The sequence below is a fragment of the Quercus lobata genome, chromosome 10 (assembly GCF_001633185.2).
Source record: "Quercus lobata isolate SW786 chromosome 10, ValleyOak3.0 Primary Assembly, whole genome shotgun sequence".
Taxonomy (NCBI): domain Eukaryota; kingdom Viridiplantae; phylum Streptophyta; class Magnoliopsida; order Fagales; family Fagaceae; genus Quercus; species Quercus lobata.
This window is the reverse complement of record NC_044913.1, coordinates 54,923,748-54,995,335: the sequence shown is the minus strand read 5'-3', so window position 1 is coordinate 54,995,335 and position 71,588 is coordinate 54,923,748. Positions and strand designations below refer to the sequence as shown.

Here is a 71,588-nt window from a genome sequence, read left to right as displayed (position 1 = left end):
GAATTTTTTCTTTTTCCTAGCTATTGGAATATTTCATCAGAAAGAAGAATCTATTATTCACACAACACATTCAAATGTTTCTCCATCATATTACAACCTAAAATTTGATAGAACCAGAATCACATACATAAATCAACTATTGAATCATCCACACAAAAATGTAGGACGCTACTATAGTAGATAGAGAGTAAAATACAATAAAGTTGTTGGGTTGCAATATGAAGGGCTATGAATGAACCAAGCCAAGCAACATGATGAAAATCCAGGATTGTAAATTTAATTGTATTTCGTACACAATTCGAGCTCGAAATCATTACCAAACTAGATTAAATGTTGGAGCTTAATTCATTTTGTTGTTGAACAAACTTGACCTTGTTCACGAGCTTACATGATTAACTTACTTTTTTTCCTATGACTAAAATATTTTATTCCTTCACCAAAAAATTAGAAAATAAATAAATAAATAAATAAATAAATAAATAAATAATAACTTAATTATAGATGAAATTATATTATTTGAATTAATTAGATAGATAGATTTTTTTTGTTTATGAACTTACAAAAGTTAGATTCACCAATACTGTATTATTAAAATTATATATAAGTTTATTATAAAATGAATTTTTTATATTATCAAGAAATATAAATAATAATTTGATATCATATGAACTTATTTACAAACTTACACAATCCAATCTGAAGCCTATATAAGTATATTTTTGTGCATTTACACTTACAAACATATAATATTATACATACTTATGTCGAGCCTCATCCCCACAAGGTTGTTCACAAACACGTTATAATGTTTGAGCTCAGCTTGTTAATAGTCATAAATAGCTCAATTCATTTACAGCCAGTAAGGCATAAATGACTTGACTGATGGTTGAGTCATTTGAGATATTAGGCAAAAAGAGTCATATCTTATTTGAGTAGAACATTTATGGCAAAGCAGTGGTTTCCAAATTACAATATACATTCCTGCTTTAAAATGGGGGAAGAAAATTTTAAATGCGGTTATTTGTAACCAATGGCAAAACTTAAAAGTTAAGGTACTGTTGAGAAGCCTTAAAACTTAAGAATGGAAAATAATTGTTGCAACATGCACCAAATTAATTATTTTTTCCCATCAAAACATAAAACCCTTAAGAAGCAAAAATGTATTATTAGACATGCACGGCACTCTACCCCCAACCTCATGCAACAGTTGAAAAGGACCCATGAAATGTCAGTATCAATCTTCTTTTTTGGGGGATACCCAACATGGACAACCAAACATTGATGCTCATGTTCAAAATATTATATTAAATTTATAAAAATAAAATAAAAACCAGCTGTTGTATTAAAAAGATTAATTATTTTTTCCCATCAAAACAAAAATCCTTAAGCAAAAATATATGTTTTGACATGCAGGGCACTCTACACCCAACCTCATGCAACTATTGAAAGGCTCCATGAAATGTCGGTATCGATCTCTTTTTTTGGGGATACCCAACATGGGCGACCAAACAATGATGCTCGTGTTCAAAATATTATATTAAATTAAAATTTAAAAAAAAGAAAAAGAAAAAAAAAGAAAAAAAAAAAAAAGAAAAAGAAAGAAAGCTTTGAGTAGCCTTTAGTACCCAGCTGGTGTATGAAAGAGATCAACTATATATATGTGATGGTTTTCTTTCATATGCAGGCTACTATTGATTGATGAAATTAATGTCCATATAAACTCACACATACAAAGAGGAGGTCCAATCAAGTTTTATACCTTGGGCTTATTCGTTTTGGCAGAAACAATTTGGGAAAGTTTACTTGTGCTCAATGAACTTGCATGACCATTACTGAATCTAGTAGCCCCCACGTCTATAGCATCATCATCGAAATCATCATACGTCACAAGTCGTCTGTTCCATTCCAGCTTCAATGAATTAGTACTCAAAATTTCAGAAAGAAGCCAACACTAGAGAGCTTAGGCAGAAACAGTACCCATTAACTGGCTTCAGACGTTTTTGGGCTTTATCAGACTTTGAAGCTCTGGAACTAAGGATACCCTCTTGTTTCAATCTTTCTTCGAGGGCAGCTCTTACTTTTAACATTTCCATGCTTTGTACACCAACTTGATCACTCTGTCATATTTTAACAGTTGCACATTAGCCAAATTGCAGCAACAAATATTTATGTTAAAAGAAAAGATATATGGGGACATGTCCTAGATAAGGCCAAGTAGCATAAAAGAACCATGTAGCAGACTCGAAATAGTTAGGATTTATCTTAGTTGTGTTGAATTGAGTTAAAATAGAAAAATAAAAATTAAACATAACAAAATTGATTGATATCAGAAAAGAAACATGAAAAGCATCAAACTTATAATCTCAAATTTGTGATCACATCTCCATCAAGAATAATTCACCTGGCGTTTGCGTTTTCCTGCTTTGTTCTCACGATTTTTCAAAGGTTCCAAGTTTTCCAACTCAGCTGTGTCATGAGGCTGCAGTATTAAAAGAAAACTAAGACATGAACTAAAAAGAGAATCACTCGAAAACAAAGCATGTATTACTAAGTTAAAGAAGTAAAAACAAGCATGTTTTGTAGCAAAAAGACCTACCACTGTTGTTTCTTGCGTTTCAGCTGAAGGATAGGGCCCCTGATCTTTTGTTACAGAATCACTTGACAATGTAGTATTCTCTCTACCCAACTTTGCTACCATTTCAACCCCTTGATTGTTGTTCAGGAACTCCTCAAGTTCAGATGGAAGATTCCCATCAAGTTGTTTTGTCTGTTAGTGGAGCAAACATTAAAAAGAAGCAAGTTGTCAGGGAAACCAATCCGCATCTGAAATAACAAACCAGTATACCTCAATGACAGAACTGCTATAATCATCTTTGAGCACAAAATGAGAAGAAAAATATGGGTAGAACACAGGTACTCATATGATCACAGAGGTTAAACATTGTCACATATAAAGCAATTTGATAAATGTAATACATAGAAAAGTAATTCATCTTTTCACAGTTGTTAACCAACTAGACCAGACCAATTTTTAATAATAAGCTTAGATCCTATCCACATCTTTTTAAAATTTACCAAAAATATATGGTGCATACCATATCAGATATGAAAGTACTTAGTTTTAACTTGTACAACCATCTATTGCAGCTATGTTGGCATCACTTTTTTTTTTTTTTATTATATGCAGTTTTCATCAAAAGCAATAGATAGGCATACTTAGAGACAAAGGCCACCATTCAGCAATTGTCCTCATCTGGAAAAAAAAAAATACATATACATATATGTGTGTGCGTGCGCGCGCGCGTAACGTAGCAATTAAAGCATAGAAATTTAAGATACATATCTATATGTAAGTTTAAGAAGCAACGCCCATCTATATAGCATTGCAATATATCCTAACAATGAAAGATTAGAAAAATATTTTAAATATTCCATTATACCTGGACACTTATTTCAATTTTTTTCAAAGATGAAATAGTTTTAGATAGTGCATTATCATTTGGATCTTTCTAGCAGCACTGATAGCAGTTGACCTATCAGAGTGCCAGTCCATCAGAAACTTACACTTCTTAGTTATAATGAATGAAGTGAACCCCAGGACAAAGACATGTTACCCCTCCTCTTACTAAAACCATTTTAAGTGGGCTGCTGGGTTCTTAAGGCATTCTCTGGCCCAACAAGTATTAGCTCTCCCAGCAAAGGAGGTGATCCAGCTCCTACACTCCAGGTTTCAGAAATTACATAGATCACTCAAGGACTAAGTTATGAAGGTAACTTCCAAAGGATCGACTATTATTCTAAACATGGTAAAACAGACAATAATAGTCACAGTGCACCAATTCAACTAATTTGAGAGGGGAACCCAATTCCTGAAAGAGAGGCAGAAATACAAAACATGTATAAAAATATTAATGTACCATCAATAGAGAAACATAAGCCACATTGCGTACACATTATGTAAGTACTAAGTACCAACTTTTTTAACATACTAATACAAGCAAATAATTGTTTTAGGACCACAACACTTATTGTATAGAAAATAACTACCTACTTATTAAAAAATAATAACGTTAATTTAGCATTTTGATGGAGCAGAGAAGACCTTATCCAATAAGCTCTTGATCTCTACAAGGCGAGCTAGCACAGGATGATCACGAATGGGCTGCCCTTCAGACTTGAGAAGGAGATAGAAAGTTATAGCTTGGCAATACAAGAGCAAAAGAAGCTGCTTCATCTCCAAATAACGCACTCCTCCTTCCATCATGATTTCCTCCTTTTTAACCTTACAACATCAAAGCATTTACAATGCTGAATGCTAAGAAACCAATCAAAAGCATCTTTACATGTTATGACCTTTTGTGTGTGTGTGTGTGTGTGTGTGTGTGTGAGAGAGAGAGAGAGAGGGGGGGGGGAGGGAGAAAGAGAAACTGCAAATGAAAATTGGTGTGAGGACTGGCAGGATGTACAGGGTGAAGAGTAGGAACCACAAATATATGAACCCGGTTGGGACAACGTAATGAGTCAGATCTACGGGCATTTAAACATTCAAACATTTTAAAATCTTTTGAAAGCTAAAAAAAATTCAAGGAACATCACATATCAAATAGAAACCCATTACCAACCCCCTGCAGATACCACAGATAAACATAGAACAAAACATAATATAAGCCCCTCAAAAAGGAAAAATTCAGAGATAAATCAATCCATTTCTAGGTAGACTCCATCTAAATCATCCTTAATGAAGCGATGCACTTTATACCACTTACAATAAACTAATCAAAGAAGAAAATATAATACCATGCTTAGAAGTGGATCCACTTTTTTTTCAAGCTGTTCAATTGCATCATTCAGCTCTGACAGCAAGCCAACTAATTCTGGAGCAGAACTGTGGGATAAAAACATTATTAACAAAGCATGCAGAAGCAAAATTTATCACTGCTAATGATAAAAAATAAATAAATAAATAAATAAAATTAAAAATAAAAAAAAGAGAGAGACAGACATTTATAGCAAGAAGCAGTGATTAGAGGCCTCCCCACAAAAAATAAAACTCAACAAGATAGCTTATGAGCATATTTAAGCAGCAATAAGTGGATCAAGATCTAAATAATAGAAAATCTACAATTATCACAGTCAAGCATGTATTTGATATATACAACAACCTATGTAAGAAATTCAATGCCTTCGTAGCAAAACAACCACATTATACATGCATCCAATTAACAGTTAAAAGGCTCAAAATTGCAAACAACATGGAGCAGGGGCATGATGAGGAGCTCAATAGAAACAGTCTGAAAGAAGAGGATGCAGGCGGAAGATCTCTTAATAAACCACCACAAATACTAAACATCTTTAGATTTGGCAGCACCAGATGAGTTCACAGAACTAAAGCCAAATGTAATATGATAACACATTGTTGGGGAGATAATGCCTTGGGGAGATAACGCCTTAGGAAGCCACCAACTGAATAGTTAATATAACATATAAGGACACCACTTATCCCAAAAGACTTAAGCTTGTGTTAATCACTCCATCTTGACTTTCTTATTCAATGTGGAACTTCACTTATACGTGTAGAAAGTGGATGGAACACCTTTTTTTTTTACATGTCCTTTTTTACTACTTTTATCGGCATTATTTTTTGTCTTCCTCTACCTTTTTTGTTCCCTTAACTTGAATCAACTTATTCTTTCTCACCGGTGCATTTCTTGCTGTCTTTTGAATGACCAAACCATCTCAAGAAAACCTCCCTCACCTTTTCAAAAATATGGGCCAACCCTATCTTTAAAGGGAATTTCCTCATTTTGAATCTTATCTTTCCATGTACTTCCACTTATCCAAGCTACAAAAATCCATTACTCTAAAGAAATTGTCAACTTAACTGTCTCTTTTTTTTTTTTTTTTTAATAGGTAATAAAAGTTTTATTGATAGCAAAAGTGCAATGTGTTTACAATTGTCAACCCAACTATCTCAACACCTTCATTTTCACTTACATATAGTGAATAATGGCTGCCCACTTGACATCAAGCAACAATTGCAATAATCCAATGGCATTTCAAATCGCCTTTTAAAAACTTCATTGCAAGTACAAGGCCCGCTAATAAATCCCCTAGACACCCTTATTTTCATTCTTAGAAAATCCCTCCCCTTCCCTACCCCTCAAAAATAGATTCAATTTCTTCATATAGTTGAAACAAGATTTTTTCTATAGATAATATAATTGCAAGCATAATTTTTCCACAAAATTTGGAGCTGTGAAAGCATAAGAAAAGGGTAACCTCCCTAGTTGAAGGAAGCAAAATAATACTGCAGACCCATCTGCAAATATTCCTGTGGCATGTCCTATGTTTTTAATTTGAAGTAAGAAGAATGGATAGGCCAATCTGGTTACTCCATCATGTTGAAAGACACAATGAATCTATTGTGCATCTTGTATCAGTTCCCTCCTTCATCAGATTTCTACAAATTCTTACTCAATCTTTGGCTTTCTCTAAGATAGCTAGACTAGCTCAACAAAATAAATTTCTAAGTGAAAGCACCCCATACTAGATTTCATCTCTGATCATAATCTCATTACATTTCTAACACCACCATCTGTTTGAGCTCTGGAATGGCTATTACTTATGAAGCTACAAAACAAGTGCAGAAAATATAAGAACCATACAAATAAAATTGAAAAACCTTACCTATATAAAACATCCATTTGTTCCTCCTTTGATAGAGCACTCAAATCTTTCTTAACCTCCTCATAAGCTGCTCCTGTGTCATCAAAGGCTTCTTTTATCACTGGATATTTTTTTCTGCCTTTTCTTTTGGCTGACATTTCCTGTACAAGCAGCAATATTGGGCTATGTGTCATTCAAAAGAATTAATAGTCCATACACCCCTTTAAAAGTAACAGACAATAATATATGGATAAGACATGTACACTGGTAACATATTGGTGTTATACATGCAAAGGGAGTGAACAATCTGTGGATCACTTAATGCTTCATTGTCCTATAGCTTCTGAATTGTGGTGCATCATGTATGGTATCCAGGTTCATGGAGTTTCTTGGGTGATGCCAAAGTCCGTGGATTTGATAGCCTCTTAACAAGGTCATTTTCGTAGACATCGGGATACTGTTATTTGGAGAAGCATTCCTCATTGCTTGAAGTGGTGATTTCAGTGGAAGCAGAATGCTCAGTTGCTTGAGGACACTGAATATTAAGCTGTTTTTCTTTAAATGTTGTTTGAGTGGATGTTAGCTGTGGGTTCTCCTTCTTTATGTTCATTATATGATTTTGTTGATCATTGTAATCTGTTAGATTGATTATATTGCTCCCTTTGTATACTTCTTGTATTCTTGGGTATTAGTTTTCTATCACTAAAATTTACTTATCAAAAAAACACAAGAGGATAACCCATGCTTGAAAATAAATACCAAAGGATTAACTTACTTATCTCTTTACTTCCTTTTTTCATTAACAAGGAGAGAATATTGAACCCTCACCTCTAGAGTTAATTCCCTATCACTCAGATCACTACAATCTTCAATTACATCAAGGCCAAAGTCTTCAATTGTATAAGATTCTGCTTTTTGCATCTGTAGTTTCTTAACCACTTCCTCCTCCTTCAAAGGTCCGTCATCATCACTTGATTGTGCCTTCATCAGAAGCAAAAGGTTAGAGCAACTACAAAGACCTCAATTATATACACATGATTGCATTAAGAAATTAGTTTGTGAACAAGATAGTTTCCATAGAGGCAGTAAGTGATTGTTGCTGAAATATATATATTAAATACAAAGGGGAAAAAGTGAGAAGGGGTGTGGAGCATGATTGGACAAATAGCAAATAATATTCAAATCATCACCTCGTAATCAGCATTATCACCATGATAATATTCCTTCTTTTTTCCACCCCATAGAGACTCTTGCTCTTCCTCATCTTCTTCATCATCTTCAAGCATAGCATCTTCGACTCCACCAAATTTTTCCCGTAAATATTTCTGTGTCCTAGCCACTACAGACAATATGCATAATTAATCATACAAAACGTTACTCCAATTGTTGTAAGAACCAAAGGGAATAACAATTGAGAATTTTTTATGTAAGAAAATATGTAGAGAACAATTTAGAACCCATCCCCCCTCCCCCTCTCCCCCCCAAAAAAAGAGAGATTCTCATCGGAGTTCATTCTATCATTTCAGCCAAGGGAATACTAAGAGATGAACCTAGTGCTACCTAAGGTCACTTAGCCCCATAATAATTCCAAAATAGCCAAATACCAATTAGCCAACTTGAAAACACCCTAAATTACACTTCGGAGATATGTAACCCTGGTGCAGGTGTAAAATTGCAGAATATGCATGTGTAAGATGTATCATTACTTTTTTTTAATGAATTAATTTACTTGTCCCAAAAAAAAAAAAAAGTTATAGGAATATGCATGAAACACAATGACATAGAGAGTTGGGTTGGTTTGCAATAGCATTGATTTACTACGATGCTCGTTCTTTTATTACTAATTTGTGTTTTGCAGTTTGAAGCAATCAAACTTTTGTTTAATATTTATTATATACATCTACATCAATATTACAGGCTCTTGTACGGAATAATGGTATTTTATTTAGCTAATGAAATCTTTTACAAATGTATGTGTGATTCTTTTTTCTTTTTTTTTTCTTTTTGGAGGGGGGTGTTAAAGCAAGAATTTCCTCTAATTCTTTTTTTTTTTTTTGATAAGTAACGAAAATTTTATTAAAAAAAGAAAAACAGCCAACCCGAGTACATTGGGAATGTACTATGGGGGCATAAATCAATAACCAAGATTACAACGATCAAGTAAAGCAGGAAGGGAAGAACAAGAAAAATGACAAAAAACCACACTCCAATCGAGTAGAGTGTGTAAAAAAAAAAGAATTTCCTCTAATTCAACTTCACATTTTCTCAATTAGAGCATCTCTATTTATGTAGATGTAGTTATGCAGTTATGCAGTTGTTTTTTATCAGAAAAAGTAAACAAAAAACATAACAAACAGCTTGAGATATACTTTCAAAGAACAAAACTGATTAAATGCAATGCAAGAAATTGCAAACCAATTTCCTTACTTTTTGCAATATCTCCAGTTTCATCATCTTCATCCTCGTCATCATTCATACCCTGTAAGCAACATTAGGATTGCCAAGTGGGAAAGAACAAAGATACAAACAAAAATTACACTGCTTGCTACATGCTTATGCTCAATCAAACAAACTTACAAAATAAGAATTCTGCCTTAACACGTTTGTTTCAGTTAAGCAGAAGAGATCTATAAAGTTTTTTTTTTTTTTTTTTTTTTTGATAGGTAAAATTATATAGAAGAGATTTGTATAGTTTTGACAATATATAGGCTCTCTTAAAGTTCACAATTCTTTTTAGCATTCTTTTCCAAGATCTTTTAAATGTTTAAAACAGTTATAAGCTTTCATAAAACTAAACAAAATGTAAAATTCACACATGACAAGGATTTTTATTCAACTAAAGTTTTTTTTTTTTTTTGGTTATATATATATATATATATATATATATAAGTAATAAAATTTAATTGGAAAAGAAAAAAAGAACTAAAGTAAATCCTACATTACTCTCAACTGGAAGAATCTATTTTAAAATTTCAAAGCAACTATTACAACTTGATATAAAAGAGGAAAAAACCTTGAGATCAAAGACAGGTATCTCATCATCTGAGTCCACAATATCACCGTTCGCATCCAGCGGGATAATATCCCTCTGCTTATGAACTACAAACACAAATAAACATTAGAAAACCCATCAATTTTTCCCAAAAACTAAAAAAAAAGTACAAACACAAAATAAGTTTGTCACTGACTCCACAACATTGAAACAGTAAGCAACAGAAAAACAATATATCAGAGAGTTTAAAAATAAAATTTAAAAAAAAAAAAAAAAAAAAAAAAAAAAAAAAAAAAGAGCATCAAGCTCAGTGTACTAAAATCCTCTCAGTCACATTGAAAAAATATAGGCCAAAATACATTGTTTGTCTCTAAACTTTAACCCATGAGCAATTTTAGTCCTTGAATTTTAAAGAGATCACATTTAGTCCCCAAAAAACTGAAAGTGATCGCTTTTAGTCCCCAACAAACTAAAAGTAATGGCTTTTAATTCCTAAAAAGTTAAAAGTGATCAATTTTAGTCCATATCAAACTTAAACCAATGGCTTTTAGTCCCTAAAAAACATAATTTTAGTCATTGAAAACATAGATTGATCGCTTCTAGTCCTTAAAAAGACATAACTTAATTGATTTTAGTTCCTATGAAGTGATGGTGTATCATTTTTAGTTTGGCCAGGGACTCAATGCAATCACTTTAAACTTCAGATACTAATATTGCTCGTGAACTAAGCTTCACAGTGTGTTTAAGCCAAAAATAAAAATAAAATGCTAACTGCAAAAATTATTCAAAACCCATCAACTTTTTTCTCTCGTTCTCAACTAAGAATACTACCAATGCAAAAATAAAAATAAGCGAATCATCGATTCCACAACATCCAAATTGTGAGCAGCAGCACAAAAAACAATGAATACAGATTCTCAAATTCCATCTCCAAGTTCAAGTCTTTGTTTAATAATTACACAAAGAATTGGAAAAAAAAAAAAAAAGAAACAGAGAATGAGCTTTGCTTACAGGCATCAATTTCATCGTCCATGTCATCGGAGGCAACACCACGGTTGCGTGAAAACCTCTTAGGGTTTATGACCTTTCCTCTCTTACCCATGGCTACAAAGATTCAAAGAAGAAAAATTAATAAAATAAAATTAACAAAACCCCTATATCATAAATTCGTAGTTCCATTTATTTACATAGCTTAAAGGGGTTATTAAAAACAAGGCAATCTGAATAGACGAAAGGTATTACCTGAAGTGAAAGGTGGCGCAGAGAGTGAGAGAGAGTTTTATGTTTTGAAATAACAGAGTTCGTCGGAAGCAAAGGATGAAAGGAGATTGGTAATGTGTAGAGCGGTGGCTGTGGGTGGTGGTGTTGGTGATTTTCCGAATGAAGGAGAGACTGCGGCGCGCGGAGTGTAGGAAACAAATGAGAGCAGAGGAGGAGAGGGGGGGAGGGGCTTAAGTTAATACATGAAAAACCAAAAAATAAAAATAAAAAGTGTTTAAAGACCTGGACAATTGGTCGGTTTGGCCGGGTTCGGATTCAGGTTCGACCCAAGTCAGTGGAAGCCTATCACCTGCAATTAGGTCTAGGTCATATGCAATCCCTGCAATATGCCAGCTGGTCCAATGACATGGTGCTAAATAATTAAAATGAGACACATCATCATCATCATAACCAATTACTATCCTTTAATTATAGAGTAAAATATTATTTTGGTTTTAAAATTTTATTAAAAATTTATTTTTTATCCCTAAATTTGAAAAAATTCTTTTTATTCATCATAAAATTTTGTAAATAGTTTTTTTTTTCTAATTTAAAGAGTTTTTTAAGAGATAAAAATATAGATGAAAAAAACTTCTTTCAATAGTTTAATGATAATTTTTTTTCTTTTTTTTAAATTTTGAAGATATTAGTAAAATATTTTCAATAGTATAGTGTGGGGCCCAAATGATCTATGGGCCAGGCCCATCTACCCGGGGAGAATCCAGAGGCCCAAGCCGAGGAGGGCTATGGCCCAAGCTCGACAAAATAGCCTTTGGATACCGCCGAGGACAGCTCAGTCCTCGGCAGACCCAAAGTCCCCCCAAAAAGAAATAAGGGTAAAGACGGTATAGGACTGAAACTTGGAAGAAAGATCTAAAATATCAAGGGAAAGCTGCTGTTACTGCCATTTAATGCTCTGAACCTGACAAGAGCCGCATTCTTTAGCTTTTACAACCATCCCTAACGACTTTGAGTATGGACTGATGGGACAAGTATCAATCTTAGAAAGTTTAACCCTACGCGTGGACGAAGGACAGTGGACGCGAGCTAGTATAAAAGGAAGAGTAAGTAATCTATAGAGGGGGTTGGGAAAAATGGCCAAAAACCAGAGCCTCCCAGCCCACCTCCAGGAGAAAGACTCCAGGGGTGAAGGAAAACTTAAACTCGTACGAACACCGCGAAAACCCACCGCCTGTCGATCAAGGCCTAGCCTTCCAAACCCACGCTCTACAAATGATATTGTTAGGGGCCTTTTTTACGTGCGAACCCGACACTGTTACGGTCCGCCACGAATCGCGTCCTTACATATAGAAACCAAAAACAAACTTTTCAATAGTTTACAAAAGAAAAAATAAATTTCTTAAAGTTTAAGGAGGAAAAACAATTTTTTTGTATTTTACCTTAAATTATATATTTCTCAAATTTTGATTCTATTACTGATTTTGCAATTAGAAAATTTATTCAAGCCACTATGGCTCACTTCTGTAAACATACACCAACAAGTGTCTAACAGACCTACTTTATGTACTTTACTTTTAAATATTAAATAAATTCTCCCTTTTCACCACACACACACACACACACACACAAGAAGAGAGAGAGAGAGAAGGAGTTGGATTAAGACAAGGTAAATGGAAGATGGAAAATTGGTTGGACCAAATGGGTTGATACACCAACAAATAAAAGAAGAAAACTCTAATATTTGGAATCGGTACAAATAGAGGATGATGGAAGAAGAGAACTTACTTGATTGACATGGATCTTTGTTTCCAAAATCTCCTTAACTTCTCTTCTTCTTCAGTTTCTCCTTTGGTGGCTGCAAGCTTGGTAGTGAGGAGAAAGTCATGAACGTATTCTAGGTTTGAAACATCAGCTATAGTTCATTTGGCTAGAGGATGTAAAAGTAAGAGGATAAAAAATGATGAATGGATAAATTTTTTTTTTTTAATTTTCCCATATATTGTTTGGTTCAAAAGGTGGAAAAGTAAAGTGATGAAAAACTCTTTGTTTGGTTGAAAAGAAAAATGTAAATTGTCTAAAATTTACTTTAATGTTCTTAGTAGATTTTTTTTTAATGAAAAAATATATATTATTAGAAAAAAAAAAAAAACCAAATAGTCAAGGTAAAAAGAATAAAACCAAATGTGTAACTTAAGATATATATATATATATATATATATATATATTGTGTAGTTTATTACAATGATTAAAAACGAGTTTTTTTTTTTTTTAATTATCTTTTATGGGTAGAGACTAGGGAACTTCGTTTGGACATTGTGGATATTCATAGGAAAGAGTGAAAAGGACATTATAGTTATAGATAAATTGTTAGTGGTTAAATAGGGTTGGGATACATATGATTAGTGAAAATGAAACTTTTGCACGATTATCCAATGTTTTCTTTTTCTTTGAGATGATTGGCGAATCAGTGGAAGTAAAATGAAATTATATATTCAAGTTTTCAACCTCAGGTGATGTGTATGTGTATATACAATAGCAAAATAATTTCATGCACTTCCTTTTTCTTTTGTTTTGTACCATGTGAGGTAGAACCAATGGCAGCATCCACAACAGTGAAGCCAAATTTTTAGATTTTTAGCACCATAAAAAGTCACTTTATCTATTTTACCTTCTCACATCCAACAATTTTGGTTTTATTTTAGGTTTTAACACAATAAAATAATATAAACACTACAATAAAATAATATTTCATTCATCCACCAAAACACAACCACATCCACCCATATAAATCATTGCACAAAGACATGGAGAGATGAAAAGTAGTGTGAACGCAGAGACAAGGAGAGAGGAAAAGTAGTGTGAACAAATAAGAAAAGTAGCGTGAATACAAAATAAAAAAAAATAAAAAATAAAAATTTACCTTTCAGCTACCATGCACAGCCAAAAATAGTTGTGCACTGTAGTTGTGGAGCCAAAAAATATTGATTTAGCTCCACTATTGCAGGGTACATTTTGAGTTTTAGTGGTGCTAAAAATAACTATATAACTATTTAACACCACTATTGCTAGTGCTCTCATCTACAGCAGTAGAGCCAAATTTTTAGCTTTTTAGCATCACAAAAAGTCATTTTATCTATTTTACCTTCTCACATCCAATAGCAGTGGTTTTATTTTAGCTTTTAACACAAGAAAATAATATAAACACTATAGTAAAATAATATTTCATTCAACCACCAAAACACAACCACATCCACCCATAGAAATCACTGCACATAGACACAAAGAGAGAAAAAGTAGTGTGAATGCAAAATGAAATGCCGAAGAAATAATAAAAAATAAGAAAAGTAGTGTGAATGCAAAATAAAAATAAAAAAAATAAAAAAAAAATTTACCTTTTAGCTACCGTGCACAGCCAAAAATAGCTGTGCACTGTAGCTGTGAAGCCAAAAAATATAACTTTGGCTCCACTATTGCAAGGTACATCTTGAGTTTTAGTGGTGCTAAAAATAGCTATATAGCTATTTAGCACCACTATTGCTAGTGCTTTTAGAGCATCTCCAACCGATTTTGTCATCCCATCGTATTTTATCATCTCAAAAAGTTACTTTATCAATTATACCATACCATTTTACAATACACTCAACATCCCATATATCATTTTTTCATACTACATATTAAAATAATATAAATTACACAATAAAATAATATAAAAAATCTCTCTCTCTCTTCTCTCTTCATCTCTGTTCTCCGTCTCTCTGTTTTTCCCTCTCTCATCCACCCACCACCAACCCAAACCCAAAACAACCACCCACCAATACACGCCTGTAACTTGAAAAAAGTCTTGATTTTTTTTTCTTCACTGCCAATTCAGCCATACTCAAAAAGAAAAAAAGAGCAGATATAAAATTCAGCCACCATCCATATCAAACCCATACCCAATTTAGCCATACCCACCTCTTCCTTTAGGCATCGGTCACAACAGGGGAAAAAAACACACACACACACACACAAAACCCAGACCCCACTTTAGTGGCACTTTTTGACACCAGACTCTCCACTTCAGCGCCTGCAAACTCGCGTTCATCGCTTTCCTCCTATTCACCATGTTGTTCATCGTCACGCTATCCAACGACATCATCACGGAGAGATCGGCTCATGTCGCTCTGAGTACCGGCAATTTGCACGGACTCAATGACAGTGACAGACCGAAATCCACAACGTCTAGTTTTTGGACCTTGCATCGGAGATGGACCGAAAGTGTTATAGAGAAGAGGGAGAAAGAGAGGAAAGTGACAGAGAGAGACAGAGAAAGAGATAAGAGATGAGAGAGAAAAAAGGTGGAATAAAATATTAATATTATTTTTGGAATAGTGCTACAGTGCCATCTTACATGTAAGATGGCACTGTAACACTATGCCAAAAAAATTTACACTTTCCCACTTTTAACCTTCCAGTTGTTGAGCACATTTTGGGCATTGTTAATAGGTGTCTTTAAATATTTGTTAATAAATTATTTTAGAAAATTTTGATATTACTTTTATAAAAAAATCAAAAAATATAATAAAAAATTAATTACTTTTTTCTTTCTTATAAATTTTTTATCAAAGTAGGACTATTCCCTAAAAGAAATGCCTTAAGTTTACAAAATCCTAAAGAATAGTGGGTTGTTTCATACATTAATAATGTAATCCAATAACAAATTGATATATGTGTAAGTTGGTGCATAAATCGGTGTATGAAAAAAAAAATTCAATTTCCGCACAAAAAATTAGGAATGGCAACGGGTTGGGTTCGGGTCGGGTTTTTTCATACCCGGACCCGACCCGCGGGCCAAGACCCGCGGCCCGAACCCGGCCCGTTTACTAAACGGATTTTTTTTCCGGGACCCGAACCCGGCTCCACGGGCCCCGTGGGCCCCGTCCCTCATGACCAGTCCAGCCCAAAATCAAAAACAAAATTTTTTTTTGAGAGAAAATCAGAAACAAAAATTTTGATTTATGATTTTTCAGCCCCAAATCACAAACACAAACATAAATCCAAACACAATCACAAACATAAACACAAAAATCACAAACACAGATTTCAGATCTACGATTTTCCCTTTCAAAATCACAAACCAAACACAAATTTCAGAATCTCAGATCTATGATTTTCATTTTTCCCTTTCAGAAATCATAAACACAAACACAAACTCACATGATTGAAGCGAAGAACCCAGAAAAAAAAAGAAAAAAAGAAAAAAGAAAAAAAAATGGAGAATGAGGTGGAGTGAGGCCGTGTCACGCTTGTGGCCATGGCGAGGAAGATGAGAAGGGTAGAGGACTGTGACGTCTGTGCGACAGTGCGAGATTGGCGACGGCGAGGACGAAACGGAGTTAAGAGAGTAGAGAGCCTGTGCGGCGGCGGCGTGGGTAAAGCCTGTGCGACGGCGACGTGAGGAAGATGAGAGGGGCAGAGCACTTAGTCTGCTTGTGGCCGTGTGTGTTGTGGGCTTCTTGTGGCTGTGTATGTGAGAGAGCTGAGAGATGAAGAGGGAGAGGCGGAGGTGTGACTGTGAGTTGAAAGTCTGAAATGAGGAGAGTGTAGAAAAGTTTAGGGTTTTTAACTATATATATGTGAGGGTAATTTAGTAATACTGTATATATATATAAATAACCGGGTCTTATCCAGGTCGGGTTTCGGGTCGGGTTTCGAATTTTTTATAAAATCCGAACCCGACCCGGACCCGTTTTGGATTTTTTTAAAAAAACCCATACCCGACCCTATTCTTTATCGGACCAGGTAAAATCCGGCCCATTAGAGTCGGGCCGGACCGGGTATCCGCGGGTCGGATCTAAATTGCCATCCCTACAAAAAATTATTATTATATATAAAAAAAAAAAAAAAAAAAGGGTACTTAACTCTCTTATACAGTATTTATTGTGAATTTCACCATGAATTAAATAAGTGCACCAGAACCTGTGGACTAGAACGTGAGAGGACGCAGAGGAGTGAGTATGAATATTTAATAATTACTCATCTCCCGCACACGAGAGGAAAGAAAATCTATCATCACTTGTTCCATAAGAATTCTGTTCCCGAGAGAATCATTGAGAACTTCAATCAATTTTAAAGAGCAAATGAGTAAGAATAATTCCATACTGTGTGGTCAATGTGAAAGCACAAACACAAAAAGAGAGAAAAAAAGAAGAAGTAAAAAACTGAAAAAAAAAATATATATATACATATATTGAAAGAGATTGATGGACTTCTTGTTTGGTGTTGGAATTCCGGGCACTTTGAATGGGGAAAGAGGTAGGATTCGTAGGAAGCTTCTAACCTAGTGGATGACTGACTGAGTCTGTGGGCTGCTATAATGCATCTGATCTGGTTGCTTCTTAAGGTAAAGCCGCGCCGCAATACTCCATTTTCATCTTCCTAAACTTCATTTCCATCAAAAAAAAAATTTCCTTATTCTGATCTTTTTCACTTACTCTGTTTTCAGCATGGGGAAGCAACTCTCAGTGATAATATGGCTAATTGTATTCCAACTCCTTTTTTCAACTGGGTATGGCGACTATGGTCGTACACCCACTGGGACTGGAAGTTCTTCTGGTGGATTCAATTCGGAGGAGGCTAGTCGAGATGCTTATGCGGCCCTAAAAAGTAATCGTTTCCCTGATTCATCAGCTCTTAGAAGATCTGATAGAGCGGATGTGGATGTGGATTCAGATTCAATCCCGGAGTTCAATGAGCCTGTTGGTCTACAAGCGGAAGCCCAAGATGGTGGGGTGATGATGCTGCCAAACTTTAATGGTGAAAGGGATGATGAAAATAGTGAGGTATATGTTAAAGTTCGAAGGATAAGATTCTCAAGCGGTGCCCAAGATGTAGTTAGTTACGGAATATTGTCAAGTCCGTTGGCTGTTTCACACTCTGAAGTTCCTAGCTTGGAAAGTGGAAGCCGAAGGTTATCATTATCGAGTGGTGCCCTCGATGTAGTTGCTTACGGAATATGGTCAAGTCTGTGGGCTGTTACAGACTCTGAAGTTCCTGACTTGGAAAGCGGAAGGCCAAGGTGGTCAACCCCAGGAGCTGGTACATCCTCTCAAGTAGAGAAAAGGTCGACTCAAAGGCTTATTGAATTAGGTTTTGCAATTCTTCTCGAATCAATTACTGCTATTGTTTCCATCGATGTTGGTGAGATATCATCTCTAAACAAATTTATATTGAATTGTGTATTGGTTATAAGCATAGTGGCTTTTGTTTCTCTCACGGCAGCCTTCATGACTCTCTCATCAACTCCTTCTACTGATACTCGTACAACCCACACTGCTAACACAATTTTGGCCAGGCTAGGATTCGCTGCTAGTGCTTTTGGGTTCATATTAGTGATAGCTATGGGCCTCCCAGACAAACTTCTTTGGGTCATCGTCTTGCCTTTAATTGCTCTAGTGTTCATATTTGTCAAAACTTGTTTGTATTTAATTTTGTATTTAATTAGGTATATATGTATTGTGTTGACACAAGTAAATGTTTATTTTTGTTTTTTGAAATGTTAAGGGACACTTAGAGGTTATATCATGTGTATATGCTTTTCCTTTCATGTATGGTTTTAAAGAATGTGCTCTCATAACTTGGCTTTGGTTCTGTAAAATCATTCGGTGGAGCAGGATATAAAGATGTTAAGTATATGTGGTTGTTGATTAAGTGCTCCTCCATACACTTGCCGCTTCTATTAAGCTCTGCATGATATGTATCTATGGATGCACTTGTTCTTTAATGCCTGGCGCAGATTCTGGACTGCCAACTAGAGGCAGAAATTAAATTTAAGAGAATGTTTTATCATATTCAATTTGGCTGGTCCCGCATTATCTAAAGATATTCAGTATTTGTGGTTGTTGATAAAGAGCTCCTCCATCCGCGTCAACTTTTTGTTTCTATTGAGCTCCTCATCATGCCTTCAACTCAATACTATTCACAATTTTTGAGCCCTGTTAAGTGTTCATAGGAGGTGCTTACCTATGTGGTTGTTTTGTTATGAAGGCATTGAATCTCTTACATAGGTTGGTTAGATATAAGTATTATTTTGATCCTAATCTACTTATTACTGCTTCATATATGCTCATAAGTTATTTTGCTGGGTTTCATTTTTGAAAAATCTATCAAATAAATTTTTGAAAAATCACCATATATAAAATTGGTAATAGTTCATTACAGAATGTGGTGGACCTTTTTTGGTTAAATCGGGCTGGGCTGCCTCCTGCGGTACTGGGCCCAAATATTCTAAGTAAGGGAGTTGAGACCAATCCAACTGCAACTCAATTTGGTCCGGCTTATGCGCAAACTATGCCTCGTTTGCCAGGAGCACGCTTACGGCGGGTAGAATTTTTCAGATGAGTTGTGACAGACAGATATGATAATAATACGATAAAATAATGTACTTTGACATTTTTATTAAGGTAAACAGATAATAATTACTTAGGAAAAGATAATCACAGTTTAACAACAATTATTTTATAAGAAGAGTAAGGGAACCAAGTGGGTGGTATGTGGGTTGATTGAAAGAGGGAAAGAAATTAGATTAAATCTGATCCGCAGAACCAAAACCAAAGAGGGAAGAACGCCTCTTCTCAAAGTGAATAATCTCCCAGGAAGATCCTGTTGTGGAAATTAATCACTTTGAGGGAAGCGGACCAGAATGGTTGGTGCACAAAAGAACCCTTTGTTTCCGGCAAAGAGTAGGACTTTGAGAGGGAGAGAGGAAATCAACCTATTGGTGCATGCCTGCCGCTCTAACTCTCTATCTTTTTCCTTTCTTCTCTTCTAAAATACCCCTTTCTTATCTTTTTTTTTTTACTGCTTCTTTTTCTTAATACTTTTTTTCTGTTTCCTTATTTTCAAATTCCTAATACTGTAGTGCCCCCTTCCCCTATACATGGCAAGGGCCCCTTTATAGTGCCTGTTGTGACCAAATTTTACTATTTTGGCCCTCAACAACCTTTGTCTGGTCTGGGTGTACTTGCCGATCACCACTGGTTCATCTGTATGCCACTCCTATCGCTAGACAAAAAAAAAACTATTTTGTTTGTTTGTTTGCCATGACAACCTTTCCTGCTATGGTCTGGGTGTCTTCTCTCTCCCTATCCCTCATGGCATGCACCTAGTGGTTCCAACTCAGTTTTGCTTCTTTTGGGTGGTATGACATCCCAACAAGACACTTTCCCAAAAGAGCCCGAGCAGGAACCCCAAAATAGGTCTTTCCCCTCTCTCCTCCGCTAAACCATGCCCTCTTACCTCTGATCCATGACCTCACCATGTCCTATATTGGCTAGGTATAGGCTGGTGAGGTCTAAGCCTTGCGCGTGCCTCTTTTCTATGTATGTCTGAAATCTGCCTGCTGCTCATGCGTTTGCCGTGGTTGGCCTGCACAGTCTGCCATCTGTTTTTTACTGTTTTCTAGTTCCCCTTTCCTTTATGGCTTGCCCTACCTAGGGACTGGGCCTTGCTTGACGGTGGGCTTTGCTTTCCTTCAGCCCACCCTTTTTCCTACTATCATCTCCTACCATACCACTCTATTATTCCTACTGCGAAGCTATTTGCCTCAATCCTGGTGGGCCTTTTCGAGCCTGCCGTTTATTCTTCTCCCAATGGCTCAGTACGGCCATTGGTTATTTTATTACATCATTGGCGGGCTCCTGTGTCCCATTTGTTTTCCTTTGGGCATCCCGGGCTCATTTGCTTTTCTTAGGCTTCCTCAGCCATTTTCTTAACTTTGCATTCCCATGGGGTTTTTTACTGAATTCTTTGGGCTTCCTCGGCCCAATTACATTATCCCTCATCCTTGGGGTTCATAGGTTTGCCATCAATCCCTTACTTTCTTTGCTTTCATTATTTTGGGCCTGCCGTGGCCCATTCTCACTTTTCTACATCATATACTGCCCATGGTTTGTTTTTCCTCTCTTTCCGGACTTCTTTAGGCCTATTTACCTCCTCAAGACCCATTTGTTTATCTCATGGGCCTATGATCCATTATTCCTGCTGCCTGGGCTTAATGGACTTTCTATCTATTTGCCAACTCTTTTCTGTCTGTGTGCTGGGCTTCTCCCTTCCACTTGGGCTACCAAAATGGCCATCAACATTTAACCCCCTGAACATATGAAGCGTTCCTGCAGTTCATATGTGAATAAAAGACTTCCTTGCCCTTTCTGTCTTTCCATCCTCTTTTCCTTCGCGGGCTTTTTGAATAATGGTCTTTACCTTGCACATATATATATATATATATAAATATATATTTCTATTGTGAACAGTGTTGTCTCTTTGAATTTCCTAGTTTGGTAGTTATTTTGAAACACAACCGCTGTTTCATTAATTTCATCCTCTTTTTGATGGCTGACCCGTCGCCTCCTTTCGTGCTGGCATTAATGACATGGGTATCTAAAAGGGAGTCCCTTTGTAATCCAAACACAAACTCCTTCTTCCTTCCCAAAACTCTTTTTTTTTTTCCCTTTCTTCTCCACTTCCTCTTCCTCTTCCTCAAACACCCCCATCCGTTTTCTTCGATCAAATTCCTGTACAATGACGCTGGCAAAAAGCCAAAGCTCCTCCCACCATAAAGGAAAAGAGGTTATCTCTGCTCTTCCCACCACATATGACGTAGGCGAGGTGGCCGTGTATTTCGAGTCAGACCATTCCGACGAGGAAGAAGCACAGCGCTCCTCAGTGCGTCCCACTTATTGATCCCTGGTACGATATTCATCCCCATTTCCTAAAGATTCCCAGCGATTATGTGCCGCCGTCACCGGGCCATGTGTGGCTCACTCTTTGCCTGCGAAATACGAACATTTCTTGGGCCCCGTTGGTCTCTTCAATCCTCGATCTTGTCATTCGCTAGGGCACATCACTCCCCGTGCCTATCCATTTCAAGTTTGGATCGGGCACCACCTTGGGTTGGAGAGAGTAGGTGGATAGTGAGCTATCCGACACCTGTTTCATGGGGTTGTTACAGCGGGCCGGTGTTTTGAAGGCTATCATTTCATCCCACTATTTATCCAACTTTCGGGACCTTTTCAATCTCCATCACTTGGTTCGCCGGTGGTGTACCACCACCCATACCTTCTTCTTCTCCTGTGGTGAAGTCACCGTGACCTTAGAAGATGTAGCCAACCATTTGCTCTTCCCCATCCTTGGCGACGTTGATCTTGCCACCTTAGAGCTTTCTCCAGAGGAAGAGGGCGAGGAGGGTGAGTTAAAGAAAAGGATGAGCGGGAATGCCAAGTTGTCTTATTGGGTTAGTTCTTCTTCTAAATTCTTTATGTCTGCCCGGCGTGCGGCCTTTGTTGTGTTTTGGCTTTACAAGTTTGTTTTTGGGTCCCACCCCCATTATGCTGTGAAGCCTTTATATTTCCGTTTAGCCATCAAGATTTCTGCTGGGGTTAGTCTGCCATTGGCTCCTATGTTCTTGGGGCATTTGTATGTTCAATTAGATATCCTGCGAAGCGATGAGAGCCAGGCAGGCTCCTATCACATAGTCACCTCTTCCGTTCATAGTACTATTTTGCAACACCTGCTGTACGAGCGTTGTGCTAAGCATTTGTTAAAGTGTAGACCCTCTCGCTTCGCTAAAGATAAGTATCAGTAGTTTCCACAAGCCATTACTAATTTTTGTGGCAGATTTGAGTCAATCTTTCCATTGGCCTTTCGCTGGGTTGGCTTAAAGCCAATTGAACATTCTACTGTTGAATCCTTTGATCAAGGTGTCGGATTTTCTTAGAAAGCTTACAGAAAATTGGGTACCGCTTATACATGTGTAGATTCTGCTATGGGTTTATTCGTTAACACCGCTGGGACTACCACTCCCTTGACCGATTTTGACGAGATTGGGATTACTTACTTGGCGGCCACCAATGCTGGGTGGCTGCCTTATTAGGCCGACGAAGGAATAAGGTTTGTTCATTATCTTGCCAACCTGGTGAGGAGGCAGTTCGGACTAGACCAAGACATTCCTGATGCCATTTCTTTTCTTATGGAGTTCCCCACTTCTGTCCGACCCTTTTGTGGCCCACTGCTTTGAATTTTGGAGTCAGTGTTTTACTGTAGTTACCGTTCCGGGCTCACTGAGGGAAGGTCTTTGTACCCCTGTCATGCATGTATATTGGCAGGACGTGATGACTTCGTTTGAAAAAGAGTTGATGGGTAGTCGTGGTTTCTCCCTCGTTCCTCCTGATGGGTTTAGCGCAATTATCTCGGCTAATCCTCAGTTGCTTTTACCTTCCAAGTCTGTATTAGCATATGCCAGGAAGCAGAGTTAGTTTACTATCTTTGAGTGGGACGAGGAGAAAAGAGGGTGGCATTGGCACGCTGGTGATTATCCTCCGGGTTGGGAGAAGAAAGTTAAAGTGACGAATATTTCTGTGCCGAGTAAGAAGGGTCCTGCCAAACTTAAGTCTGTAAGCAAGTCCAAACCTGCTACTCCACGACCATCTACAGATGTTCCTCCTTCTAGCAAAACACGAGGTAGCAAGAGAAAGACAACCCTAACCCTGCGTTTGCTGTCGAGAGGAGAGTAAGTTACCTCTAATTCTGCTTTGTCTTTTATATACTTTTGACTTTCCTGTAGCTAATCCTGACATGTGTGCTGACTTTTCCCTTTAACATTATCTCTTGTTCTCTTTTTCCTTTGCAGTCTAAGCATAATGAGGATGCATTAGTCACTCGCCCCATTTTGCTTGATGAACTTGAGTTTGAGGTACATCTCTTTTCTTTTCTTCTTCCTCCTCTTTTTTCCTTTGCACATGTTTCATCTGCCGTATACTTTTGTTTGATTCATCTGCTTAAAAGTTCCCTTGATCTTCATATCCTTTTCTTTTCGTCTTCTAGGATGAGCCCAAGCCTCTTTCTATATACCACCCCACGGCCAAGGAGCTTTCTGCCTCCATAGGTGCACCCATGGGAGGCTTCTTTGATGGGGCTGACGTAGTATTTACAACATTTGCCACTTCTGCTGCTGCACCTGGAGTTCCTGCTGAGGCTACTACCCTTCCCACTGAGCCAGTACCCATAGACGAGGGTACTCATACTAGGAAGGTTAGTAAGACCATTCCCGTTCTTGCCGAGACACTTACTCCCCAGGAAGTGGCCACTCCTCCTGCCACTGTTCATACTGAGGCTGCTTCTCCTGTCACACCTCTTGTCATCTCCACCAATGACCCCTTTACAGTTCTATCTCAAGCTGTGAAGGACGGTTCTTCACTGGTAGTTACCCCTTCTTCCATTCCCAGCTTTGCCACACATGGACCTAATGTGGACTTGTCCTCCGAGGGGTTTGAGGACGTCCTTAAAGACCCAGACGATAAACCTGTCTTGAAGAAGAGGATTTCTGATTCTGATGACAAGGAGAGTGTTCCCCCCGAGACCAAATTCATGGGCATGTGCATTTATCCCTTTCCCCCTTTTTTTTTGTTTTTGCCAAGTTCATTCTTCACCTTTTTTTTTTTTTTTGTTACCTCTTCCTTACACGTATGTACTTGCATCTCGCCTTTGCTGTAATCTCCCTTTATTTGTATGATCATTTCTGTGCTTTGCAGAGACTTTTGAGGGGTCAGGGGCCACAGTAGATGTAGGTATGCCTTCAACCGCTGCTCTTGCCACACCCATAGCTCTCGTTTCTACCATTCCCACAACACCCGTTTCTACCGTACTTTCTGTACCTGTTTCTTCCGTTCCCACAGCCCCTACTCTTACAGGTCCTAGCTAGTCTCTTATCTCCTCCCTCATTTTTTTCTTACTACTCCTGGCTCATCGTTTCTCATGTTATGTCTCATGCTCCTTGTTAGGTCCGCTACCTACTGTCCCTTCTCAGTTTGAGGTGGGTAGTAGTTCTGCCACGGTTCTAGACCCTGTGGGTGAGGCCACAGCCTTCTTTGTGCATTTTGATCAGCCTGAGATTAACGACCTCGATCTTGCAGACTTTTGGGTTTCTAGCCCTTCTTATGTGGACTTCCATGGCTTCAGGGTTCCCCAGGATTGCGTTTCTCACCTAGAGGCTGTTTTCAGTAGCCGGGGTGACTTTATGCAGAGATTCCACCTTGGTCGATCCGCCAGGGAGCATTTCTTGAAGCTGCTGGGAAGCCTAATGAATGATATTGAACATAACTGTGTTGATACTGTTTCTTCCAAGAGGATCCTGTAGTGGAGAGCTGCGGTTCAGGAGTTGATCAATGTGGGTTTTGCTGTGGAGTCCATCCTAGACCATCTCCGTGAGATTGCCCGAGCCTTTTCATGAAGAAGATTCAGCCTACTGTAGATGCTATTGACACACGGATTGAGACTTTGAAAAAGGAGGTGGCAGATTTGGAAGGTCATCATGAGCGTCTTCTTGCTAACATTGGTGGGTCCAGCAGCTTTGGAGACCAACCCCTTATCTCTGGGCTTCGTTGATGTAGTCCCCTTTCTTTCTTTTTTATTCTTTTCCTTCTCTTACTATCCCACCTAGTACACTTTATCTACATATTTTCTCTTTATAGCACTTATTTGGCTAATCTGACATAATTGCCTTAGTTTGGGTTTGTAATTTTTAAGATGCTACACTTGGTTGCTATTTATGCTATTACTAATAACATGGAATGCTTTTTATAATCCTTCATGTCTTTTTCATTGTGTACTCATAAAAGCATGTTACAAAACTTGTCTTGTGACACAGTCACTTGAAGGAAAAAAGAAGAACAAAAGGAAAACATCAAACTCATTGAATAAAAGGGACAACTTCATAACCTTAACTTAGGCATAATAACGCTTCAGCCATTTCCCATTGATGGGGTCCATTAGGTCCTTGCCATCCATTTGGGCTAGACGATAATACCCGCTTGGGTGTGCTTCTCTTATCACGAGGGGTCCTTCCCATTTTGGTACAAAATTAGATGGTCCTGTCATACCTCGCCTGACATAGTCTGCAACTTTTAGCACAAGTTGTCCTTCTGCGAACAAGCTTTCTTTAATCATCCTGCCATAGGCTTTTGTCATCCTTTTTCTGTATTTGCAGCTACGCTCTTGGACTTCCTCCCTTCTTTCATCAAGTCCTTCTAGATCTTCACTCCTTTCTACTGTAAAGGCTTCTTCCTCTTTTTCCTTCCCCTGTATCTGCAAAACTCTCAAAGATGGAGTCATCACTTCTGCTAAGCTTACTACCTCTATCCCAGATACTAAGAAAATAGGTGAAAATCCTGTGGCAAACTTTGGTGATTTTCTGTAAGCCCAAAGGGCGTCTGACAGGTGTGTTGCCCATCCTTCTGTGTACTCTTGGCTCATTTTACTGATGATCTTTATGAAAGCCTTGTTTGTTGCCTCTGCTTGCCCATTTCCTTGAGGTTAATAGGGCAACGAACGATAGTGCTTGACTTGGTAGAACTCTAGCATCTTCCTTACATTACTGTTGACAAAAGGTATACCATTGTCGCTGATAATCCTGTGGGGTACGCCAAACCTCACAATTATGTTTTCCTTGATGAAATTTGTCATTGCTCCTCCTGTGGCTTTTCGGAGTGGCACTGCCTCTGCCCACTTAGTGAAGTATTCCGTAACCACTAGTATCCATATGTATCCACGCGATGGTAGGTTAACTAGTCCTACCAAATCAAGACCCCAAGTGTGGAAAGGCCATGGGGTGACCATGCCATGTAAGTTTTGCGGGTGAGTGTGAATCAAGTTGACTTGCACTTGGCAACTGTGGCATCTTTTCACAAATTCTGCCGTATCCTTTTTCATGGTAGGCCAGTAGTAGCCCATTTGCAGCAGGCATCTGTAAAGCTTTTTCTTCCCTTGGTGCTCCCTACAATCTCCCGAATGCACTTCTTTTATCATTTCTCTTGCTTCTTCACGGCCCAAACATCTTAAGGGATCACCATCGTACCCTTTTTTGAAAAGGACCGTATTGTGCAAAAAGTAACGCATTGCCAACCTCCTAAGCTTGTATCTTTCACTGTGCTTTTGTGACAGGATGCCTTCTGCCAAGTACTGCACGAATGGGCTTCTCTAGTATTCGCTGACGAACACAGTGTAACTTTCTTCTCTATCTACCGTGAGCTGGTAGGTCCCACATTGGGTTTGGACTTGGTCTGCGTCTTTACCCATGCTTGGCCAATAGAAGCCCGCCCTTTAAAGTCTGCGGTAAAGGCTGACCTCCTCGCAGGATCCGCAAGTCTTGTCATGTACTTCTTCAACTTTATTTGGGCCTCCTCCTGTCCCACACATCTAGACAAGACCCCATTAGGCATCCTGCAATATAGTTCTCCTCCCACCAGAGTGTACTCTTTTAGTACCTTCAGTTCTGCGGCACCTTCTCCTTTCATCAAGGCTTCCCTTATGGGGATTCGCTAGAATCTTTCCTTCAACACCTCAATAATGGATTCTTCCCTCTTGTTGACCACTACCCTAGTGTTATCCCCTTCGAACATTATTTGCGAGCCTAGTGCAGCCAACGCATCCACAAACTGATTTTCGTTCCTTGGAGCATGTTTTATTTCGAAGGTTGAAAATTTCTCCTCCATCTTCTGGGCCATTGCTCTTTATGGGGCTAGTCTGGGCTCTTTTAGAGAGAAGATCTCTTTGGCCTGGCCGACCACCAGGTTCGAATCACCCATCACCTTTAAGTGCTTGACTCCCATTTCAAGAGCAATGGCCAACCTGGTTAGATAAGCTTCGTATTCTGCCGTGTTGTTTGAACAAGGGAATTCCAGTTTGAATGATAGCACTACTGCCTTATCTTCTTCATGGTACAAAACTACCCCCACTCCCCTTGATTGCGTGGTAGAAGACCTATCAAATTTCATTACCCATTGTTCTTTGACCTCTTCTGCCATGACTACTTCCCCTGGAACTTCATCACCCAGTGGGAATTCTTCTTCTCCTGGGAATTGTTCCAATAGATCTGCTATTGCCTAGCTTTTCACCGCCCTAGGTGTCCTCATTCTTAAGTCATACTGTGACAATTGTAACAACCACTGGGATATTCTGCCTGAGAAGATCGGTTGCTGCAACAGAGCCTTGATGGCATGGGACTTGGTCATCAACCATACTTAGTAGGCCAAGAAATAATGGCGTAACCTCTATGAAGCATACACAATAGCCAGACACGCCCTTTCTGCCCTTGGGTAACGATTTTTTGCATCTTTCAAGGCATGACTAATGTAGTACACTGGTAGCTCAACACCAATGGCATAAGAGTTGGCGGCCAAGTAGAGTAGCAATGGCTTTCTGTGGACTGGGGCTTGTACCGTTGGAAGGTTCATCATGATCTGCTGTAGCCTTTTGAAGGCCGTCTGCTGCATTTCTCTCCATTCAAAGTTTTGTCTTTTCCTGAGCAATTCGGTGAAAGCAGAGGTGATTGATGCGAACCTAAGGATGAATCTCCAGATATACGAGACCTTCCCTAAGAAGCTCTTTAACTCTTTTACAGTGGCTGGTGGTCTCATAGTGGCTATAGTTGTGGCTTTGGCTGGGTCCACATCTATTCCCCTGCCGTGAACTAGGAAGCCCAGGAATTTTCCAGAGGACACTCCAAATGCGCACTTGAGAGGGTTCATTCTTAGTTTAAAGGCTCTACACCTTTCAAACACCCTTTTCAACACATGGAAGTGCTCTTCTCTCCTCCTTGATTTAACCACTATGTCATCCACATAGTCCTCTAGTTCCTGATGCATCATGTTGTGAAATATGGCCGTCATTGCTCGTTGATAAGTTGCACCTACGTTTTTTTAACCCGAAGGGCATCGTTGTATAATAGAAGTTGCCCATGGGTGTTCTAAAAGTAGTTTTCTCCGCATCCCTTGGTGCCATTCTAATCTGATTGTAGCCACTGAACCCATCCATGAATGAAAACATGGCGCTTCCTGCCATAAAATCTATTAGTAAATCCATGTTTGGCAATGGGAACTCGTCCTTCAGACAGGCACTGTTGAGATTTCTGAAATCCACACAACATCTTGTCTATCCGTTCTGCTTTTTTACTAGTACTATGTTAGATAGCCAGCGCGGGTGTTGAATGGGCTTGATGAATCCTGCAGCCAGCAATTTCTGTACTTCTTTGACTATTTGCCCTTCTATTTCAATGTGGAATATCCTGGCAAGCTGGGCCATTGGTTTGGCTTTTGGGTTCACATTCAACGTATACACCACTAGCCTAGGGTCTAACACTGGCATTCCACTGTAATCCCATGTGAAAACATCTTTGAATTCGTTCAAAAATAGTATCAGTTTTGATTTTTCCTTTTCTATCAGACTTGCACTAATTGAGATAGGCCTTGGTCCTTGTGAACCAGACCCTAGGTCAACCTCCTCAAACTCTTCTTCTGCCACAACTTGCACCTCCTTTTCTGCCACGATTTTTTCATCTTTCTCTTTATTACTTTCTTCCCCTGAACTTTCTTATGCCACGCAACACGCCAAACTCTTGTGCTAGCACTCTTGGGTGGAGCCCGCTTGTATTTCATTGGTGGCCCCGCGCGCCTTCATAATTTGTACACAATTTTGCCATCAAGGCCTTGGATCCTAACACATTGGGGTGCGTCATCTGGTTCTGCGGTGGGTTGTTCTTTTCTTTTCCTTTTTTGTGCTAGCAACTCCCTTAGGTCGGGCTCTGGGTCACCTTGGACATCTTCCCACTGAGTCACGAAGGTACCTCGTGGCTTTGATACTGAGCTTTCCCCAGATGGAGCTCATTGGTTGTAGAACCTAGCTTCTACTAAATGAGCCTCTGCCTGTTCGAACGGCGAGGGATTTGCTACTATGAGTATCATCTTGTCATTCAATCTTCCTTTCACATACTGGTGATAGGTGGACGAGACCTCTGTTTTCACATGACAGGAGACCTTTGTTTTCACCACATGGAACTGAGCTAAAGAAGCTATGGGGCCTACTTTCAACCACAACTAAATGTGGCCTACGGTGTACTAGCCCCTTCCGCCAAACCCTATCACTTCCATTGGACATCCCTGAATCTTTTTTCCGAAATTCCTACTAATTGTAAAGTGCTCAATGGAATGAGATTTACAGAAGCACCTGTATCTACCAAGGCTCTCTTGATGGGGATTTGATTTATAGATGTTGCCAAGTAGAGGGGCCTCTGGTGATCTGGGTATCCCACTTCCATATCCTTATTATTAAAAGTGATCTCGGTCGACTCCTGTAAGAGGGCTCTGTTATCTGGGATTTCCGCTAATAAGCATTCTACTCCTGCCCCAGAGGCGATGCTCACCTAAGCCTCCGTGGCTATCTTTCTTTTCTTTGCTGTGAGCCCCAATTGGTCAAACAAATTTTTGAACTTGGAGCTTCGCTGTAAAGTGGTAATTGCTGCGGCAAGCAGGACTGGATTTTCTTCTTCGTCTTCCCCAAGATCCGTGTAAATCACTACCGCCGCTACACCCTTCCCTTTATGGTTTGGGAGTGGGTTTCTTTGAACCTCTTACTATGATAGTTCTAGAGTCCCTTCTTTGATCCTACGATGCACTAATCTGCGGAGCGTCCAACACTTTACGGTAGAATGTTGCACGTAGTTGTGCAAACGGCAGAAGCGTGGGTCCCTCCGCTCCTCTTCTGTGGGTTCTGTAGAGACTTGATTAGGCTTGAAAACTCCATCTACTATCCACTTATCTAGCAGTACATCTAGTTCTTTTGGAGTACATGGTATTGGTGGGGGAGTATCGTATTCCCTCCCATCAATCTTCCTTCTCCGCTCGCCCATAGATACTGTCATAGCTTGCAGGGCGTTTCTTTTGTCTGAACTTGGCTTCACGGACTGGGCAGTCTTTCTGGCTTTTTGCAACAACTATGCAAACTGGGAGATTTCTAAGTTTTCTAGGACTGCCCTGTACTCTCTGGTCATGTTTTTCATACACATTTCCACCAATGTTCTTTCTTCAAAATGATCATAGCAATCCAGTGCTATGTCCCTGAATCTTTTGATGTATTCCATCAAATTTTCGCCATTCCTTTGCTTGGTTGCTTGCAAGGTTACAAGCGTTACTGTTTCTTCTCCGTGGAAGTACTTAGTGCAAAATACGTCCACCATGTCATCCCAAATTGGGATTGATCCTGGCTTTAGGCCGATGTACCAGGTGTATGCCCGGTCGCATAGTGATTTGGAAAATTCTCGAAGACATAAGTCTTCATCTATGGCGTAAGGGCCAAGAGTATCAATGAACTTGCTTACGTGCTTAACTGTACTTCCCTTCCTGCCATCGTACTGAGCAAAGGCCCGCGGCTCATACCTCTCGGGGTACGGTTTGCTGAGTACCCTTAATGGGTAAGAAGGCCTTCGTGCATAGAATCTCTCCTTAGGTGCTCTGACTCTCTCTTGTTCCAGGACAACTGCTACTTTGGCCGTAGTGATGAAACATTGTTCCACATTTTGTGGCACACCTCCTGTTGGAGTCTCTTCTTTGTCTGCCGCATGTTCTGGGTCATGCTAGCTTCCTTTTTCCTTTGTTTTATCTGCTTTTAGCTAACGGATTTCTTCCATCATTTGTTGTTGTGAGTGTTGCAGGGACCGCAAAACTTCAATGAAGATGTTGGCATTGTTAGTAGGGATTCTTGGCCGTGGCTGGGATCCAGTCCCCACTCCGTTGGCACCTTCCGCCTGGTTAGGCTGCTGTTGGTGAGGCGTCGTTGGCCTGGACTCTGCTTGTGAGGGCACGACGCTTATATTTCACGTTGTCCTAGACTTTGGAGGCATTTGTTTGAGAGGGCTTCTGTCCCTATCTGCTTCTCAACTCCCCAGTGAAGTCGCCAATTTAATGTGGTGGGCCTTTTTTGGTTAAATTGGGTTGGGCTGCTTCCTGCGGTATTGGGCCCAAATATTCTGAGTAAGGGAGTTGAGACCGGTCTAACTGCAACTCAATTTGGTCCGGCTTGTGCGCAAACTATGCCTCATCTGCTAGGAGCATGATTACGGAGGGCAGAACTGTTTCAAATGAGTTATGGCAGGCATATATGATAATAATACGATAAAATAAAGTACTTTGACATCTTTATTAAGGTAAACAGATAATCATTATTTAGGAAAAGATAATCACAATTTAACAACAATTATTTTATAAGAAAAGTAAGGAAACCAAGTGGGTGGTATGTGGGTTGATTGAAAGAAGGAAAGAAATCAAATTAAATCTGATCCGCAGGACCAAAACCAAAGAGGGAAGAACGCCTCTTCTCAAAGTGAATAATCTCCTAGGGAGAGCCTGCCGTGAAAATTAATCACTTTGAGGGAAGCGGACCTAAATGGTTGGTGCACAAGAGAACCCTTTGTTTCCGACAGAGAGTAGGACTTTGAGAGGGAGAGAAGGAATCAACCTATTGGTGCATACCTGCCGCTCTAACTCTCTATCCTTTTCCTTTCTTCTTTTCTAAAATTCCCCTTTCTTATCTTTTTTCTTACTGCTTCTTTTTCTTAATACTTGTTTTCTATTTCCTTATTTTCAAATTCCTAATACCGTAGTGCCCCTTCCCCCTATACACGGCAAAGGCCCTTTTATAGTACCTGTCGTGACTGAATTTTACTATTTTGGCCCTCAACAACCTTTGTCTGGTCTGAGTGTACTTGTCAACCACCACTGGTCCGTTTGTGTGTCACTCCCCATCGCCAGACAAAAGAAAACTATTTTGTTTGTTTGTCTGCCGTGGCACCCTTTCCTACAATGGTCTAGGTGCCTTCTTTCTCCCTATCGCTTATGGCATGCACCTAATGATTCCAACTCAGTTTTGCTTCTTTTGGGTGGTATGCCATCCCAGCAAGACACTTTTCCCAAAAGAGCCCGTGCAGGCACCCTGAAATAGGTCTTTCCCCTTTCCCCTCCGTCAAACCATGCCCTCTTACCTCTGACCCATGACCTCACCATGTCCTGTATTGGCTGGGTACAGGCTGGTGAGGTCTGGGCCTTGCGCGTGCCTCTTTTCCATGTATGTTCAAAATCTGCCTGCTGCTTATGCGTTTGCCGTGGTTGGCCTATACAGTCTGCCGTCCATTTTTGACTATTTTTTGGTTCCCCTTTCCTTTATGGCTTGCCCTACCTAGGGACTGGGCATTGCTTAACGGTGGGCTTTGCTTTCCTTCAGCCCACCCTTTTTCCTGCTACCATCTCTTGCCATACCACTCTATTATTCCTACTGCGAAGCTGTTTGCCTCAATCCTACTGGGCCTCTTCAGGCTTGCCGTTTAATCTTCTCCTAATGACCCAGTACAGCCATTGGTTCTTTTATTATATCACTGGTGGGCTACTATGTCCCATTTGTTTTCCCTTGAGCGTCCCGGTCCCGTTTGCTTTCCTTGGGTTTCCTCGACCCTATTCTTAACTTTGCATTCTTATGGGCTTTTACTAAATTCTTTGAGCTTTCCCGACCCAATTACATTATCCCTCATCCTTGGGGTTCATAGACTTGCCATCAACCCCTTACTTTTTTTACTTTCATTATTTTGGGCCTGCCGCGGCCCATTCTCACTTTTCCGCATCATATACTGCCCATGATTTGCTTTTTCTCTATTTCCGGACTTCTTTAAGCCCATTTACCTCCTCAAGGTCCATTTGTTTATCTCATGGGCCTGTGATTCATTATTCCTACCGCTTGGGCTTAATGGGATTTCTATCTATTTGCCAACTCTTTTCTGTCCATGCTGCTGAGTTTCTCCCTTCCACTTGGGCTTCCAAAATGGCCATCAACCCAGAATAATCTAGAATTCTCAAAAAAGAAAGAAAGAATAATCTAGAATTACCACGAATATAATTATGATGTTAATTAACACAATGCAATTGAACAAAGCTTATGTTAAGTTTGGTCTATACCAATTTTTTTGAGAATAATCTAAAATTCTCAAAAAAGTAATGAATTCAAATGATAAACTGATTTAGGATTACAAATTTTTGTACCACAAATTTTTTTTATGTGATAAATTGTTAATAGAAAAAAAAAAGTTTGGACATTTCACTTTCATATAAATTTACAATTTATTTTGTCTACCACTCACTGTTTATCCCCGTAAAATTGTAATAAAGTTATTATAGCACAAAAAAATTGTCATCCTAAAATCAGTCAAGCAGCGTTATAGCTAGACTTGACTCGGAATTTTCACGGATAAATTTCAAAGAATGTTTCGGTCCGGCAATGCGGGCCCTTGCGGGGTCCATACTTTTGAAATGTTACTTGTTCATTCATTAAAAAAAAAATGGTTACTTCTTCAGTTTCAATATACTTTCAACTACAGCAAAAGAAATTTCCGCAGTTTCAGTACTTCCCATTCAAGAAAGCCTTCTTCCCCTTTCAATGAACGTCGTGGTTCACAACTCCTTGAACTTGTGCCCGATGATATCTATATTGTACGTATCCTCCACTGCAGCTACCATTTCTATAGTTCTTCCACATGACAACGTAGACGGAGTCCAGTTCCGGCTCTCTTCAAAGACCGACCGCCGGACTATCATATGTTTCTAATGTTCATCCTGTTCGTGTTTTTGGGAGCATTTAGTGCCTTGATGCTCCAACACAAGCCAAGGGTAGCAAAAATTTTCAGGATTTCTGCCATTGCTTCCATGTTGTCAGCACTTGCAATTGTCCTTAATGCCGCAGCTCTTTGGTTTGTAGGCCCGCTCCTTAAGCACACCAATTAATTACAATGACTATGAATAATTACAATAATTTTCTCAAAAAAAAAAAAAAAAAAAAGACTATGAATAAGATTTACTTATTATGTATAAATACAGTGTTATAAATAATTCTGTTAAGTCTTGCTGTATGGTTAGTTATTACCAAGTTGTCTCTTTATTTATTGATTGATTTATTTATTTTTTATAATTCAATAGGGTGGGAATCGTAGATTTGAACCCTAAATATTTTTTCCATGCAAGCACTAACTAGTTAGTTAGTTGGTTATAAAATTCTTGAAAATTTTAAACAAAATAGTATTTCGGTCTTTGGTTAGATTATTTCACTCACTACTCATGAGACATCTCAAAAACTCCATATACGAATGGTATGGTAGATTAAACTAGAGAACTCTGGGTTTATGTTATGCCACATACCAATGATCTCACCCAACTAGGTAACTTAGTAGGGATTAATTTGTTTTCTATGAAATTTTTGAAAATTTTGGAAGAGAATTTTTCATATTATCAAGATTATAAAATTGGGGTAACTTCTCTTTTCAATATGAAGTCCTTATTAGATAAAACTTATCTATTAGAGAAACAAAAACTTCATGAGCTCACAAATATATAATTATTTTGACTAAATAGCACAATTATTTTCCATATTTTTTATTGCGTTTATTATTAAATTTTCTTTTGTGTTTTATTGGTTTTTTGTTTCAAATTTTTTGTTGGCAAATAGAAAATTAATCAAAGTATAATTTAGGTACAAAACAAATTGGGGTAACTAGCACACCATGCATCCAACCCATGATTTGTTGATTTTGTTTGTTTGGTTTTGTTTTTATTGTTGCTAAAGGAACTATAAGCAAAAATGCCATTATTTTTTTTTGGTTTTTTTTACCCCAAATAAATTAACTAATTACCCAAATTAATTAATTAATTCAATTTATGAAAGTTTCAATTAAGGCATAACCACATCATTAATTTAGAGTTTATTGGAGCGAAAAATTAATTTGACACATGCAATATGGTCATGATGGGAGAAAAACCCAATAAGTGATAGTGAGATATATATATATATATATATATATATATATATATATATAGGTCTTTAGACGCTCTACTTCATGAAGAATCCACTAGCAAAAATTGAGATTATAAGTACAAAGAATATATATGCAGAAAAAAATTATTAGTTGAGGACTTCTTGTTATATATATATATATATATATATATATATATATGTCTTTAGACTCTCCACTTCTTAAAGAATCCACTAGCAAAAATTGAGATTATAAGTACAAAGAATATATATGCAGAAAAAAAATTATGAGTTGAGGACTTCTTGTTCTCTTTCTTTTTTTGTTTTTTGGGGAGAAACAAACATACACGTAAAACAAAATTATTAAGTAGAAAGAACATATAATGGACACTTTTAAAAGAGAAGCATATACTAAGCTTTACCAATTGACATGTTTTGAGCTTCCAATACTTGACATGTGGAGTTTTCAGTTCATATAAAATTGGCATGGACTAAATCACCGCGTGGCAAGCAACCATTTTTAGTTTTTTCCATAAGTAATGCTACATACAAAAAATTTGTTAAACATTTTTTATATAATTAAGCTGAGTTAACAAGTTTATATTGGTTCTTATCTAATTCCAATACTAACATCATTTTTTTTACATACCATTAACCATCCACCTCATCAGTAAACAACAAATTTGTCATCTCTTTTTACCTATCAAAAACAAATGGAACAAGAAACAGTAATTGATTTAGTAGAAATAAATACTATTATTATATGGGTAATACTGTAATAATAGTCAGGTAGTCTCGGCCTCTCACAAAAGTGGGCCAAACCCATAAAACAAAATTATTAAATAGGAAGAACATATAATGGACACTTTTAAAAGAGAAGCATACTAAGCTTTACCAATTGACATGTTGGACTAAATCACCACGTGGCAAGCAACCATTTTTAGTTTTTTCCATAAGTAATGCTACATACAAAAAATTTGTTAAACATTTTTTTATATAATTAAGCTGAGTTGACAAGTTTATATTAATTTTTATCTGAGTTTAATATTAGCATCATTTTTTTACATACCATTAACAATCCACCACATCAATAAATAACAAAATTTTCATCTCTTTTTACCTATCAAAAACAAATGGAACAAGAAACAGTAATTGATTTAATAGAAATAAATACTATTATTATATGGGTAATACTGTAATATTAGTCAGGTTGTCTTGGGCTCTCACAAAAGCGGTGGGCCTAACCCATGTATGAGGCCCACAGCTTTTTGAGACTGCGCGGGACTACTTTGTTTGTCGTATTTTCAAAGCGATGGACGGCTGATCTTGACCCAATCGGTTACTTTACTCTTTTTATCTCTTTCTAATTTTTTTTGCAGTCACCATAGAGCTCTATCTGAAAAAGAGATGAAGTCAGTATCTCCAGAAAAATCGCTTCATGAAAGGCTTCTTCAGTTTTTAAGCAATGTTTTGATTCCAATTTTGATCGCTATTTTATGCTCCATGAAATCAATGGTTTACATCTCCTCCACTACGGCTACGATTTCTATGTTAATTCCACAAGATATTGTGGACGAAAGGCCAGTTCCAGGGCAAAATTTGCCAAATAGTAGCTTTTTAGAAAAAATTTTGCTACATAGCATGCGGATGAAACATTTTAGTAAGTTTGACTGTTTTTGGAACTCGAGCTCCAACCCATTCCCTCTTGGATGAAGTCTGACATGGACCCAAAAAAAAAAAAAAAAAAGGTGAAACTCAAGTCTAGGAAACTCGAGTTCCTTGTGAAAAATCTTGGAACTCGAGTTCCACTTTTTTTTTCTTTTTTTTTTCAAAAAAACAGTCTAACTTACTAAAATGTTTCCTTCACATGCTTTTTTGTTAATATCTTTCCAAAAAGATGTTGTTTTGCAAATTTTGCCCCAGTTCCAGTCTTCTTCAGAGGTTGACCCACGATCTATCATATATTTCTATGTTGTACCCTTTTCGCGTTTTTGGGCTTCTTTAGTTCCCTGATGGTCCACCACAAACCAAGGTTTGAAAGAGTTTTCAGGATTTATGCCGTGGCTTCAATGAACCTGCACTTATATTTCTAAGCTGTACACTTTTCGTGTTTTTGGGCTCCTTTAGTTCCCTGATGGTTCAGCACAAGCCAAGGGTGGAAAGAGTTTTCAGGATTTATGTCGTGGCTTCAATGGTTTCTGCACTGGTAACTCTCCTCTACGCCACAGTACTTAGGTTTGTAGGCTCTCTTTAAAGTTAAAGTTGTAATGTTTTATATAAATTGTGATAATGTTTGTTTTTTATAAATTGTTTTTGAAGAATGTTTGAATTATAACATAATTGTTACAAAACTTTATTAGTAATGAGATCATTATAAAATGCAACAATTAGAAATTGCATATACATCCCTTCTCTTGATGGGAAGGTTTCTCAACCCAAAAAAAAAAAAAGAAATTGCATATACATTCGCTCCAGTGATGAGACTTATATTATTTTTTATAGTATTATAATTTTTCATTTAGGTTTACATGTTTTTTCATTAATATTACTTATTTAGAATTATTAATACAACCAAAAATGTCACGAGGAGAGCTTCAAAAAATGAACAAATATTACATATTCATTTTGTAGCAAAAAAAGAAAAATTGTGTTTTATATATATATAATTTAGAGACGAAGCAGAAGGGTGGTGATGTGGTCATGAAACCTTTCCAAGGAGCCTTTCAGTGAGGCAATTGAGGTGCGTTGGATACTGGAGAAACGGGGTAAGATAAGGGAGCACCTTTGTGGGATAAGAAAGCACCTCTATCGAAAAAATGGGTTCTTGGATGTGTGTTTGAATCCGAGACGGGATCGTATAAAGGAGATGTTGTGTCAGATAGAGAATGCTCCCCTATCTTGTATAAAGGAGATATTGCTTGAGTAGAATGATAGAAAAACAAATGAACTAAATTTATTAAGAAATCTATCACACGAGTCCACATTTTTCCCTTCCCCTTGATTCATTTTCTCTTCTCTTCCATTCTCTTCTTTCAAATCAAACATAGGGTTAACCTTTTCTGGATGGCCTTCTAATATTTGTATATCTTTTGTTATTGGATTTTCATGTTTTTGTTTTTCCAGCTTCCCCAGAACACCAAAGTCTACCTCTGTCTCTTTATCGAAAAAATGGATCTAGTCTGTGGTCAATCTAATTCATGCCAAGTATTCACCATCAAACAGGGTCGTAGAGGTCCGATCTTAGTTCCCTATAACTTCCAAGGATGTAAATCATTTGTAGAGAAAGCAGCACGCAAGGGGGCAATAGGAGGCAGAGGAAGAGAGAGAAGCATAAGTGGAGGTCGAGATGGAAAGGCTATCCGAGACATCAGTAGGGACCTGGACCCAACTCCACATATCCAGAAAACAAGTAGGCCTCAAGTTGGGTTCCCTTTCTCACAAGCCAATGCTAGTGTCGAAGGACAAGATGAAAGTTGGGATGGATTGGAGAGGGAAAAAGGAAGTGGAGGGAGAGACGAAGGAAGCATGGGAGGAGGTCAGGAAGAGGAGGCAGTCCCAAACATCAAAAGGGAAACTCTACACATTGAAAGAAACAGGAGGTTTGAAGTTGGGTTTGGTGTCTCACAAGCCAATGGTAGTGTTGAAAGGCAAGGTGGAAGTCCAAATGAATGTTGAGATGCAGAAGGAAAGGGGAGCAGATCAGGGGCAAATCAAGCTCGAGATGGAGAAGGCGAGGGAAGCTCATCAGGTGAGAGTCAAGGTCAAGATAGAGGAGAGGGAAGTGCATCAGGAGAAAATCAAGGTGGAGATAGAAATGCAGAGGGGAGCAGATTATACGATGACGAAGATGAACGCGAATATGTACTCTATGTTCCATGTGTAATATAGGTAATCCTTTATGTGGCAACTATTATCACGCCAATTATGGCCAAGAATGCCTATGGTATTCTAGAGAAGTCAATCACTTCCAGGTTATTTTCTTGTACTCCCTATTCTATGTCACCACCACCTCTACGTTGGCGTTGGCGTTCGTCTTCGTCATTGTTTGATCTGCTCCCCTCTGCATTTCTATCTCCACCTTGATTTTATCTTGATGCACTTCCCTTTCCTCTATCTTGACCTTGACTCTCACCTGAAGAACTTCCCTCGCCTTCTCCATCTCAAGCTTGATTTGCCCCTGATCTACTCCCCTCTCCTTCTGCATCTCGACATTCATCTGGACTTCCACCTCGCCTTTCAACACTGCCATTGGCTTGTGAGACACCAAACCCAACTTCAAACCTCCTGTTTCTTTCAATGTGTAGAGTTTCCCTTTTGATGTTTGGGACCGTCTCCTCTTCCTGACCTCCTCCCATGCTTCCTCTGTCTCCCCCTCCACTTCCTTTTTCCCTCTCCAATCCATCACAACTTTCACCTTGTCCTTCGACACCACCATTGGCTTGTGAGAAAGGGAACCCAACTTGAGGCCTACTTGTTTTCTGGATATGTGGAGCTGGGTCCGGGTCCTTATTGATGTCTCGGATAGCCTTTCCATCTTGACCTCCCCTTATGCTTCTCTCTCTTCCTCTACCTCCTATTGCCCCCTCGTGTGTTTTCTTTTTGGCCAGTCCTTTTGCTGCCTTCTCTGCAAACGATTTACATCCTTGGATGTCATAGGGAACTAAGATCAGACCTTTACAACCCTGTTTGATGGTGAATACTTGGCATGAATTAGATTGATCACAAACCAGATTCATTTTTCCGATAAAGAGACAGAGGTAGACTTTGATGTTCTGGGGAAGCAGGAAAAACAAAAACATGAAAATCCAATAACAAAAGATATACAAATATTAGAAAGCCATCCAGAAAAGGTTAACCCTATGTTTGATTTGAAAGAAGAGAATGGAAGAGAGAAAATGAATCAAGGGGAAGTGAAAAATGTGAACTCATGTGATAGATTTCTTAATAAATTTAGTTCATTTCTTTTTCTATCAATCTATTCAAACAGTATGTCCTTTATACAAGATAGGGGAGCATTCTCTATCTGACACAGCATCTCCTTTATACGATCCCGTCTCGAATTCAAACACACATCTAGGAACCCATTTTTCCGATAGAGGTGCTTCCTTATCCCATAGAGGTGCTCCCCTATCTTACCTCGTTTCTCTAGTATCCAACGCACCTCAATTGCCTCACTGAAAGGCTCCTTGGAAAGGTTCCACGACCACATCACCACCCCTCTGCTTCGTCTCTAAAGTATCAATTCTGCCTCACAAATAGGCTTGAAAAAAGTACGCTCAGAAATCTCCAAGGAAACCGAAATCCTCCAAGTACAATCAAAGCTTCTCTGTAGAACTCAAATTCAAGATAATTTAACAGATCCAATCAGTCTCGTAATGAAGAGAATCTTTCTGCATTGGAGAAAGTCAAACTGTTTAGTAATTTAAACTAAAAACTCTTTTTTTTTTAAATAAATTTTAATAATTTACATCCATTATAATTTGAGATTACTACATTTTCGAATTAAAAAAAAAAAAAATTAAGGATGTGATTAAAATCTAATGAGTATTATGTGGTTGTTGTTGATGTGCAACTGACAAAAAATCTATTTCAATTAGAAATAACGATAGAGAGAAATGTAGAGGTGGGAAGAAAAACTGTTTTTTTTTTTTTTAATTTGGCAAAAATTTAGGAGTTTTTAAATTACTAATTTTATATGTTTAACCCTATTGTTTAGGTTTTAGACTTTAGTAGTGGATTAGTAGATGTGAAGTTATTTTGTAGCGCGTTGTTTAGAATTACAGGATTGTCCTCCAAATTTGTCCCAGTGTAGGGTATTTTGGAAAAAAAAAAATCCGGTCTAAATAAGAGAAACCCTTTAAATAGTAGTATAAATGGGGGTGTGCTCACCTCGTAAGTGATATAGCGTTTTCCATCAATGGGTTCAGGAGAAGATGGGACTACCGCTGAGGTCCTGCAGAAGCAGAAATGTTTTCAGAATACAAGACTACCAGAACCACAGAAAATCCAAGTGTGTAGCAACAGCAATTAAAGATTTGACTGGCACTCATAAACCATAAAAATTGCAAGACAAATAAACAATAATAATATTAATAATCAAACATGCACACAAACATATGGACAGAAAAATCTATAGCACGTGAGAGTAAACTTTAACTGTATAATACAACACAAAGAGATTTGAACAAGTTCTTCTTCTTATTCATAGATGTAATACTAAATACAAATCCATAGAGGGAATCCAGAAACCTGACTATAACTATTAGGAGGTAGCAAAAAGTATATCATCTAATCACAGTGCAGAAACACACCTTGAAGACATCTCAGCTTTGGCAGCAAGTTTTGCAGCTCGTCGTTGTTCAGCTTGTTTGTAATATTCATCTTCTGAATCTCCTGTATCACCATCCCCCATGTCAGCATCCCCATCGACCTCAAAATTGTCAACTTCATCCTCCCCAACATCATCCTCAGAATTGATTCCAGCTCCAGCCAACACTCGGAGCTCATGCTTCCTCCGCCTTTCTCCAATATCATCCCTTTTAGGTAAATCATCATCACCAGAAACCACCTTCCATGTAGATTGAATACAAATGTTATTTAAATAGAGATACTTTTAAACTTCTCAAGAAAATCAACTAGCAATATGATTTCCCTAAGTTGATAAATTTTTCTTTTTCCTAGCTATTGGAATATTTCATCAGAAAGAAGAAGCTATTATTCACACAACACATTCAAATGTTTCTCCATCATATTACAACCTAAAATTCGATAGAACCAAAATCAAATACATAAATCAACTATTTAATCATCCACACAAAAATGTAGGACACTACTATAGTAGATAGATAGTAAAATACAATAAAGTTGTAGGGTTGCAATATGAAGGGCTATGAATGAACCAAGCCAAGCAACATGATGAAAATTCAGGATTGTAAATTTAATTGTACTTCGTACACGATTCGAGCTCGAAATCATTACCAAACTAGATTACATGTTGGAGCTTAATTCATTTTCTTGTTGAACAAACTTAAGCTTATTCATGAGCTTACATGATTAACTTACTTTTTGTCCTATAAATAAAATATTGTATTCCTTCACCAACAAACTTATTAAAAAAAAAAAAGTAGAAAAATAACTTAATTATAGATGAAATTATATTATTTGGATTAATTAGATAGATTGTCTTTTGTTTATGAACTTACAAAAGTTAGATTCACCAAACTGTATTGTTAAAATTATATATAATTTTATTATAAAATGAACTTTTTATATTATCAAGATAATATAAATAATAATTTGATATCATATGAACTTATTTACAACCACATTATACATACATCCAATTAACATTTAACAAGGCTCAAAATTGCAAACAACATGGAGCAGGGGCATGATGAGGAGCTCAATAGAAATAGCCTAACAGAAGAGGATGCAGGCGGAAGAGCTCTTAATAAACCACCACAAATACTAAACATCTTTAGATTTTGCAGCACCAGATGAGTTCATGGAACCAAAGCCAAATGTAATATAATAACAAATTGAGGGGGAGATAACACCTAAGGGAGCCACCAACTGAGTAGTTAATATAAGGACACCACTTATCCCGAAAGACTTAAGCCTGTGAGTTTGGGCCCAACTATGTTGTGTTGATCACTCTATCTTGACATTCTTATTCAATGTGGAACTTCACTCGCACGTGTACTCCCAACACACATTCTATTAAATGTAGGTTCCACCTCTAGAAAGTGGATGGAACACCTTTTTTTACATGTCCTTTTTTACTACTTCTATTGGCATTATTTTTTGTCTTCCTCTACCTTTTTCGGTCCCTTAACTTGAATCAACTTATTCTTTCTCACCAGTGCATCACTTGCTGTCTTTTGAATGACCAGACCATCTCAAGAAAACCTCCCTCACCTTTTCATCAATATGGGCCAACCCTATCTTTAAAGGGGATTTCCTCATTTTGAGTCTTATCTTTCCATGTACTTCCACTTATCCAAGTTACAAAAATCCATTACTCCAAAGAAATTGTCAACTTAACTATCTCTTTTTTTTTTTTGATAGGTAAAAAAAAGTTTTATTGATAGCAAAAGTGCAGTATGTTTACGATTGTCAACCCAACTATCTCAACGCCTTCAGTTTCACACGTATAGTCAAATTGAATAATGGTTGCCCACTTGACATTAAGCAACAATTGCTATAATCCAACAGCATTTCAAATCAACTTTTAAAAACTTCATTGCAAGTACAAGGCCCACTTATAAATCCCCTAGAAACCCTTATTTTCATCCTTAGAAAACCCCTCCCCTTCCCTACCCCTAAAAAATAGATTCAATTTCTTCATATAGTTGAACCAAGATTTTTTTAATAGATAATATAATTGCAAGCATAAGTTTTCACAAAATTTGGAGCTATGAAAGCATAAGAAAAGGGGAACCTCCCTAATTGAAGGAAGCAAAATAATACTGCAGACCCATCTGCAAATATTCCTGTGGCATGTCCTATGTTGTTAATTTGAAGTAAGAAGAATGGATAGGCCAATCTGGTTACTCCATCATGTTGAAAGACACAATGAATCTATTGTGCATCTTGTATCAGATCCCTCCTTCATCAGATTTCTACAAATTCTTACTCAATCTTTTGCTTTCTCTAAGATAGCTAGACTAGCTCAACAAGATAAATTTCTAAGTAAAAGCACCCCACACTAGATTTTATCTCTGATCATAATCTTATTACATTTCTAACACCACCACCTGTTTGAGCTCTGGAATGGCTATTACTTATGAAGCTACAAAACCTTTCTCCGTATCATTTTCTTCTGAGTATTACTTTTCAGCCTTGATAAAAAAGAGTCCGCTCAAAAATATAACACACGAACAAGTGCAGAAAAAAAAAGAACTATACAAATAAAAATTGAAAAACCTTACCTATATAAAACATCCATTTGTTCCTCCTTTGATAGAGCACTCAAATCTTTCTTAACCTCCTCATAAGCTGCTCCCGTGACATCAAAGGCTTCTTTTATCCCTGGATATTTTTTTCTGCCTTTTCTTTTGGCTGACATTTCCTGTACAAGCAGCCATATTGGGTTATGTGTCATTCAAAAGAATTAATAGTCCATACACCCCTTTAAAAGTAACAAACAATAAAATATGGATAAGACATGTACACTGGTAACATATTGGTGTTATACGTGCAAAGGGAGTGAACAATCTGTGGATCACTTATTGCTTCATTGTCATACAGCTTCTGAATTGGGTGTATCATCTATGGTATTCAGGTTCATGGAGTTTCTTGGGTGATGCCAAAGTCAGTTGTGGATTTGATAGCCTCTTAACAAGGTCATTTTTGTAGACATTGGGATACTGTTATTTGGAGAGCCATTCCTTATTGCTTGAAGTGGTGAATTCGGAGGAAGCAGAATGCTCAGGCCTCAGTGTTTTGAGGACAGTGAAAGATATTTGCCTGATATTAAGCTGTTTTTCTTTAAATGTTGTTTGAGTGGATGTTGGTTGTGGGTTCTCCTTCTTTATGTTCATTTATGATTTTGTTGATCATTGTAATCTGTTAGATTGATTGTATGCTCCCTTTGTATACTTCTTGTATACTTGGGTGTTTGTTTTCCATCAATAAAATTTACTTATCAAAAAAACACAAAAGAGGATAACCCAAGCTTGAAAATAAAGACCAAAGGTTTAACTTACTTATCTCTTTACTTCCTTTTTTCATTAACAAGGAGAGAATATTGAACCCTCACCTCTAGAGTTAATTCCCTATCACTCGGATCACTACAATCTTCAATCACATCAAGGCCAAAGTCTTCAATTGTATAAGATTCTGCTTTTTTCATCTGTAGTTTCTTAACCGCTTCCTCCTCCTTCAAAGGTCTGTCATCATCACTTGATTGTGCCTTCATCAGAAACAAAAAGCTTAGAGCAACTACAAAGACAATCTCAATTATATACATATGATTGCATTAAGAAATTAGTGTGTGAACAAGATAGTTTCCATAGTGGCAGTAAGTGATTGTTGCTGAAAAAAAAAAATATATATATATATATATATATTAGATACAAAGGGGAAAAAAGTGAGAAGGGGGGTGGAGCATGATTGGACAAATAGCGAATAATATTCAAATCATCACCTCGTAATCAGCATTATCACCATAATAATAGTCCTTTTTTTTTCCACCCCATAGAGACTCTTGTTCTTCCTCATCTTCTTCATCATCTTCAAGCATAGCATCTTCAACTCCACCAAATTTTTCCCGTAAATATTTCTGTGTCCTAGCCACTACAGACAATATGCATAATTAATCATACAAAACATTACTCCAATTGTTGTAAGAACCAAAGGGAATAACAATTGAGAGTTTTTTATGCAAGAAAATATGTAGAGAATGATTTAGAACCCATCCCCCCTCCCCCTCTCCCCCCAAAAAAAAGAGAGATTCTCATCAGAATCCATTCTATCATTTCAGCCAAAGGAATACCAAGTGATGAACCTAGTACTACCTAAGGTCACTTATAAATGCCCAATAATAATTCTAAAATAGCCTAATACCAATTAGCCAACTTGAAAACACCCTAAATTACACTTCAGAGATAGGTAACCCTGGTGCAGGTGTAAAATTGCAGAATATGCATGTGTAGGATGTATGATTACTTTTTCTTAATGAATTAATTTACTTGTACCAAAAAATATAAGTTATAGGAATATGCATGAAACACAATGACATAGAGAGTTGGGTTGGTTTGCAATAGCATTGATTTACTACAATGCTCGTTCTTTTATTACTAATTTGTGTTTTGCAGTTTGAAGCAGTCAAACTTTTGTTTAATATTTATTATATACATCTACATCAATATTACAGGCTCTTGTACGGAATAATGGCATTTTATTTAGCTAATGAAAAATTTTACAAATGTAGGTGTGATTCTTTCTTCTTCTTTTTTTTATGGAGGGGGGTGTTAAGCAAGAATTTCCTCTAATTCAACTTCACATTTTCTCAATTAGAGCATCTCTATTTATGTAGATGTAGTTATGCAGTTGTTTTTTATCAAAAAAAGAAAACAAAAAACAAAACAAACAGCTTCAGATATACTTTCAAAGAACAAAACTGATTAAATGCAATGCAAGAAATTGCAAACAAATTTCCTTACTTTTTGCAATATCTCCAGTTTCATCATCTTCATCCTCGTCATCATTCATACCCTGTAAGCAACATTAGGATTGCCAAGTGGGAATGAACAAAGATACAAACAAAAATCACACTGCTTGCTACATGCATATGCTCAATCAAAAAAACTTACAAAATAAGAATTCTGCCTTAACATGTTTGTTTCAGTTATGCAGAAGAGATCTATAAATTTATTTTTTTTTATTTTTTTATTTTTTTTTGATAGGTAAAAATTATATAGAAGAGATTTGCATAGTTTTCACATATAGAAGGCTCTCTTAAAGTTCACAATTCTTTTTAGCATTCTTTTCCAAGATCTTTTAAATGTTTAAAACAGTTATATGCTTTCACAAAACTAAAAAAAAATGTAACGTTAATCCTAATTCACACATGACAAGCATTTTTATTCAACTAAAGGTTTTATATATATATATATATATATATATATATAAGTAACAACATTTAATTGGAAAAGAAAAAAAACTAAATTAAATGCTACATTATTCTCAACTAGAAGAATCTATTTTAAAATTTCAAAGCAACTATTACAACTTGACATAAAAGGGGGAAGAACCTTGAGATCAAAGACAGGTATTCATCATCTGAGTCCACAATATCACCATTCGCATCCAGCGGGATAATATCCCTCTGCTTATGAACTGCAAACACAAATAAACATTAGAAAACCCATCAATTTTTCCCAAAAACTAAAACAATAGTACAAATACAAAATAAGTTTGTCACGGACTCCATAACATTGAAACAGTAAGCAACAGAAAAACAATAAATTAGAGAGCTTAAAAAAAAGAGCATCAAGCTCAATGTACCAACATGGTCTCAGTCACATTGAAAAAATATAGGCCAAAATAAATTGTTTCTCTAAACTTTAACCCTTGAGCAATTTTAGTTCTTGAATTTTAAAGAGTTCACATTTAGTCCCCAACAAACTGAAAGTGATCGCTTTTAGTCCCCAACAAACTAAAAGTAATGACTTTTTTTTGATAAGTAAAAGTTTATTGATCTCAAAAAATGGAACACCCTAGTACACAGGGAGTGTACAAGGGTTCAAACAATCAAGAACAAAAATTACAAGAATCTAAGAAATCAAGAAAGGATGGAAAGGATTGGTTCCGCAACGCAGCCAACCAATCCATTAATGTTCTAAAGAAAAATAGCTTCAAATCTGATATGGATCTCTCCTTATCTTCAAAGCACCGACTATTTCTCTCCCTCCAAAGGCACCACAATAAGCAATGAGGAACCATAAGCCATATATACCCATTTCGATGACGGCCAAAACTGTCTTGCCAACATGCTAGAAGCCCCACTACATATTGTGGCATAACCCAACTCACTCCAAACAACCCGAACACCATAGCCCACATATCCATTGCAACCGGGCAATGAAGAAAAAGATGATCAACCGATTCCCCATTACACTTGCACATGTAGCACCAATCTAATATCCAAACCTTCCTTCTTCGTAAATTGTCAATCGTTAAGCATTTCCCTAAAGCAACAGTCCAAACAAAGAAAGCTACTCGAGAAGGAACCTTCTGCTTCCAAATGCTTTTCCAAGGAAAACAATAGTCAGTAGGGCCCACTAAGAGATTGTAATAATCCCTAACTGTGAATCCCTTCTCTCTAACAGACTTCCAGCACATTTTATCCTCACCAAGCCCTCTAACCGAGACACCATATATGGTATCCATGAAACTGGCCAGTGCCTCTAGTTCCCGAGCATGCACACCCCGAAAGAAACTTACATCCCAAAACAGGATTCCGTTATCAAACTTCATAACCTCAGCCACACTAACCTCTTGATCTCGGCAAAATCTAAACAATTCAGGATAGCTGACTGCAAGAGAAGTTTCACCACACCAATGGTCTTGCCAAAATTTCACCCTAGACCCATCCCCAATCTCATATAGAATGTGTCGAGAGAAAGTAGACCATCCCTGACTGATATTTTTCCACAAGCCAACACCATATGGACCGTTAGTAGGCCTAGTACACCAACTTCCCCATTCACAGCCATATTTCACAGCTATCACTTGCCTCCAAAGAGCAGCCCTCTCCATCCCAAATCTCCATAGCCACTTCCCAAGTAGAGCTTCATTAAAAGGTCTTACCTTTCTTATCCCCAAACCACCCGAAGCAATGGGTGTGCAAACAGTAGCCCATTTGACCAAATGGAATTTTGGTTCATCACCAATGCCACCCCATAAAAAATCCCTCTGAAGTTTCTCAATTCTGTTAGCCACAGAAGCAGGAATAGGAAATAAAGATAGAAAATATGTGGGTAAGTTAGATAGAGTGCTTTTAATTAAAGTGACTCTACCTCCCTTGGATAAGTACAAACGTTTCCATCCTGCTAATCTCCGTTCTATCTTCTCCAGAATTGGGTTCCAAATTGATTTATCCTTACATTTAGCTCCCAAAGGAAGGCCTAAATATTTCATTGGAAGGGTACCTTGTTTACAACCAAGGACATTCAACAATAAGTCAAGATTATGCACCATACCAATAGGAACCAGCTCTGACTTGCCCAAGTTTATCTTCAGACCAGAAACCGCCTCAAACCAAATGAGAATCATACGGAGAAACAAAACTTGGTCCAAATCAGCATCACAAAAAATTAAAGTGTCGTCTGCAAAGAGCAAATGGGACACCTCCAAAGTTCTTCCCTCTAAACGACCCACAGCAAAACCTGACATGTGACCATCATGGACAGCCTTATCCAACATTCTCCCAAGGGCTTCCATCACCAAGACAAACAACAAAGGGGACAAAGGGTCTCCTTGTCTCAACCCCCTGGAGCTCTCAAAAAACCCACAAGGAGTGCCATTTATCAATATAGAGAATCGAACGGTAGATATACAAAAGAAAATCCACTGCCTCCATTTAGCAGAGAACCCACTCCGTTCTAGTAACTGCATAAGAAAACCCCAGTTGACATGATCAAAAGCCTTCTCAACATCTAATTTGCAAAGTATCCCTGGCAAACCAGTTTTCACTCTACTATCGAGGCATTCATTAGCAATAAGCACAGGGTCAAGAATCTGCCTGTTCCTCACAAATGCATTTTGAGAAGGAGAAATTATATCTTCCATGACCGTGCGAAGTCTGGTGGCTAAGACCTTGGCAATGATTTTATAAACCCCCCCAACAAGACTGATGGGGCGAAAATCCTTGACTTCAATTGCTGGATTTTTTTTAGGGATGAGAGTGATGAATGTTGCATTTAAGCTTTTCTCAAACTGACCTTTAGCAAAAAAATGGTGAAATACAGCCATAAGATCAGTTTTGAGAATACCCCAACATGCTTGGAAGAAGGCCATTGGAAACCCATCAGGTCCAGGAGCTTTGTCACCATTAAAATTCTGTATGACATCCAAAATTTCTGCCTCCTCAAAGGGTCTATCTAACCAATCAGCATTATCACCGGATATCCTAGGAAATACCAAGACTTCTGGAAAAGGTCGAACAACTTGCTGCTCCGAGTATAAATTCATAAAGAATTGAGTAATACAATCAGCAATCATACCTTGATCAGAAGACAAGGTTCCATCAACCATAAGGCTCTCAATACCATTATTTCTTCGATTGGAATTAGCCATTCTATGAAAAAATTTTGTACTTGCGTCCCCCTCCCTCAAGTGTAGCATTCTAGACTTCTGCCTCCAACTAATTTCTTCCAAAAGAATAAGCTTTTCAATCTCGGTACGGAGATTAACTTGTTCTAACTTCTCCTCAGCTATTAAAGGTTGAGTCTCCTCTTTAACATCCAAGTCATTCAATTTCTTCCATAACAACTGTTTCTTTAAAGTGACATTGCCAAACTCCGTTTCATTCCATTTTTTTAGGTCCAACTTCAAGGCTGCCAACTTCTTAGCTAGCATAAAACTCGGGTTGCCTTGAAACAAATAGGATGCCCACCAAGTTTTCACTTTATCCACAAAATTTTCCGCCTTCAACCACATATTTTCAAAACGAAAAGGAGTTCTACCTCTCCGATGGCTTTTAATCCCTAAGAAGTTAAAAGTAATCAATTTTAGTCCATATCAAACTTAAACCGATGGCTTTTAGTCCTTAAAAAACATAAAGTGATTAAAAGTAGTCCTTGAAAATAGGGATGGCCATGGGTAGGGTATGGATCGGGTATACCCATACCCGACCCGAAAAGTTTACCCATGGATACCCGATTATCAATACCCGTTAATATCCATACCCGAATCTTACTTGAACATATTATCCATGGATATCCATACCCTACCCGAAACCCGATTTTTTTTTTTTTTTTTTTTTTTTTTTTTTTTTTTTTTTTTTTTTTGTATTCAAAACATTATAACATAAAAAGTAACCAATCCTAAAACACATTCATATATCAAAACATAAAGATTGCAAATAAGAGAAGAAAGCATAAGAAGTTTATAACTTTGAGTTGACGAATAGCTCCTTCACCATATAAGAAATCTCATCATCTCACATTTTTAAAACATATAAGAATCTAGCCAAATATGATCACTTCCATAACCATCTCAGTAAGATTCTGTTAAGAGAAACAGAGAGAGAATGGAGCAAATAGGTTGAAAAATAAATCAATCCAAAGACAACAACGAGAAAAGAAATGGAGCAACACAATTAATTAGCACCTTAAGGTGCTTGAAATGGACTGTATCATTTGTAGTCTAACATCATCCGAACAAGATACATATATTAATTCAATGCTCCAATCCGAACCATACCTTAACTAATACTCTGTAATTACACAACAGAACAGATGCTAGCTTAATGTGAAGATATGCTAAGACATCTGTTAGCATTACATGCATCCAATTTCACTTGCAAAAAGTACTAGAGTTATGTCTTTCTTTCTTTTTTTGTTGAGAAATTACTAGAGTTATGTCTTTGGTAACTCATTATACTATTTATCTTCAAACATGAACAAACAATAATCTTCCCAGATAACCAAAGTCTCCATTTCCGATAAAGAATACAAGCATTAAGAAGAATAACTAAAGTTTTATCTTGCTCAACTCGCAACTTACTTATTTAAGAATGCATCCCTTTTAAGTGGCTGGTTATTTAGTTGGGCTGTGATTCCATAATGAATCAGAGGACTAGTGGAAATGAGCTTTAGCAAAACTCATATCCCAAGTGACAGACTCAGATCGTACTTACTTCAATATATATGGGTCCACGTCATTTCTTTAAAATCTAAACTACAACTGCAAAAGCCAATACATGGACAGTGATTCAAAAACTCAGTTGCAAAAACAAGCATAAAAGTTGAATATATACTCTAATAGGTTTCTTACAACCTTTCATATTTAACAAACAAAAAGATAGTTTTATAAATGCAAAGCTACACATGAATAATCTAAAGAATAACAAAATTTTATATAAAAAAAAATGTTGTCTTTTACATGCATATCAGCCACTCAGGGCCTAAGAACATAAAAGTAGAAAACCAGTATCCCTAAGCTAGATTTTTTTTTTTTTTTTTTTTTTTTAAAAGGCCTAAACTCAGAATACCCAGGTGCACACCCATCTGCTCCATGAAAATCAAATTCAAAGGCACCCAGATGCTAGCCAAAACCCAAAAAGCAACAATAATCAAAGAACCCAGAAACCCAAAGGAAAAGATGGGAAATTTTGAACCCATATGCAGAAATCAAGAGTAAACAGTGAAACAGTTTCATATTCACATACACAAACACAAATCATTTCATGAAAATCTTACAATTACGCCTCTCTCTACTTAGCATATCATTCTAACTCTACCGTGGAGGAGGTCGTAAACGCGATCGGCGATTTGGAGGAAGGTAGGGGCGGAAACGACGGCGAGGAGAGGCGGGGACTGGAGAGAGTGACGGTGAGGAGAGGCGGAGACTGGAGAGCTCTGAGAGAGAGAGAGTGACGGTGAGGACTGAGTGACCTTTTTACACAAATATTGACAGAGAGAGTGTGAGACTGAGCGACGGTGAGAGCACTGAGAGAGGTTTAGGCTATGTTTGATTTGCTCCATTCTCATCACTCATCCCTCGCTTTTAATAAAACCCATACCATTTGTGCTGGTTTGGTTTTGGGTTTGTTTCTCACTTTTTAGGCTATGTTTGGGGGTTGTTTGGATTTCTGATTTCCATAACTCATAACTCAAAATTGGTGGGATCCATGATGATAACTCATAACTCAAAATTGGTGGGATCCATGATGGGAACAAGTTATGAAGGTTGTTTGGATTTTGTTTTCAGTTGTTTCTAGTTTTTGTTTCCATCACTCAATTCTCTAGTTTTTGAGTGATGAGTTATGGAAACTGAAAACACATTTTGACTGTTTTCAATTTCCATAACTCTGTTTTTAATGGCATTTCTGTAATTAAACACACATAGAGGGACCCACTGTCAGAGCAAGAGCCATAACTTTTGACCATCTTCATTTTTTTTCTTTCGCTGGGTTAAGTGAGCTTTCCTTTCTCTGTTCTTCAATTCATTCTTTCTTTCTTTTTTTTCTTTTTTTCCTTCCCTTTCGTCTTTCTTTCTCATTTGAGTTTGTTCTTTCTTCTTTTTTTTTTCCTTCCTTTTTGCCTTTCTCATCTCTGTCTGTTTTATTATTATTTTTTTATTTTTTATTTTTATTTTCACCTTTCTCATCTCAGGTAGCCTAGGAGAAGAGAAGCAAGCTACCTTCGCCTACCTCCCATCTATATCTATAGGCAGCAATCCTAAAAGCTCACTCCCGGCTACCTGTCCTTTGGACCCTTCGCCTGCTTAGAAGTGGATTCAAACCACTGATACACCTATAAAAAAAATCAAGGAACAAGGCTGAACGTTGATCCGGCTTTGTTGCTCATCAATGGCATCACTCGTCGCCGTTGCTCATCAACGGCGATTCAGCGACTCATCCCATCTGACCCCAAAACTCATCCTGTCTGGCGATTCGTAAGGCTAGTATGGTGGCAGGAAGGAAGGACAGGTGGTCGGAGATGATTGGTGGTGGGCTTGATTAAAATGTGTTAACATGGATGAAGAGAAAAGCAGAGAAAAACAGGGAAAAACGAAGAGAAAAGCAGAGAAAAACTAAAGGAAGAGGCAAAAAAAAAAAGGAGAGAGAAAAGTTCACTGACATTAGGTCAGTGGATGGGTCCCACAAATAGTAGAAAAATATTGAGTGATAAGAAGTGAGTGATGGTATCAAACGGGATGAGATGTTTTAAGTGATAAGTGATAAATGATGAATGATAGAAATTGAGTGAGGAGTAATGAGTGACCAAAAAAAAAAAAATCCAAACAATCCCTTAGGATTTTTTTTTTTTTTTTTTTTACGGGTCGAGTATGGATAATATCCATACCCCTACCCAAAAAATTCGGATAATATCCATACCCTACCTGATTAAGCTCTACCCATTAAAAATCGGGTATTATCCGAAATATTTGGATCGAGTAGGATTGGGCCATCCCTGCTTGAAAACATAGAGTGATCGCTTTTAGTCCTTAAAAAGACATAAATTAATCAATTTTTAGTTCCTATGAAGTGAGGGTGTATCATTTTTAGTTTGGCCAGGGACTAAATGCAATCACTTTAAACTTCAGATACTAAAATTGCTCGTGAACTAAGCTTCACAATGTGTTTAAGCTGAAAATATAAAAGAAAATACTAACTGCACAAATAATTCAAAACTCATCAACTTTTTTTGTCTATTTCTCAACTAAGAATACTACCAATACAAAAATAAAAATAAGCGAATCATCGATTCCACAACATCCAAATTGTGAGCAGCAACACAAAAAACAATGAATACAGATTCTCAAATTCCATCTCCAAGTTCAAGTCTTTGTTTAATAATTACACAAAGAATTGGAAAAAAAAAAGAAAAAAAACAGAGAATGAGCTTTGCTTCCAGGCATCAATTTCATAATCCATGTCATCGGAGGCAACACCACGGTTGCGTGAAAACCTCTTAGGGTTTATGACCTTTCCTCTCTTACCCATTGCTACAAAGATTCAAAGAAGAAAAATTAATAAAATAAAATTAACAAAACCCCTATATCATAAATTCGTAGTTCCATTTATTTACATAGCTTAAAGGGGTTATTAAAAACAAGGTAATATGAATAGAAGAAAGGTATTACCTGAAGTGAAAGGTGGCGCAGAGAGTGAGAGAGAGTTTTATGGTTTGAAATAACAGAGTTCGTCAGAAGCAAAGGATAAAAGGAGATTGGTAATGTGTAGAGCGGTGGCTGTGGGTGGTGGTGGTGGTGATTTTTCGAATGAAGGAGAGACTGTGCAACGCGCGGAGGGTAGGAAACAAATGAAAGCAGAGGAGGAGAGGGGGGGAGGGGCTTAAGTTAATACATGAAAAACCAAAAAATAAAAATAAAAAGTGTTTAAAGACCTGGACAATTGGTTGGTTTGGCCGGGTTCGGATTCAGGTTCGACCTGCAATTAGGTCTAGGTCATATGCAATCCCTGCAATGTGACAGCTGGTCCAATGACATGATGCCAAATAATTAAAATAAGACACATCATCATCATCACCAATTACCATCCTTTAATTATAGAGTATGTAGGGTCGGTCTTTGGGGCCCAAGCCCAGCAAGTAAGTGATTTTGGCCCAAAGAACCCTAGACAATGAATTTGTAGAGAGCGTGTTACAAAACTAGGGCTTGACGAAGTGAACGTTAGTTAATTGTATGCCATGTAGCAGTTTGAACGTAAGAATATCTCCTTAATGTCCACAGGATACTCAGTCCGAGTAGACGTATGGGTGCACCTCTGGTTCTGATTAAAGACTATCGTATTCCTCTCTCTCTCTATATCCTTTTTCTTTTTTCCTTTCCGATTCTCTCTTCATGGGGATTTCCTTCTCTTATATAGCCTCCTTAAATTAACAAGAGCCTTACACTTGTTAACCATCTGGACCTTCACTTGAGTGCATGTCCTATTGGACATCTACCTTATCTTTCTGTGAGTTGCATTGGCCAATGTAACACTGTTCGTCTGTCTTCTCCACATTAATGCAGCTGGAAAAGTAGTTTCCTTGCATTTAATGCGGCAGTTGTGGTTTCCCCCTGGACGTCTTACACTTTCTTCCTTCTTCCTGCTTTGTGAGGCTCATCCAACTACCCACATTTGTTTGGGATGATTCTTCACTATGGATAGGGTGCACATTGGACCCGTATTTGGTACGTCTGAGGAGACATTCCTCCTCGGACGTCTTTTGAATAAGTTGGGCTCAACAGGGTTGGGCCGGAAGTCTTTTGGTGCCCCTTTTCCCCTTTGGTCATGGCTGGACTCCGTACGGGGCCCAAGGCCTATTGTTGACTTGGGAATTTTACCCCTACAATAGCCCTTCAAAATTAAGGCTCTTTCTCTCTTGTCCGAGGAGGAAAGGCAGGATTTTGACATTCATAGGATTATTTATTGCGGATTCCTGCTTCACCCGTGCGGAGATATGCTTCCCACGTGCCTCATTAATGCTGAAGGCGTTTAATGACCCATGAGGTGCTAATTATTGCGTTTAGCGGTTTTATATCCTTTCGATCTGACGGTTGAGTGCCAGATCAACGGTTGATATTATTTCCATTTCTCTAGGCGGGAGTATGTCTGTCTAGTTTCTCCCGGATATATAAGATTTTTTAAAGGCATTTCCTCCCCATTTTTTGACAAACACTCAAGCACCCAGAGCACTCCAGTACCTTCTCTTTCAAAGCGTTCAAGCCTTCGCAGTCATTCCCTTGAAGATTCCCGTCAAGTTTCTCACCCGTAAGTGCACATTTCTTCTCCGTTGCCTTTCCCGGCGCTCTTCCTTAAGTAAATCATCTTCGCGTTGTCTAGGATTAGGGGGATGGGTAAGTTTGAGAAAATGGTAGACTCTCCGGCCGGTATGGAAGGCTTCAGGGCAAAGTACCGTATTTCACCGGAAGTAGGTCTAGAGTATTGCCATTTGGAGGAAATTTTGATCAAGAGAAAGACGGGGCAGGTCGCCATTCCAATGATAGCCTTCGTGGAAGGAGGAATGACGATTCCAATGGGGAGGATAACTAGGGATTATTTGCATGGTCATAGGTTGGCCCCCTACCAGTGCGCCGCGAACATGTTCCGGATCCTAGGGTGCATAGATGCCTTGAACGATCAGATGAACCTCGGCCTTTCGTGGCACGACGTGGTTCATTTATATGAATGCCATAACCTCGACGACTCATATTACCTAAAGTCCAGGTCCGACGAGGTGAGGTTGATATCCTGCCTTCCCAAGTCCAACAAAGGCTTGAAGGACGACCTTTTGATCGTCTCCGGATCATGGCATGATGGTATTCACTGTCCGGTCAGGGCAGGAACAAAAGGTGGGGTATCGTAGAATTAGATTCCCTGGAGGGGACCTTAGTTTTGAGCTTTCCTTTCCTTTTTCAGTTTTAGTTTTGTTTATTTGCCTCCTCGGACTAACGTAACCCTTTCTATGGGCTTCGCAAACAAGGAGCGAACGTCTCCTCGGCTGAGCTTGGTCAACGTCCCAGCACTTAATTTTCTTCTAAGATCTGAGATTTTCGTGAGCGCGGACGGGCAACTGCGGGCCGCTCCTCTGATTTTGGACTATGTTCCCCTCTCACGATCTTTAGTGGAAGCTGGTCAAGCCATCAGGGCCGGTAGTCCAAGATTAGCACGCATTGACGTCTCCATACCGGGATTTCTCACTTCGAGAGACTTACCTCCCATCCAGCTGCTTGTTCAGCGTGTTCTTCCCGCAGCAGTTGTCCTTAAGGAAGAAACTGGTTCCTCGCAATCGTCCTTGGAGGATCAGATAGACCAATTCCACTTCGCCAAGGAGGGAGAGGTGTCGGCCAGGCCAGTAGAGCTTTCAGACTCCGATTCAAACCTAGATCGAGCCTCGGCAGCCCCCAATCTTGGTCTAGTAATTGCACAAGTTGATACCAGCCAAGAAATCGAGGAAGAAGGCATAGATCTGAAACCCAGGTCTGGTCTCAGGGGCCTCCTTTCCAACAGGAACAAAGGGCAGTCTTCTAAGGATGCCCCAAAGGAACAAACCACCTCCAAGGCTCCCCCTCCCCTTCCTCCCCTGTCCGACCCAGCACTACAGCCCATGCCCAATTTGAGGCGGAAGAGGCCTGTGGAGGAATTGGAGGAGGGTGAGGTCGGCCCTGAAAAGGCCAAGCATCAGAAGAAGGGCAAAGAGCCCAAGGAGAAGAGGACCAGGTCCGTTGACAGCCGAGACGAGGCTGCTATTCGGAGGGAACAACGGACCTGGTCGCCACGGCTCGAGTTGGATGACGCTCCCATCTCTTGGGACGCAACTCTCTGGGAAGCCTAGCAAGGACAGGCGTCATTCCTGGCCGAGGCCCTACAACAGCCCCTCCTTTTGCCTCGAGATGTGGAGGGTCTTTGGGCTACTCGGCAACCAAACCTTTTCATGTCGCTGAAGAGGGACATGGCTATGGTAAGTAAGATTTCTCTTATCTAGCTTTTTTATTCTGTATCTGTTTGTTCGTCATTCTTTTTTAATTTGGTCTCTATTTTTTGCATAGGTCACTCAACAAATTTTTGTTGCCGAGGAGTGGGCCAAGAAGGCTCGTGAGGACCTGCACAATGAGGCTCAGTCCCACCTCGCTGCTGAGAAGGCCGCTGGCACCCTTAAACTGGAAAAGGATCGCCTGAGCAGCGAGGTGAAGGAGGTGCAGAAGGGTCGCGCGAGTGCCGAGGCTGGACTTAAGAACGCCACTAAGCAAGCTGAGGATCTGCGCCAACAACTCCAACAGTCCGAGGCAAAACTCGTGACAAAGAAGCAGGCGGTCTCAGATCTCAGGGCCGAGCTAGCAAAGGTCAAGGAGGCAGCTCGCATGGCCAGGGAGGCGACCGAGAAAGCGGTGTCAGCCTCATATGATCGTGGTGTTAGGGACACCGAGATTAGGTTGACTAAAGAGGTGGCTGCCGTATGCAGGGATTACATCACTATGTCTTGGGGTGTAGCCTTGGATCGGGTGGCAATTCCAGTGGACTCCGATCTCCGGAAAACTGAGAATATCTTTTTCCCGGAAGATATTCGAGAGATTCCAGATTCGGCTGCTCCTGAGGAATCTCTTCCTGCGAAGGACCTAACTTCGGACTCCCATATGCCTGAAGCTGAGGGGACGCGACCGGCAACGAAGGATAAGTCTCCTGAGGATAGTCTCTCAATCAGGGATGTTGTCGCGCAAGCCAAGAAGGCTGTTCCGAGACCTCAGGCAGGAGATGTTCAACTTGAGCCTACTCAGGGTTAGGATTTAGGAAAGTATTGTAGGACTTTATCTTTAGCTGTTTTCTTTAATCCTTACATTTTGTACTATTAATGTATGTGAAAGAACACTTTTGGATTTCAATGAATGATGTCACTTTCCTTTAAATTTTGTTGCACTGATACATTTTCTGCTTTCATCATAAATGAATGTCTATTCTACCACTAACTGCCGAGAACCAAGCATGAATGAGTGAATGTGTAAAAAATGATAATTAATGTGTAAAAAATTATAGTCAATGATTAGGTAATTGGATTCTATCTAATACTTGGCAAAAATGACAGAATTGTTAATTTCCCCTAAGCCTGTGGTCCGAGGAGCTAGGCAGTACTTGGGTTCTGTTTAACACTTAGTGAAACTGATAAAATTGTTAATTTCCCCCAAGCCTGTGGTCCGAGGAGCCAGGCAGTACTTGGGTTCTGTTTAACACTTAATGAAAACGGCTTCAAGGTTAATTTCCCCTAAGCCTGTGGTCCGAGGAGCCAGGCAGTACTTGGGTTTTGTTTAACACTTAGAAAGACTGATAAAATTGTTAATTTCCCCCAAGCCTGTGGTCCGAGGAGCCAGGCAGTACTTGGGTTCTGTTTAACACTTAGCGAAACTGATAGAATTGTTAATTTCCCCCAAGCCTGTGGTCCGAGGAGCCAGGCAGTACTTGGGTTCTGTTTAACACTTAGTGAAAATGGCTGTACAGTAGTGGGGCGCCAAAAATTACGTCTTTCATTAATAACAGTACCTTTTCAGGTTATTTACATTCCAAGGACGGAACACTACATGTTCATCCAAATCTTCCAAAAAGTAGGCTCATATGCCGGCCATGGAGGTGATACGGTATGGGTCTTTCCAATTTGGTCCGAGTTTTCCCCACGCGGGGTTTCTCGCAGTAACCAGGACCTTCCTTAGTACCAGATCCCCGGGCGCCAATGGCCTTAGCTTCACCTTGGCATCGTAACCTTACTTGAGCTTTTGCTGATAGTATGCTAGGTGGACCATTGCGCTTTCCCTTCTTTCTTCGATGAGGTCCAAGCTTTTTTCCAGAAGTCCGTTGTTGGCAATGGGGCAAAAGGCAGTGGTCCTCTGTGTTGGGAAGTTTATCTCCAGTGGAATGACAACCTCGGCTCCGTAGGTCATCAAAAAGGCGGTTTCTCCCGTGGACCTGCGAGGTGTGGTGCGGTATGTCCACAAGACATGGGCCAACTCTTCAACCCACCTCCCTTTCGCGTCGTCTAACCTCTTTTTCAGCCCATTCATTATAGTTTTGTTGACGGCTTCCGCCTGTCCATTCCTTTATGGGTAAGCCGGTGTGGAGTATCTATTGGTAATTCCCAGCTCATTACAGTATCTTCTGAAGGTTTTGCTGTCAAACTGGAGGCCGTTGTCCGAGATCAGTGTGTGGGGGGTCTCGAACCTAGTGATGATATTTTTCCAAATAAACTTCTTGGCATCAACGTCCCTAATGTTTTCCAGTGCCTTAGCTTCGACCCATTTTGTGAAATAATCAGTGCCAACGAGAAGAAATCTCTTGTTCCCTGCTGCTTTGGGGAATGGTTCTAGGATGTCTAGGCCCCATTGTGCGAATGGCCAATGGCTGGACAGCGGGTTAAGTTTTTCACCTGGTTGGTGTATATTCGGGGCGAACCTTTGGCACTGGTCGCACTTCTTCACATATTCCAGCGCCTCTTTATGCATGCTCGGCCACCAGTAACTCAGCGTTATGGCCCTATGGGACAAGGACCTACCCCCCGCATGACTTCCGTAAATTCCTTTGTGTAATTCCTCCAGGATGAGTTTAGTAGCCTCTGGGTGCACACACAGCAAGTATGGCCCTGAGAACGAGCGCCTATACAGTTTGGAGTCCTCGGACAACCAGAATCGAGAAGCTTTCCTCCTGATTTTGTCGGCCTCGACCTTATCGTCTGGTAAGGTATCGTGCTTTAAGAATAGCACTAGAGGATCCATCCAGCTAGGTCCTGCCCTGATATTGTGGACCCGTATTCCATCGGCCTTCTCCGTTGTTAGGCGGTAGAGATCTTCTACTAAAATAACTTGAGGAAGTGGCTGAGCCGAGGAGGTGGCGAGCGTCGCGAAAGAATCAGCATGGGTGTTCCCACTCCTGGATACATACGCCAAATGGAAGTGATAGAAATGGGTCTGCAGGTGCTTAACTTGGACGAGATACTCCTGCATTCTTTCATCCTTCGCCTCTAGCTCCCCATTTACTTGTCCCACGATGAGTCTCGAATCCGAGAACATGTTTACGGATTTTCCACCCAATTTCCGGATCATTGACATTCCTTCCAATAGTGCCTCCTACTCGGCTTCGTTATTCGTGACGGAGAATCCAAGCCTCAACGACTTTTCGATGGTTATCCCTTCGGGGGAGACCAGAACTAGCCCCACCCCTGAGCCCCTTTGGTTGGCTGCGTCGTCGATGTGTGCTTTCCACCAATTGTGTTCTTGCTGAGAGATTGTGCTGATCAGTTTCCCATCAGGACTTAGTGATCCTGACCCTTCCTTTCCTTCTAGTGTGGTCTCCACAAATTCAGCTACTAGATCGGCGAGGACCTGACCTTTCACAGCGGTGCGTGGCATGTACCTAATGTCGAAGGCGTCAAGAATCGTTCACCCTTTTGCAATTCTGCCTGTGTAGTCGGCATTGTGAAGAATGGATCTCAATAGAAGTTAAGTTAGCACAACTACAGTGTGTGCCTAGAAATAGTGGGGAAGCTTTCGCGTGGCTTGTACGATGGCCAAAATGGCTTTTTCGAGGGGGAGATAACAGGTCTCTGCCTCGTGCAGTGATTTGCTCACGTAATAGACGGGCCATTGTGTGCCATTGTCTTCTCGGATTAGCACTGAGCTCACTGCATGAGAGGCTACTGCGATGTAGGCGAACAACACCTCGTCAGCATCGGGACTGGACATAATTGGTGGTCGGGCGAGGTATTCCTTGAGCTGTTGGAAAGCTACAGCACAGTCCTCAGTCCACTCGAAGCCCTTCCACTTGTGCAATAGGAGGAAGAAAGGCCTGCATCTGTCCGCTGAGTGGGAGATGAAACAGTTTAAAGCGGCAATCATGTCGGTGAGCTTCTGGACCTCTTTGGGATTCCGAAGAGGCTGCAGGCTATGGATAGCTCTTATTTGGTCAGGGTTAACTTCTATACCTCTGTGGGTCACCATGTAACCTAAGAATTTCCCTGATTCAACCCCAAATGAACATTTGGATGCGTTTAGTCACAGCTTGTACTTTCTCAGAATTCGAAAGATGTCCCCGAGATCTCTAACGTGGTTGGGCACTAATTTGCTTTTTACCACCATGTCATCTATATACACTTCAACGCTCTTACCCATCTGCTGTTCAAACATCCTGGTCATCATCCTTTGATAGGTCGATCCGGCATTCTTTAAGCAAAAGGGCATCACCTTATAGTGATAGTTTCCGACGAGGGTAACAAAAGCAGTTTTCTCTTGGTCCTCAGTAGCCAGGGGTATCTGATGATAGCCTTGGAAGGCGTCCAAAAAACTCATTCGAGGGTGTCCGACGGTCGAATCCACCAATCGGTCTATCTGCGGCATGGGGAAGGGATCCTTTGGACAGACCTTGTTTAGGTTCATGAAATCTACACAGACTCGTCATTTCCCATTCTTCTTTTTTACCACGATTGTGTTGGCTAACCATTTGGGGTAGAATACCTCCTTGATAGCCCCTGCTTTCTTCAATTTTATGACCTCCTCTTTCACGGCGTCTGTGTGTTCTTTCGACGGTCGCCGAGGAGGCTGCTTCTTAGGCGTTATAGCCAGGTTAACATTAAGATGATGGCAGATGAAATCTGGGTCGACCCCAGGGGCCTCGTAGGCGTCCCAAGAGAATACATCCACGTTCTGTCTGAGAAAATCAACTAGTGCTGACTTCTCTTGGGGCGATAACTTTGAGCCGAGCTGGAAAAACCTCTCTGGGTCTGATCCGACTAGTACTTTCTCCAGATCCTCGCAACTCACCTCCATAGCTGGTCCTCTGTTACCCGTCGCTGGGACCTGGGTCATTAATTACTATAAGCTGTTCTCGGCTGAGGTGGGGGGTTCACTATTTGGTCTTCATGAGATTACCGACACCATGCATTGCCTGGCCATCCCTTGGTTCCCAACTACTTCTTTCACTCGCCCCCCTGACGGATACTTCACTTTTTGGTGTAAAGTAGATGACACAGCCCCTAGTGCATGAAGCCACGGTCGGGCCACGATGGCCGTGTAGGGAGAGTAAGCATCTACTACAATGAAGTCTACGTCCACCACGTCTGAATCTGTTTGTACAGGCAGTCTAATCATGCCTTTCGGGGTGACAGTTTTTCCTTCAAAACTGACCAAAGGGGAGTCGTATGCTGACAGGTCCTCTGGCTTCAGGTTCAATCCTTTATACAAGTCAGGATACATTACTTCCACGGCGTTGCCTTGATCAACCAGCACTCTTTTCACGTCATAACCTCCAATTCTGAGCGTGACGACTAAGGCATCATCATGGGGTTGAAGGGTTCCTTGTTTGTCCTCATCCGAGAACTCGATTAAGGGCGTGGCAATTACTCTGGCTCTCTTGGATTCCCTGTTGTCCGGCTCAGTCGAGAACCTGCCCACTGACATTACTCTGAAAGGGTTGGAACCGGTCCTTCCAGGTGCAGCAAGAATGACATTTATTGTGCCAATGGGTGGCCTCAATGTACTTTGTCTGGTTTCAATATTTGACTGTTCCTGTCATCCTTCAGGGCGATGTAACAGATGCCTCAACTTCCCTTCTCGGACAAGCCGATCCAAATAGTTTTTTAGATTCCTGTAATCATCGGTGATGTGACCTGGCTCTTGGTGGTATGCGCAATACAGATTCTGATTACGTTTCGAGGGGTCACCTGCCATCCTGTTCGGCCATTGAAAGAACGGTTCGCCCTTTACCTTCTCTAGGATCTTGTGTAGTGGTTCTTGGAACACAGTATGGACCGCTGGTGCCCGAGTGGAACCAGATTGTTCTGAGTAATCTCTTCTCGGCCTGTTACTGTTGATAATGCAGTCCGACCTGAAGTCCCTTCTCTCCTGAGGGACAACCTTAGCTTTGCCCTTCCCCATTTACTGGTCTTCCTCAACCCTTTTGTACTTGTCAATTCTGTCCATGAGTTGGCGCACGTTGGTGACTGGCTTCCCAGTGAGGGACTTTCTTAAGCCATGCTCTATCGGCAGGCCCCTCTTGAATGTACTAATGACGACGTCATCGTAATTTCCTTCTATCTCATTATACATTTCCCAGTACCTGTCTGAGTAGGCCTTCAGTGTCTCCCCTTCCCACATGGACAAGGATAGTAGGGAATCTAGGGGCCGAGGGACTCTGCTGCTAGTAATGAAGTGGGAACCAAAAGCCTGTGTCAGCTGTTTAAAGGAATTTATGGAATTCGGCTTAAGGGCATCAAACCATTTTATCGCCATAGGTCCCAAGCTGGACGGAAACACCTTACACATTAACGCCTCGTCCCTGGAATGGATAGCCATCCTCTGATTAAACTGGCTTACATGCTCTACTGGGTCTGTCCGACCATTGTATATAGCAAAGGTTGGTTGATGGAACCACAGAGGAAGCTCTGCCCTTTCTATTCTACGCATGAAAGGCGATTGGGAGATGCGATCCAGGGCCTTGCTCATAGCATCGTTGGCCAGGCCTTGATAAGATGGGCTTTTGTGACCGCGTTTACGAGGTTGCTCTTCCTCATAGGAAAAAGTCTCGCTGGGAGGGGTTCTTGATCTTCGCCTATATTCATTGTTCTCCTCACTGCTAGTGTCCGAGCCGAGTGAAGAACGTTTTCGCTTTGCTCGGCACAGCTTTTTCTTCAGGTCATGAATTTCTCGCTGTAAGGCCTTGCAATTGTTTCGCTTATGGGATGCATGATCTTTTCCTTTCGAGCGACTTCTACTCGTGTGGGAGGTGTTCACACTACCCTCTCGCTGTTTGTCCTGGTTTTCTTTCTGTTGGAGATCCAAAAAATTGTTTTGCCATTGGGAATCTGCGTGTCCGGTTTGGCGCGGACCTGATCCTTCCATCTCTTAACAGTCCCACTTGTCGAGACATAAGTTCTCCCCACAGACGGTGCCAATTGTAGGGTTGGTCTTTAGGGCCCAGGCCCAGCAAGTAAGTGATTCTGGCCCAAAAAACCCTAGACAATGAATTTGTAGAGAGCGGGTTACAGAACTAGGGCTTGACGAAGTAAACGTTAGTTAATTGTATGCCATGCAGCAGTTTGAACGTAAGAATATCTCCTTAATGTCCACAGGATACTCAGTCCGAGAAGACGTATGGGTGCACCTCTGGTTCTGATTAAAGACTATCGTATTCCTCTCTCTCTCTATATCCTTTTTCTTTTTTCCTTTCCGATCCTCTCTTCATGAGGATTTCCTTCTCTTATATAGCCTCCTTAAATTAATAAGAGCCTTACACTTGTTAACCATCTGGATCTTCACTTGAGTGCATGTCCCATCGGACATCTATCTTATCTTTCTGTGAGTTGCATTGGCCAATGTAACATTGTTCGCCTGTCTTCTCCACATTAATGCGGCTGGAAAAGTAACTTCCTTACATTTAATGCGGCAGTTGTGGTTTCCCCTTGGACGTCTTACACTTTCTTCCTTCTTCCTGCTTTGTGAGGCTTATCCAACTACCCACATTTGTTTGGGATGATTCTTCACTATGGATAGGGTGCACATTGGACCTGTATTTGGTACGTCCGAAGAGACATTCCTCCTCAGACGTCTTTTGAATAAGTTGGGCTTAACAGGGTTGGGCCGGAAGTCTTTTGGTGCCCCTTTTCCCCCTTGGTCATGGCTGGACTCCGTACGGGACCCAAGGCCCATTGTTGACTTTAGAATTTTAACCCTACAGAGTAAAATACCATTTTTGGTTTTTAAATTTTATTGAAAATTTATTTTTTACCCCTAAATTTTTAAAAATTCTTTTTACTCATCCTAAAATTTGGTAAACAGTTTTTTTTTCTTTCTAATTTTAAAGAGTTTTTTAAGAGATAAAAATATAGATGAAAAAAACTTCTTTCAATAGTTTAATGATAATTTTTTTTTCTTTTTTTTTAATTAATTTTGAAGATATTAGTAAAATATTTTCAATAATATAGGAACCAAAAACAAACTTTTCAACAGTTTACAAATGAAAAAATAAATTTCTTAAAGTTTAAGGAGGAAAAACAAATTTTTAGTAAAGTTCAGGATCAAAAAAGGATTTTACCTTAAATTATATATTTCTCGAATTTTGGCTCTATTACTGATTTTGCGATTGAAAAATTTATTTCAAGCCACTATGGCTCACCTTTGTAAACATACACCAACTAGTGTCTAACAGACCTACTTTATGTACTTTACTTTTAAATATTAAATAAATTCTCCCTTTTCACTACACACATACACACACAAACCAAAAAAAAAAAAAAAGAGAGAGAGAAAGAAAGAATTGTATTAAGACAAGGTAAATGGAAGATGGAAAATTGGTTGGACCAAATGGGTTGATACACCAACAAATAAAAGTAGAAAACTCTAATATTTGGAATCGGTACAAAGAGAGGATGATGGAAGAAGAGAACTTACTTGATTGACATGGATCTTTGTTTCCAAAATCTCCTTAACTTCTCTTCTTCTTTAGTTTCTCCTTTGGTGGCTGCAAGCTTGGTAGTGAGGAGTAAGTCATGAATGTATTCCAAGTTTGAAACATCACGATATATATATATATATTGTGTAGTTTATTACAATGATTAAAAATGAATTTTTTTTAATTATCTTTTATGGGAAGAGATTAGGGTCATTTGGACATTGTGGATATTCATAGGAAAGAGTGAAAAGGACATTATAGTTTAGATAAATTGTTAGTGGTTAAATAGGATTAGGATACATATTGTGGAGGACGATCAGTCACCAGAACTATTAAAGTCAATTTAATTGGGCCTGTAGCCCATCCGAGGATGCAAATTTGTCCGAGGAGGTCCAAGTCAAATCGTAAGGGTAACTACACGAAAGAAATAGTGAATATCACGAAATGTGAGTTCAGTATTCGTCCGAGGACATAGTCTTCCTCGGCAACATGAGTCCGAGGACGATCAGGACGCCGTCTTGTTACAATCGTACCTCGGAACTATGTCACCACTAAAGGTGGGATAAGAGACCAAGGGTAAGAAAGAGAAGGCAAACAAATATCTATAACTACAGCTGCCTCCGCATTAATTGCCTTTCAACCAACTCTCTGGCCGCATTAATGTGGAGGTGATACCTGAACAGTGATGAAGCAGTCTTACAGTTACTCATATGAGGTTCCAGGAGGTGCTAGATGAGACAGAAAGAAATCCCCCGAACCTAACCTACACGTGTGCGGTGAAGATGGTACGAAAGGGACAGTATATAACATGAAAGAATAACTTGCGAAAAAGGGGGGACAGAAGATAAAAAAAGAAAAGGGAGACGAAAAGGATACTGAGAGAAAGGACTGAGAAATCGGAGAAACCTTAGAACTTTACTTGTTTCAAAGAGAGACCCATAATGACGTCAGTTCTAACCCGTCTATAACCGTGAGGGTGAATCGTTTTTCTTTCGAAGAGTTAATCTAGTTCTCAAACACCCACGCTTTACAAATTATATTGTTTGGGCCTTTGACGTACGAACCCAATACCCTTTTGGGATCGTTACGAATTGAGTCCTTACACATATGATTAGTGAAAATGAAATTTTTGCACGATAATCCAATTTTTTCTTTTTCTTTGAGATGATTGGCGAATCGGTGGAAGTAAAATGAAATTATATATTCCTTTTTTTTTTTTTTTTTTGCTGAATAAAAAATGGGGTCTTCGGTGTGGGCTTATCTATCCCACGCCACGTAATGGCAATGGGTAATACCACGTGTACCACACGGGCATTGCTGGAGTTATCGCTCGAACCGCTCCTCTCTGAGTGCAAAACGAGAACTCTTACCATCAAGTATTCAACCTCAAGTGACGTATATGTGTATATACAATAGCAAAATAATTTCACACACTTCCTTTTTCTTTTGTTTTGTACCATGTGATGTAGTTGCACATGGACCAATGGCAGCATCCACAGTAGTGGAGCCAAATTTTTAGCTTTTTAGCACTATAAAAAGTGAATTTATCTATTTTATCTTCTCACATCCAACAACAGTTGTTTTATTTTAGTTTTTAGCACAATAAAATAATATAAACACTATAATAAAATAATATTTCATTCAACCACCAAAACACAACCACATCCACCCCATAGAAATCGCTGCACAAAGACACAAAGAGATGAAAATTAGTGTGAATGTAGAGACAAGGAGAGAGGAAAAGTAGTGTAAACGCAAAATGAAATGCAAAAGAAAGAATAAAAAATAAGAAAAGTAGTGTGAACACAAAATAAAATAAAATAAAATAAAATAAATTTTTTTACCTTTCAGCTATCGTGTATAGCCAAAAATAACTGTGCACTGTAGTTATGGAGCCAAAAAATATTACTTTGGCTCTACTATTGCAATGTACATTTTGAGTTTTAGTGGTGCTAAAAATAGCTAGCTATATAGCTATTTAGCATCACTATTGCTAGTGCTCTCATCCACAGCAGTGGAGCTAAATTTTTAGCTTTTTAGTATTACAAAAAGTCACTTTATCTATTTTACCTTCTCACATCCAACAGTAGTGGTTTTATTTTAACTTTTAACATAATAAAATAATATAAATATTACAATATTATATTTTATTCAACCACTAAAATACAACCACATAGACACAAAGAGAGGAAAAGTAGTGTGAGCGTAGAGACAAGGAGAGAGGAAAAGTAGTTTTAACGCAAAATGAAATGCTAAAGAAAGAATAAAAAATAACAAAAGTAGTGTGAACGCAAAATAATTTTTTCTCTTTTTTACCTTTAAGTTACTGTGCACAGCCAAAAATAGCTGTGTACTGTAACTGTGAAAAGCCAAAAAATATTGCTTTGACTCTACTATTATAGGGTACATTTTGAATTTTAGTGGTGCTAAAAATAGCTATATAGCTATTTAGCACCACTATTGCTAGTGCTCAGGAATATATTTTAGGGTCTTGTTAATAGTTGTCTTTAAATATTTGTTAATAAATTATTTTAGAAAATTTTGATATTACTTTTATTAAAAAAATATCAAAAAACATAATAAAAAATTAATTACTTTTTTCTTTCTTATAAATTTTTTATCAAAGTAGGACTATTTCCTAAAAGAAATGCCTTAAGTTTACAAAATCCTAAAGAATGGTGGGTTGTTTCATACATTAATACTGTAATCCAATAACAAATTGATATTTGTGTAATTTGGTGCATAAATCGGTGTATGAAAAAAAAAAAAAAAATTCAATTTCCGCACAGAAAATTATTATTAGCAAAAAAAATAAAGTACTTAATTCTCTTATATTTGTTGTGAATTTCCCCATTAATTTAATAAGTGGACTAGAACGTGAGAGGAGTGAGTACGAATATTTAATAATTACTCATCTCCCGCACACGAGAGGAAAGAAAATCTATCATCACTTGTTCCATAAGAATTCTGTTCCTGAGAGAATCATTGAGAACTTCAATCAATTTTAAAGAGCAAATGAGTAAGAATAATTCCATACTGTGTGGTCAATGTGAAAGAAAAAACACAAAAAGAGAGAAAAAAAGAAGTAAAAAACTGAAAAAAAAAATTGAAAGAGATTGATGGACTTTTTGTTTGGCGTTGGAATTTCGGACACTTTGAACGGGGAAAGAGGTAGGATTCGTAGGCAAGCTTCTAACCTAGTGGATGACTGAGTGAATCTGTGGGCTGCTATGATGCATCTGGCTGCTTCTTAAGGTAAAGCAGCAATACTCCATTTTCATCTTCCTAAACTTCATTTCCATAAAAAAAAAATTTCCTTGCTCTGATCTTTTTCACTTACTGTGTTTTCAGCATGGGGAAGCAACTCTCAGTGATACTATGGCTAATTGTAGTCCAACTTCTTTTGTCAACTGGGTATGGTGACTATGGTCGTACACCCACCGGGATTGGAAGTTCTTCTGGTGGATTCAATTCGGAGGAGGCTAGTCGAGATGCTTACGCGGCCCTAAAAAGTAATCGTTTCCCTGATTCATCAGCTCTTAGAAGATCTGATAGAGCGGATGTGGATGTGGATTCAGATTCAATCCCGGAGTTCAATGAGCCTGTTGGTCTACAAGCGGAAGCCCAAGATGGTGGGGTGATGATGCTGCCAAACTTTAATGGTGAAAGGGATGATGAAAATAGTGAGGTATTTGTTGAAGTTCGAAGGCTAAGGTTCTCAGGTGGTGCCCAAGATGTAGTTACTTACGGAATATTGTCAAGTCTGTTGGCTGTTTCACACTCTGAAGTTCCTGGCTTGGAAAGCGGAAGGCGAAGGTTATCATTATCAAGTGATGCCCTTGATGTAGTTGCTCACGGAATATGGTCAAGTCTGTGGGCTGTTACAGACTCTGAAGTTCCTGACTTGGAAAGCGGAAGGCGAAGGTGGTCAACCCCAGGAGCTGGTACATCCTCTCAAGTTGCGAGGAGCTCGAATCAGAGGCTTATTGAATTGGGTTTTGCAATTCTTCTCGGATCAATTACTGCTGTTGTCTCCATCGGTGTTGGTGAGCTATCATCTCGAAACAGATTTATATTAAATTGTTTATTGGTTATAAGCGTAGTGGGTTTTGTTTCTCTCGCGGCGGCCTTCATGACTCTCTCATCAACTCCTTCTACTAATACTCACACAAACCAAATTGCTAACACAATTTTGGCCGGGCTTGGATTCGCTGCTAGTGCTTTTGGGTTCATATTAGCGATAGGTATGGGCCTCCCAGACAATCTTCTTTGGGTCATCGTCCTGGCTTTAATTGCTCTAGTGTTCATATTTGTCAAAACTTGTTTGGATCGTCGTCCTCGTATTTAATTAGGTATATATTTATTGTGTTGACACGAGTAAATGTTTATTTTTGTTTTTTGAAATGTTAAGGGACGAGGTTATATCATGTGTATATGCTTTTCCTTTCATTTATGGTTTTAAAGAATGTGCTATCATCTGGTGGAGCAGGATATAAAGATGTTAAGTATTTGTGGTTGTTGATTAAGTGCTCCTCCATACACTTGCCGCTTCTATTAAGCTCTGCATGATATGTATCTATGGATGCACTTGTTCTTTAATGCCCGGCGCAGATTCTGGACTGCCAACTAGAGGCAGAAATTAAATTTAAGAGAATGTTTTATCATATTCAATTCAGCTGGTGCAGCATTATCTAAAGATATTCAATATTTGTGGTTGTTGATAAAGAGCTCCTCCATCCACATCAACTTTCTGTTTCTATTGAGCTCCTCATCATGCCCTCAACTCAATGCTGTTCGCAATTTTTGAGCCCTGTTAAGTGTTGATAGGAGGTGTTTACCTATGTGGTTCGTTTTGTTATGAAGGCATTGAATCTCTTACATAGGTTGGTTGGATACAAGTATTATTTTGATCCTAATCTACTTATTACTGCTTTATATATGCTCGCTATTTTGCTGGGTTTT

General features: G+C 38.9%; 4 protein-coding genes across 7 annotated transcripts in view; 1 reads left to right on the top strand and 3 right to left on the bottom strand.

Moving 5' to 3' along the window:
• LOC115962633 (something about silencing protein 10-like) overlaps window positions 1–11,103 on the bottom strand; it is a 12,410-nt gene extending 1,307 nt beyond the window's left edge. The window contains exons 1-13 of the mRNA XM_031081517.1: window positions 10,901–11,103; window positions 10,670–10,762; window positions 9,680–9,765; window positions 9,094–9,145; window positions 7,857–8,005; window positions 7,495–7,647; window positions 6,688–6,827; window positions 4,798–4,885; window positions 4,103–4,282; window positions 2,597–2,767; window positions 2,402–2,479; window positions 1,978–2,117; window positions 1,760–1,895 (exon numbers count right to left, since the gene is read on the bottom strand). Coding sequence (XP_030937377.1) covers window positions 1,760–1,895; window positions 1,978–2,117; window positions 2,402–2,479; window positions 2,597–2,767; window positions 4,103–4,282; window positions 4,798–4,885; window positions 6,688–6,827; window positions 7,495–7,647; window positions 7,857–8,005; window positions 9,094–9,145; window positions 9,680–9,765; window positions 10,670–10,760 — 1,464 coding nt within the window. The 5' untranslated portion in view covers window positions 10,761–10,762; window positions 10,901–11,103. The remainder of the gene's footprint in view (window positions 1–1,759; window positions 1,896–1,977; window positions 2,118–2,401; window positions 2,480–2,596; window positions 2,768–4,102; window positions 4,283–4,797; window positions 4,886–6,687; window positions 6,828–7,494; window positions 7,648–7,856; window positions 8,006–9,093; window positions 9,146–9,679; window positions 9,766–10,669; window positions 10,763–10,900) is intronic.
• A 29,357-nt stretch (window positions 11,104–40,460) lies between these two features.
• On the bottom strand, window positions 40,461–52,774 carry LOC115962634. 4 transcript variants are annotated; one of them, XM_031081518.1, is made up of 10 exons: window positions 52,456–52,774; window positions 51,761–51,940; window positions 47,284–47,368; window positions 46,693–46,744; window positions 45,675–45,823; window positions 45,288–45,440; window positions 44,458–44,597; window positions 41,839–42,095; window positions 41,417–41,480; window positions 40,461–40,853 (listed from the first exon to the last, which is right to left on the bottom strand). In XM_031081518.1, the coding sequence occupies exons 4-9, from the start codon at window positions 46,739–46,741 to the stop codon at window positions 41,467–41,469; spliced, it is 762 nt and encodes a 253-aa protein (XP_030937378.1). In that variant the 5' UTR covers window positions 46,742–46,744; window positions 47,284–47,368; window positions 51,761–51,940; window positions 52,456–52,774; the 3' UTR covers window positions 40,461–40,853; window positions 41,417–41,466. The 4 variants fall into 4 exon arrangements, with proteins under 4 accessions (XP_030937378.1, XP_030937379.1, XP_030937380.1 ...); XM_031081519.1 differs by having other exon boundaries at window positions 52,497–52,774; XM_031081520.1 differs by lacking the exon at window positions 51,761–51,940.
• Window positions 52,775–63,097: 10,323 nt separating this feature from the next.
• Window positions 63,098–64,114, bottom strand: LOC115965002. Its single transcript, XM_031084215.1, has 2 exons — window positions 63,944–64,114; window positions 63,098–63,745 (listed from the first exon to the last, which is right to left on the bottom strand). Exons 1-2 carry the CDS (start codon window positions 64,112–64,114, stop codon window positions 63,098–63,100), a joined length of 819 nt encoding a protein of 272 aa, XP_030940075.1.
• Window positions 64,115–69,536: 5,422 nt separating this feature from the next.
• On the top strand, window positions 69,537–71,259 carry LOC115964186. Its single transcript, XM_031083541.1, has 2 exons — window positions 69,537–69,881; window positions 69,978–71,259. The coding sequence occupies exon 2, from the start codon at window positions 69,979–69,981 to the stop codon at window positions 70,972–70,974; it is 996 nt and encodes a 331-aa protein (XP_030939401.1). The 5' UTR covers window positions 69,537–69,881; window position 69,978; the 3' UTR covers window positions 70,975–71,259.
• The last annotated feature ends 329 nt before the right edge of the window (window positions 71,260–71,588 follow it).

Bases quoted from the DNA above. Each gene is read 5' to 3' on its own strand.
- LOC115962634 (XM_031081518.1), bottom strand. From the start codon at position 46,741: ATGAATGATGACGAGGATGAAGATGATGAAACTGGAGATATTGCAAAA. The intron at 45,824-46,692 runs GTAAGGAAATTT...TATTGTCTGTAG, and splicing joins AACTGGAGATATTGCAAAAA to TGGCTAGGACACAGAAATAT. The intron at 45,441-45,674 runs GTGATGATTTGA...TTTCTGATGAAG, and splicing joins GTGATAATGCTGATTACGAG to GCACAATCAAGTGATGATGA.
- LOC115964186 (XM_031083541.1), top strand. From the start codon at position 69,979: ATGGGGAAGCAACTCTCAGTGATACTATGGCTAATTGTAGTCCAACTT.
- LOC115965002 (XM_031084215.1), bottom strand. From the start codon at position 64,114: ATGGGGAAGGGCAAAGCTAAGGTTGTCCCTCAGGAGAGAAGGGACTTC. The intron at 63,746-63,943 runs GTAAAGGGCGAA...GAAGGATGACAG, and splicing joins TACACAAGATCCTAGAGAAG to GAACAGTCAAATATTGAAAC.